Source organism: Sphaerodactylus townsendi, linkage group LG04, assembly GCF_021028975.2.
Source record: "Sphaerodactylus townsendi isolate TG3544 linkage group LG04, MPM_Stown_v2.3, whole genome shotgun sequence".
In the NCBI taxonomy this organism is placed as follows: domain Eukaryota; kingdom Metazoa; phylum Chordata; class Lepidosauria; order Squamata; family Sphaerodactylidae; genus Sphaerodactylus; species Sphaerodactylus townsendi.
The window spans coordinates 70,051,540-70,123,628 of NC_059428.1; the positions used below are offsets into that span (position 1 = coordinate 70,051,540).

General features: G+C 41.3%; 1 protein-coding gene across 1 annotated transcript; it reads right to left on the bottom strand.

Annotated features, from left to right (window-relative positions):
* Positions 1 to 31,991: 31,991 nt before the first annotated feature.
* RIPK4 (receptor interacting serine/threonine kinase 4) lies at positions 31,992 to 59,848 on the bottom strand. Its single transcript, XM_048492334.1, has 8 exons — positions 59,596 to 59,848; positions 43,511 to 43,802; positions 40,060 to 40,208; positions 38,928 to 38,977; positions 37,523 to 37,681; positions 36,300 to 36,403; positions 35,913 to 36,168; positions 31,992 to 34,734 (listed from the first exon to the last, which is right to left on the bottom strand). The coding sequence occupies exons 1-8, from the start codon at positions 59,775 to 59,777 to the stop codon at positions 33,557 to 33,559; spliced, it is 2,370 nt and encodes a 789-aa protein (XP_048348291.1). The 5' UTR covers positions 59,778 to 59,848; the 3' UTR covers positions 31,992 to 33,556.
* Positions 59,849 to 72,089: the final 12,241 nt, after the last annotated feature.

A 72,089-nucleotide genomic window follows, 5' to 3' on the forward strand; every position in this document is an offset into this window, starting at 1 on the left:
ACTACAAAATGACAACTACAAGAGTCATTGTTTTCTGAACAATGGGGAATTAAAGAGTCTGATTTGGCTCCAAACTCACTGAACTGTGTGATTAATCCAGTTCCAAACTCTGTCTCCTTTTTCTTCTTGCCCTTCCCAGCTATTTAAATCTGCATGAGGAGAGGCTGGAAAACTGGCCCCAGGAGACAGTAAATACTCCATGAGAAAGGGATTTGTTATTCCTGTCTTGAAGTGGGCAGTAGTGCATCCATTCAGAACCAAAACCTATTCTGAGCCTAGAAGACTTAAATAGTCCATCTAGTCCATCTAGTCCAGTGGTTCCCAACCTTCCTAATGCCGCGACCCTTTAATACAGTTCCTTGGGTTGTGGTGACCCCCAACCATAACATTATTTCTGTTGCTACTTCATAACTGTAATTTTCCAATGGTCTTAGGCGACCCCTGTGAAAGGGTCGTTCAACCCCCAAAGAGGTCGCAACCCACAGGTTGAGAACTGCTGATCTAGTCTCAAATGTACTATTCTTGAGCAAAATGATCAAACAACTGGTGGGTGGACAACTTCAGAGATTCCTGAGTGAAGATGATTGCTTGAATCCATTCCAATCTGATTTCAGACTATGTGATAGAACTGAAGCAGCCTTGTTCACTCTAGTGGATGACCAACATTGGAAGATGGAGAGAGGGAGTGAAGTTCTGTTGATTCTTTTGCACCTCTCAGCAGCTTTTGACACCATCAGTCATGGTATCCTTCTGGATCACCTTCCAAACTGAGACTGGGAGGCACCATTTTGCAGTGGTTCCAGTCCTACCTTGACTGTAGGTTTCTGAAGATAATGCTGGGGGATGACTGCTCAGAACCTTCTCAGAGCCTTCCCCAGGGCTCCATAATATCCCTTATGCTTTACAACATCTATGTAAAGCAGCTGGGAGAGATGAGCTAGAGATTTGAGCTGTGTTGCCACCAATATCCAGATAATACACAGCTTGATCTCACACTGCTGGTACATCCCAGGGAGATGTGAACAAGTGCTTGGAGGAAGTTTTGGAATGGATGAGGACTAACAAGCTAAACTTTAGTCTTGACAAAACAGAGGTGCTGCTAGTGGAAAAAACGTCTGAGCCAGGAAGTGAGTTATCTCATATTCTGGACAGGGTTGCACTCCCCCTAAAGGGGGTGCTCCTTGACCTGGTTCTCCTGTTGAGTAATCAGGTGGCAGTTATTGCCAGGGGTGCCTTTCACCAGCTTCAACCCTTTCTAGGCAGAAAAGGTTTGCCACTATGATACATACACTGGTAACAGTTAGATTAGATTGCTGTAACGGAGCTGCCAAAGACTGCTGCAGTGGAGCTGCAGTGGAGCTGCAATGGAGCTGTCCAGAAACTACAGTTGTTACAGAAAGCTGCAGCTATAATACCTTTTTTTTTTCATCTACACTGGCTTCCAATTTGCTTCAAGCTCAATTCAAGGTGCTGGTATTTACCTTTAAAGACTTGTACAGTCTGGGACCAACACAACTTAAGGATCATCTTCTCCCATATGTCCATTCAATCAGGACATCTTCAGAGGCCCAGCTTTGGTTGCTGCCACCATCTGAGGCTATGAGAACAGAGAAACTGCACTGAATATGGCTAGCAGCAATAGTTGGGTAAGTTGAGAAATATTTACAAGGTGAAAAACCTTAAAAGAGTATTCAGAGCAACACCCAAGAATTCTTTGGTGTCATATAATCTATTTACAAACCTATGAAAAAAAGCTCAAAAGTGCACCAACAGTGTTGCATGATAATCGTATTCTTTCAAGCAATAATTTATTGTACTTTATTGTACACTGTGATCATGATACGCAAGTTGAAAGTGAGGGAACTAGAGCACTTGCCCCGCATTTGTAATTAGATAAGAGAAGTGCCATTAGTGGACCATTTCATGCTTCAACAGCATCGCCCTGAATCTCCGCACTTTGGTGTCCTGACAACATTGGAAAATGATTCTTCACACACCAAGATTCAACAAAAGCTGCAGAAACTGGAAACATTTGTTATCTTCGACCTTGGAATTCTTCAGCAATTTGGCCCCAACCAGTTTTTGGACTATTTAGTGTACCTATGAAATAATTATCCACATCTGCGGAGAATGACCTTGAGCCTTTTCCCTACCTGTAAGGATTGTAAAATACTAAATTGACTGAGAAGGACAGCAGCATCGTGAGTGTCTCTGACAGACCACTCACACCAGCACAGTTATTTGGGTTGAGTCCAACTCTCTTACTAGTGCTGACATAGCTTTTGGACAATAATGAGATGTGAGTTACTTTCTGTAAATGTTTATTTTGGCAATTTGTAAAATGGATATGAGAAACTATTTGTCCTATTTTTTACAGATACTGTTTGCCCTTGAAGTCTTGTACGAAGTCAAATAATATCTGGATACCTGCTAGTTTTCGTGGGTGCTCGTATCTGTAAAGAGAAAACAATCCTTAATGAGGAATTTTCATTGATATGTTCTTAGAGTTTTTCAGTATATTGAGTTCTTTGAACTGATTGTTTATTATTATTTATTTGAATTATTATACCGCTCACCCCCAGAGAATGGAAAGAATACAATTATCATGCAGCACTGTTGGTGCTCCTTTGAGCTTTTGAGTCTTCCAGAAAAAGGTGGGGTATAAATGTAATAAACAAACAAACAAACATCCCCTTTGGGGATGGGCGGTTTATAAATACTCTACCCAAGCTGTGTTTAGTGCACTTTCTCTGTTTTCATTTATGTTGTGCTAACCCCCACTTCCTCTTTGTTTATAATGGAACCATCTGAGGCTAGACAGATGGTGACCTGAGAAAGGGCTTTTTTTGTTGTGGCACCAAATTTTGGAATTCCTTCCTCAAGGAGAAAAGTCTATCTCTCTGTGTCAGTAGAGAGTAGAGACTTTTTGTTTCAGTAATGGTTCCAGTAATGGTTATTGGCCTTCTCCATGGTTCTGGTGTTGTATGTTCATGTATTTTTATTGAACTGTTTTATAATTTTAAATGCTGTTTTTGTTCAAATGTTTTAATGTTTTCAAGTTCACAACCTTGGGAACATTGATCAGAAGGAAAAGTGATATAAAATGTTTTGAATAAAATCAAGCAATTGGCCATAGCCTTTGGCAGGTGACATTAAAGAATGTGTCCACATTGATGAATCTCTGTAAAATTGCATAATATTAGTGACCTCAGCACATTGTTCCTTGTATCCAGTGCAATTTGTGATAATCTAATGCATTCTGTTCTGATTGAAATGCTTTTTTCTTCTGTGACTACTTTATAGTCCATCATATTTAGAGTCAAGGTGGACATAAGGCCATGTCCACATCATCTGTGCAGAGTAAGATGTGCATTCTAATGGCTACTGTTACTTTAGCGGACATGTGAAGAATCTGGAAAGGATGAGGGCGGTTGGAAAAGAGGTCATTTTAAGAGATCACAAAATAAGTTCACTTGAACAGGATTGCCACTTTAGTTGTAGAAGCCAGATTTTTAAAAACAACAATGAAGGTTTGTTCTTGGATATATGGAAAATTAAATGGCAAAAAAAGGTCTAATGGCTTTTTGTTTTTCCTTTAAAATGAATTTGTGTCTTTGGCATACATATATCAATGTAATTGTTTCAGCTTAGTAGCCAAGTTAGTCTGTAGTAGTACACAAAATTTGTGTTCAGTAACACCTTCAATAACAGCATTTCCAAAACATAAGCTTTTGTGAGTCAAAATTCACTTCCTTTTTATATCTGACAAAGTGAGCTTTGACTCACAGAAAATAGAAACTATTGTTATTCTTTAAGGGGCTATTGGACTTGAGTGTCATTCATTTATTTGTTTGAAATGTTGTGTATGACCCTTTCCTGCACTATTTGTTTGAGATCATGTTACTGCCAGGAAAATAAACAAAATATTTTCCTGAGTCAGGTTGCCTCCATGCTAGGATGCAGAGACTTGTGTGTCTCAGAAGCCTTCATAAGACCTGCAAAGGTTGCAAACATATGAATTGTGCCAATGATATATGGTTTCCCTCTTGTTTATGCCATTCTAGGATGTAATAAAAGCCCCTTCAGAGTTGGATTTATGATGTGCCCGCTGTTTAGGATTTTAGTTTGACTAGGTTCTGCAGTTAGATTAAGGTTTTGTTATTGTTGACTTAGGAAAGTCTTGCCTATAAGTATATGTGGTTATCCCTTAAGGTTTCCCTAATGTTTAAGCTTAGAAATGTTATTTTTGAAATTTGTGTCTGTTAGCAAAAGAAGTAGCCTGTAAGAGGCTGATATTAAAGGACAAGAAAGTTGGCTCTGGAATTCAGCTTAGACCAACACCCAGCCGACTCCTTAACAAAGATCTTCTTTGGACTTGCAAATAGAATCTGTTGCCAGCACCCAGAGGTTCCCAGCCATTGGAAGAAGTGCAGGGACCATCATTGGACAGTTTGAACTTTTCTTTGTTGCAACGATATGAGGCGGGAGCCTCAGGGTATTAATAAAGGAAATAGCTGGGTGTGGTAACGAGCCCACCTGGATTTTCTGAATGGTCCTTATCTGCTCTTCCTTCAGCACCATTGCAAGATCTCGCGGGAAGACGGTTGACAGCGGGATTTTGTAATCCCATTCAGAAGTTGTAACTGTATCTTGCTTTTGTGTTGTTTGTTTTCTTATTGGTGTTTGGTGAGGGACTTGTCCCCTCACCTCCCCTTTTCCCTGCCCCTTTTCCCCTTTGAAGTTTGGGAATAAAAGTTCTTACACAGGGTTGCAAGAGCGCGATTCTCCTGCCCGAGCTGTGACCATCACTTCCAAATAAAATCCTTTGCTTTGAAGAACGCCGGCTTCCTGCACCTCATTACGTTGCTGAGCTGAAATCACTTATTGTTACCCGAGCAGCAGCGGTAACAATCATAAACTCCTCCTCTAGGTTGTTTCAGAGGGTAGCTGTATTGGTCTCCAGTAGAAGAGCTAGATCCCAGTCCAGAAGCACCTTAGAGACCAATAAGATTTTCAGAAAATAAGCTTCAAGAGTCAAAGTTCTGGACCTGAATTAAGTTATTCCTTCAAGAGCACTTATATCTCCTGCAAAGACTCTGGCACTGCATAATAAGGTTGTATGCAATCAGAACATTTTCCTGAAACAAAATACCACAAAATAAAATGGGACTTACTTCTGAGTAGACCTGCTTAGGCTTGCCCTCCCATGACTATTGAGTTTATCTGATTATTATGTATAGATCTACCAAGGTGGCTTTGCCTAAAATGATTCTTGGTCAGATTCAGGGTTTTTGGCGAAAGAATGCTAATGGCAATGTCCCAGGATATTTATTCCATATTATGTAATTGTTAGGAGACAAGCTGCTGGAAGCTCTCTTGTTCAGGGACTGATCAGAGCTCAAAGAAAATATTACACCCTCCAACTAAGCAGGTTGCCAGGTGCTTGGAGGAAAAGTGCCCATCTCTTTAACAGAAGCTTGACTCGATACTCCTTACTAGTGCTGTTATTTACCTCCAAGCCTATTTCCATACACTGAGCCACTTTTAAAAGGACAGTACATTTTTATCCATGCCAGCTGGCAATTCTAGGGCCAAACCCCTAACATCTTTGCAATCCCTCCCCAAAATGATTTTTAAAGTCTTGCTTGGACTATAGTAGCCTCTTATTTTCAGCCTGTTCTATTATCAGTGAACCATTCTTTATCTCATCCTTTGTACCTTCACAAGCACTCCTTTTCTATACCTGCCTTTTAGATTATAACTCTGTGAACAAAGACCCTGTCAATCTCAGTTTTGGCCAATGCCCTGCATTTAGTTGTTGCAAAATAAACATCACATGTTAATAATAGCTGTTAGATAACGAGCCAATTGCTACTGAGTGAACCAAACCAGGCCCACCACACTGTACCACAGGAATGCTTTGACACAACTCCTTACAGCCTGGCCGAAGCTTGAATGACTCAAGTTAAAACATAGGATGTGGTGTCACCACCCTCTGCCTTCAAGTCCCTCCCCACAACCCTCTTTTACTTTGGTTTAACCCTTCTGCAACCAAGTTTAGGTATGCATAGCATTTCTTCACATTGAGGCTACCCTCATCTGACTGTCCTTCCCCTTCCCACCCCCTTCTGTCGATTTCCACATTGTCAATTTCAGAGACAGTGACCTCTCTACACTTTGATTACAAAACTCTGTAATCACCCTTCCTATGATGGCATAGGACTATGACTATTATATCTGATCTAGAAATTACAGTCAGAACCAAAATGTCTTGTGTTGCAGAGGCAAAGGAATAGAGCATGCAGCTATCTGTTGGCTCATGTAGCCTTGAGAGTTACATGCCTGGGACAGAACAACACACAGTTCCTGATCAGCTAGGCCTTTATTTTCATTATGTCCACTTTTTATCTTTTGCTGAATTGTCAGTTGCACTACGCCACTCACACTTGGCAATCAGCCTCTATCCACCCACATAGTCACTCTCCGAAGCATAGAAGGTAATTAAATGCCTTTTGTATCACCAGAGACATTCTTTCATTTGGTTACTGATTTTTGTTTTAACCAAACAAGAGATGAGATGAGATACTGATGAGCTGAATTAGGGTTTTTCTGCAGGGTTACAATGATACAAGGAGTGGAGGAGACAGACAGTCTTCTGAAAGAGTTGGTCTCATTAATATTTACATGTACCAATTGTATTTCAGATGTTGAAATGTGCACCATTTCCCACTGGCAAAAAAAAAACAGAGCTTCCATCTCATTCATTTTAACTTAAATCACTAATGGGAGATCTGTATTCCAATCAACAGGAAACTGCTTGTTCAGCTGTTAAAATAATATAGGAAATAGATTTATTTTCTTGTTAAATGTAGATAGATATATATAACTGTTAACCTCTACTCCATAAAACCTTACTATCTTTCTTTCACTCTTTCTTACAGATACCCTGGGAAGCAAAAGGAGGTAAAGAGCATCTGTGAATCAGCGCAGCCGTAGTTGCTGCTCAGGATGGGAAGGGAGGAGTCCCCAGCTTCAGCCCTGGTAAGGGCAGAAGTGGGCTTGTAGCCATGCCATGGCAGGGCAAACGGGCATCGTGGCACTTGCCCCACAATGTCATCAGGGAAGAGGCTGGCCTGAACCTATCAAGGATAGGGCCAGCCTTTGTGCTGGCCATGTGCTTGGGCCAACCATGATCATCTGAAGCAAAACCAGAAAACGTGTAAGAGCCTTAACATCATGGCCTGAAATATCCCCATTTTTAAACATCCCCTTTTGAAACATCCAGCCTCACAAAGAGTTCTTGAAATCTGAAAACATGTTTTTAAAGAGGATATTTAAAAATGGGGTATGGGGATATTTCAGGCCATGATGTTAAGGCCTTGACTTGATAGCATCTTTGTGCAAAATGCTAGGCAGATTTGAAATGGTGCTGGTGTCAGGTTGCGCACTCGACCTTCTGAGAAGTAGAAGTAAAACATGAAGGCATCCCACTGATAATACAGTAAGAAGTAGTTGATCTAGGGTCTGTCTTAGCAACAAACAAATCACTATTATATGGGAATACTGACGGGGGAGAGAGTTGCCAACTCCGGGTTGAGAAATTCCTGGAGATTTGTCTGTGGAGCCAGGAGAATGACCTCAGCAGGTTATAATGAATGTCCATCACCACTACCACCACCACCACCACCAATAACAACACTCAAAGCTGCCATTTCCTGCAAGGGAACTCATCTATGTAGTCTGGAGATCAGTTGTAATTCTGGGAGATATCCAGGCCTCATCTGGAGGTTAATCCAACATAATGGCAAGGGGGGGAGGGGGGGTCAGTGCAACAGAAGTAAGAACAAGCTAGTAATTGCACAGCAAATGGCTAGCAGTCACAAAGACTGTATAACTTCAAAATAAATTAAACAAATTTACTTCTATAATCAAAAGGAAAGTATACAATGTACATCAAAAGTTTTCCTTCGCTCTTCCATTCATTAACAACAACACTCTTATAATATCTTAGCAATATGTATATTCAAGTCCATCAACTCCTGCTCCCTTTGTCTATTCAGGATATATTAAACCCACTCCTAAACAGTCAGGGTGACATTCAGCCTCAATCAACAAATGTCCTTCAAGGTTGCTGAGATTCTTTGATTTGTAATAGTTCTCACACAGATAACTTCAAACAGTTCTTCTACAGTTAACTGCGAGCTAGCCAGACTGACTTCATAACGTCAAAACAGGCTAAATCAAATTTTCTTCCATAATCAAAATCAACAAAATGTTTAATTGTGGCTTTTTAAGTACTACTCTTTGATAGATCGTGGTCCAGGATGAACCATGAGAACATTCATTGTATGAGACTCCAATGAACACTGAATATATTATGAGCCTTCAAAAACATATATACAGTCTTATATGACTGCTAGCCATTTGCTGTGCCATTACTAGCAGAGGTGGAGCGAGGGGAAACTGCACTCAGGGCGCATGTGTGCCCTGCGTTCCTGCCACAGCGTCGCCCACCCCTCCCCGGAACGCCCCAGAATGCCACACCACGCCCTCTCAATGGCCCGGCCACGCCTCCACTACTGCTTTCCTTGGGGTGTGCCCCCCCCCCCGCCCCATGGGTGCTATGCCACTGATTAATAGCTCGTTCTTATCTGGAGGTTGGCAACTCACTGAGTGCCCAAAACCACCTCCTGAGTCTACAAATGAGACTTAACCTCTATTGAGTATTATCATATTTATTTTAACATAAATTATTGTTGATGATGTGAAAGAGAAAGCAGGGAAGAAGCAGCTGTAAGCATTCTGGCTACATATTGCAAATCCAACTAGAGCAAGAGATATTGTACCTATCCTCTTCTGATGTGTGCAAGTCCCTTACTGCTGGTTGCTTTGATTGGCCAGCTGCCAGGATCCACAAACCTGCACAGGGCCCCTCCACTGACCAGACACACCAAAAAATGTTGCCATAGCAAGGGATGCCAACCTTTAGGTAGGGCCTGGATATCTTCTAGAAATCTTATTGACCTCCCCTGAAGACAATGATACTTTCAAAGGGCGCTATCTGTGGCAATGCATCCCTGCTCAGAATGCTCGCCAGGCTCTGGCACCAAATTGCTGGGAATTTCCCTATCTGGTTGGCAGCCTGACTCGCCACCTCATCTCACTTGGCTGTAAAGGCCAGATCTATTTGCATTTTATTTTGTATTTTATTTTAAACCAGATTCATGTTGTAAGTTTATTCATTAGCTTTCGATGTTCTCAAACAGCAACTCCCCAAGCTACTTACAAACTACCTGACTTTCAAAAACACTTTATAATATGGCACAGATGTCTGGAAGGGGTGCAGGTGGGGGGAGTGAAAAGCCTGATTTGTATAGTCAGGCCATTGGCCATGCTTTAGATCTCTGTGTTGGGGTCTATCATCCTTTCCATATGGAATAATGCAACGGTATGCCAAAAAATGAGTGTCCCAGGTAGAAAATACACATTCTCTCTTAAAAGCAAATCTGGATGTGTAGTTTTTTTTTTTAAAATTCTCCAGTGTAGCAGCATAAAGCTCTTATTGAACTATGTTCTGGCTATACCGTTATACTACAGAAGTATGTTAATAACATATACAGTTACACTGGGATAGGTTAGTTCCAGAACCAGCAACTCCAGAACCAGATTCTCAGACCTGAGTTAAATCCCCTACACCAGATCCAATTCAAGCTAAGCCTGCAGTAACAACAATTTCCTCTCCATTGCCAGCCACAGAGACAGTGTCCTTGAGAGGCAGTGTAATCAGAAAACCTGCACACTATAGGGCCTAATATTGAAATTGTGATATATAGTTAGTAAAAGCTACTTCTTATGGGTCAGACAACCGTGGATCTCTTCCAACGAGTGAATCACAATCCTAGGAGGGTTTACTCAGAACAAGCCCCATTGCCAGCAACAGAGCTTACTCCCAGGTCGTGCTTCAGTTCTTCGCATGAAAATCAGCGCTTTACAGGGTTACCTACACTGCTTTCCCAAAACTAGGTCTTAGATTTAATGCTAATAATCGAGCCCAGCGGCCCAGACCAGCCTAGATGTGTGTGTGGGGGGGGGGGGGTGACTCTGCGCGTGCCCACAGAGAGGGCTCTGAGTGCCACCTCTGGCACCCATGCCATAGGTTTGCCACCACTGGTCTAAGCGCTGATAAAGACCAGAAAATCCTCGCATGATGATCAAATCAAAGCTACTTTCTGATTTGCTTTCTTTGGCTTTCCTTCTAGGGTTGCCAACAGGCCTGGAGAAAAAAAATGTCCTGCCATTTAATAAAGCTTAATGGGCTATTTTCCTTCCTAGGATCACAGATGGCCCAAAGGCCATCAAGTCCAACCCCCTGCAATGCAGGAACATATAATTAAGGCACTCCTGACAGGTGGCGATCCAGACTCTGTTTAAAAACCTCCAAAAAAGGAGGCTCCCTGACTTGAAAAGCTTCAGTGGTTCATTTCCACACATTAAACCTATATTAAAGGGACAGTACTTTTTTTCCCTCCAGCTTTACTGGAAGAGCATTTCCAAATACAAGGGGTGTATATCTGACATGCTGAAGTACTGCACCCAGAACCTCTAATCCATATGGAGACTGTAGCAATTCCTGTGTCAATCAATTCTTGTGTTAACTACTGTTGCTAAGATAGGCTCATTTATAGTGCAGTCCTATAGATTTTTCCTGAAGAAGCAAACATTCGATGACATCCTTGGCATGGTAGTCTCTGATTTCCATATTTTTTCTTTCTTTTCATTGTTCTGTTTAGTGTTTTCAGCACTGAAGAAACAGCTATTTGGAAGTTCATTTGTAGAGGATTAGCAGTTCTTTTGCAGTCAGAGATTTAGTTCAGTGATTCTGCTTCCATGCTTTAAGTTTTATGTTCATCTAGATGGGTAACCATGGGGAATTTCTGCTCTATCTCTAACCACATCCCTTAATAAAACAAAAGCTCTGTCTGTCTCTAGGTTTTCTTTAACACACGGCAGTATCCAAAGCTTGATCCTAAGCATATTCATAAGGAAATCATTTTTTCAGTAGGATTTACTTCCATACAATGTCCCCAGCGCAGCTTTAACCACAGAAAAGTTGCGGGTTTACATGCCTAGTGACTTGAATTTCTACACAGGGTCATAAGATCCTCAGTCACTACAGTGATTTGCAGCCAGATTCTTGTCTGTGTGTGGTGGTGTGGATGCACACTAGCTATGCAGTGGCATTCCCACTTGACCTGCATATATATGGAAAGGTGTAATGTGTGCACATTTTCTTTGCGACATTGGCATAGGAATACTTAGGAATCTGCTTTCAACCAAAAGAGACATCTCTGGAAAGCAAGTATTAAAGGTACGACCTTATTATGCAGATAGCTTGTGGCTGTACCAACACTGGCCTTAGCATTCTCCGGTGCAATGAAAGAAACTCCTCCCTTGGGAAGCACACAAAGGACAGATTGATGTGAAGAGGTAGAAGAAAAGGGCAACAGCTTCGTTTATGCAAGAGATCAGCATTCACACAGCAAGCAGCATGCCCTGGCTTGCTTCAGAAGGCATGCTGAATAACTTGACAACGCTATACTCAAAAACATCAAAGATCACAGTACACTTGTAGAGTGTCAGAAGAAGACTTTGCGCAAAAGTATCCAGATAGAATGTACGCATCCTGTTTAGACCCTGTTGTTGCTCTCCTTATGCACGTTCCAGAAAATTGCTCCCAAGGAGAAGAGCTCAGGGGGTGTTCTCAGAGGCCATTGTTCCTTGCCACATGCACAAGCAGCAAAGGTACATGTCAGGCCTTGCATTGTGTGTTGGACTGGGAGTGGAGACAGCTTGTCATTGCCACTCCCTGTGCCAAGGCTTGCCTTAAACACCCAGCACGTGGCATCCACATGAAGCTGCACCCAAACGCTGCCTGCAGCTGGACTGAAGGGAATTGCAGGTGATTTTATGCTATGGGTGAAGTCAAGTGATTTCAGATAGGCATATTATTCAGATGATGGGTGTGAATGGATACTACAGGGTTTGGTCTCCTCAATTATTATAAAAGCACGTGCATCTGGAGATTGGGGAGGCTGAGGTGTGCACTGCACCGGCCAGACTCCATTAATCGTCTGCCCTTTCGCCAAGGCCTCAGTCAAAAGGCAAACGGTGGTAGGCTCTGCTTGAGGCAATGAAACCAACTATACAGTCTGAAGGAGCAAAAAGTGCAACATTGGCTTAGAGAACCTGCAGGAAAGAAAATGCTCCTGATTTTTAAAGGAAAGTTCCTCAAACTTTTTAGTTTAGCTTTGAAGTGCCATGGGAAAATTTGTTCTTATGTATAGCAGCCTTTAAATCTGTACTGACTATAGTTGCCCATTGGTCCAAATGACCTGCCCCTTTAATAAAGGTCTCAATGGGGTGTTTTTTAGGAGTAAAACATTATTCATTCCATTAAAATTTTCAACTGCCCATTTCCACACATGCTACAAGTATCTTGTGACATCATTCTCCCTTCCTTCATTTGGTTCTCACAACGTCCACTCTCTGTGAGGTATTTTAACATCCAAGTGGGGCCTGGAGATCCCCCGGAATTACACCTGACTTCAAAACTATAGAGGTCAGTTTTGCTGGAGATAATAGTTGCCTTGGAAGGTGGACTCTGCTACATTATACCCTGCTGAGGCGTCTCTCCATCCCAAATCTCATCCTCCCAGATTCCACTCCCATAATCTCCAGGAATTTCCCAACCTTCAGTTGGCAATCCTGGACTGACATTATACGTTTAAATTAATCCGTCATCTATGTTTAAATTAACTCACCATCATTATCAGCACAGAATAGATCAATACTTAGCCAAGAGTGGGACTTCATCCATCCTCAGAGAACACTCTAGAAAATCAGAGGTCTTCTGATAACAGTGAGCATCAGGAAGTAGTCTGATTGATATAAAATGATGATGCTGTAATACAGTTTTCCATGTGTATTTCATCACATGAACTTCCACCTGCCCTCTAAATGATACCACATGAGATAGCATATTTTCCTGAAGAAGCAAACATCTTTAGCATGGTAGTCTCTGATTTCCCTATTGGTATTTTTTCTTTTCATTTTTCTTTCTCTTCTTTCTTTCACTAAACACTGTTTAGTGTTCTCAGGGGGTTTTTTTGTGTTTTTTTGTGAACAAAACACTAGGCATTAATTGCTGCAGGGCACCCGAATATGTTTTAAGTCCTTCTGGTGTAATGGAATTACATTTTCCTACTCACAAAATTGTCAGGAAACAGTATGTTTCTTACTTCTCCCCTACCACCACCGCTTTTATTACTATCAAGTTTGGACTTTAAAGATCTATAGACACCAAGGAAATAGTAGAGGAATGAAGAGCACCAACTACACTCCATTTGACAGTGCCATTTTTAAACTCTTTTAGCTTAATATTGTCCTTTTTTCTTTTCTTTTTAGAGACTTCCTTGGTCTCTTGCCATAGCATTCAAGCACTGGGATGTTCACTGAGCCCTGAAAATAAGCTTGTCACATCCCATGTTATCTACCGTTCAGAAGATGAATCTATAGGAAAAGTTCACAAAGGGAAAAGTTTGACTGGACATGTCCAAGATTTCCTAGGTAAGAGTCCCACTGCAATGTCTTTTGTACACCATCATTTGCTGTGATTGCCTTTTGACTTTCGGGCAAAAGTAGGTATAAAGTTGCATCATCTCTGAGAGACAATCCCTCCTGCTTTAATTGACACTGCAAGGCAGGCACTCTTTTAAAAAAAATTTCCTACCCCCCAAAAATCACAATTTTTGGTTAAGTGGACTACATTTCGATAGTACCATGCCAAATGAATCTCTCAGCAATTAGGAGTCTCCTTCAAGTTTTCTGAGAAAGGATCCAATCCCATTCTTGACTAACCATTGATCAGCACCATACTAGGCCAGCTGTATGCCTTTCAAACTAGTTTTATACCTTATTTCCATGGGAAAAGCATTTGATTGTGTGTGACTGCATTTCATCTGCTGTCTGAACAACCAGAAACAAGTTGACATCTGGTTTTTATATGAACTAGGCTTTGGTGACAACACTTCTTGTGAAGCAAGAGGTCTGGCTATTCCACAACCGAGAAACGGTTGCACCATTTCTGCACTAAAAACAACCATTTGAGAGGACCCTTTTAATATCATCAAGGAAACAGTTTCTAGACTTCCTGTAGATTCTCTTTTAGTCTTGTGCAAGTTACCCACTCATCCTTTGGCGACCTGTATAGGCAAGCAAGTGCCATAGTTCTTTAAAATGGGGATTATGAAATGCCTTTGATTCTTTTTGATAGTGCTGTTCATAGGCAACAGTCTGTTTTTGTCAGGTTGAAGGGGTGACAGTTGCTGGTTCTGGAGACACAGAGATACACATTAAGCAACTGAAGGTGCCATCCCAGGCACAGTTCTACCCTTCTAAATCCATTGTAGTCCATGGGATGGCATTGCTAGTATCTTTTATTTGGCAATCCACATTTGTTGGTGCAGGAACATGCAAGCCTTCCAGTTATATTGAGCTGTTCTGTGCTGCTCAGTGGCAAACATATTCTTACACCCTGACATAAGGGTGCAATAAAGGAGACTATCAAACCAAAGTTATCTATTTTAGACCATTCTGAGCAGGACTTGCCTCTTGCCAAGTGAGAGGACAACCAACTTACCCTCAAGATCACCAGTCTTACCCCCCCAAAATCACAATTTTTGGTTAAGTGGACTGCATTTCGATAGTGCCATTTCCATAAACCAAATGATTTGTAGATTTACTTGGATTAAAGGGGAAAATGTGGCATTGCAGGCATTCTCCTATCCCCATGGTGGGAAACTTACAGCACTCCAGATGTTCATGGACTACAATTCCCAACAGTCCCTGCCAGCATGGCCAATTGTAGTTCATGAACATCTGGAGTGCCGTAAGTTCACCACCATTGTCCTATCCAAAACAGGGAGGGAAATTTCACTGGAATCCATGTGTCTCTCTGGCCCCTTCCACACACACAGAATAATGCATTTTCAATCCACTTTCACAACTGTTTGCAAGTGGATTTTGCTATTCCGCACAGCTTCAAAGAGAATTGAAAGCAGTTTGAAAGTGCATTATTCTGCATGTGCGGAAGGGGCCTCTGTCTTCTTGATCCTTTGCTGAAAATCCTTTTTGATCAATTTTCTTAGATGAAGTAGCTAAGGAGAGAAGAGAAAAAAACAACAACCTACCACTGTCAAGTCAAAATGCCACAAGAATGGATGAAAACCTGAAATGCTGAACCCAGTCTTTTCATTCCCTTAGTCAGAATCATGTCAGTACAGGTTGGGCTATTTACGAGAAGTGCCTCGCCACCCAAAGAGCTTGCAAGAGGAGAGACATGAAATGAGTCACTGAATTTCATTCATGTGGGGAAGAATGGCTTAGCAGCAGAGGCTTGGGATGGAGGTGGTTTTTGCCCTGCCTTGGTTACAGTTCTTTTGGACATGTGGTCTTGAGCATCCTGCTGTCAGAATAACTATAGCTCTGCAGGTTTACAAGGCTACTTAAGAATACTGAAAAAAGAATACATTTGCCATTGTTTGTTTGTTTTCATTTTAGAAGGAATGGTTAAGTCAAATAGTGGTTAAGTCAAGCGCAACAACTACCACATTGAATTATACCAGAGCCATCTAGTTCAGCACACTCCCTTTAACAGCATCCACTCACCAACAGGGTAAACTCACCAACGGGGTATAAAAGGAAAAGCTATTCCTGTTGTTGTCCCTAACATCTGAGAATCTGAGCCTCCAGTAAAAAAAGCTCAATTTTGACTACAATAGCTATTAGCCATGAATGTAATTCAGACAGTCTTGCACTGTCATTCAAGGAGGACAGAAATTAAGAAATTTATATGGAAAGGGGGAAAACCAAGGATAAAATATACCAACCTAATAGAGGCAAGAGAGGAGGATATATGTTACCAGACTTACAAGTATATCACGATGCAGCTGCTCTGACATGGATTAGGGCTTGGGTGAGGCTAAAAGAAGAGGACATACTGACACTAGAAGGATATAAAATGCGTAGACGTTGGCACCACTACCTTTGGCCGAACCTTGGAAAAAACAAAGAAGGAAATAAAGAAATCCAGATACACTATATAAGGAATGCTTTGTTTAAAATATGGAAGGAATATAGGAAAATCATGTAGTGCTCTAGGATTTTTTTCCAAATCTGTGTGGTAAAAATCATAAAGATTTGGGAAATTGCTAGTGTTGCATAATGCTGTAAATTCTAAATCTGCAACCAGAAGTGGCACCATGTGATGCAAATTTTTTAAGTTTCTGCCTACTCTTTGTTGTCCTGATTTGCCAACCATAGCTTCCAGGGCTGTTAGCAGAGTTTCTTTCAATATGCATTCATCAGAAAATGATTTCATCTTGCCAAGATCCAAGTGTGGCAATCTGAATCATGTCACTGTCACCCATGGGGTTTTTTCCCATTTGCTCTTTCTGCACATTAATATTTTTCTATCTCCTGCTTCCTTTTCTCAGTTTTCAGTTGAAATCTCTTCTCAGTTTTGCTTTGTCTTTAGTCATGATAGGGTTTTAATATTGTATTTGTTGCCAACAGACAGAATCTTCTGTTGCAAATTAAAAAGTACACTTTAGTCTTTTCTGTAACAAAAAGCTACACTTCTCATTTAGGATTGATTTTATGATTTTTAGTATCCGGCTTTCAAGTCTTCTTTGGAGGTTTGTGATTGCTATTTGCTTACTGCTTTGTCATGTGGGGGAATCTGCTGCAGCACAGATTGACTGACTAAGCAGGAGGCTGACAGCTTGCAATCCTGGACTGGCAGTAGATTCTGGGAGGTCATTAATTTAATTCACTTTTACTGTAAAGGAGGCAAGCAATAGCAGAAAGGAGTGGAGCATGGCAGAGCTTTTTTGCCCTAATCTACCAGCTGTCTCTGCATGTCAGTGTCAAGAGGGTTAATTCTTGACATACAAGTATTGGATGAGACTCAAACTTGAGTTAAGTATGCTGCAAGCTTTATTTATAGCCATTTTCCTTACTAATGAGCAGATAGTTAGACCCTGTTGGCCTACTAGGCCATGTATGTGGACTAATTAAGAAACAATCTTAGTGGAGGAGAGACACCCCAGGGTCTGGTGGGTTACATTTGGCCTGCAATCTACATATTGGACATCCTAGTTGTAGCCATTCTTTTGCTAGATCAGGTACTAAGCTTGTGAACTGGATACAAGTAATCATTATACAGGAATAAGAACATTAAAAAAACGCTGCTGGATCAGACCAGAGTCCATCTAATCCAGCACTCTGCTACTCGCAGTGGCCCACCAAATGCCTTTGGGAGCTCACATGCAGGATATGAAAGCAATGGCCTGCTGCTGCTGCTGCTCCCGAGCACCTGGTCTGCTGAGGCATTTGCAATCTCAGGGCGTTTCCCCACTCACCCTGATCCCCCCCTATGCCGCGCGCTGCTCTCAGCACGCAGCATCCCAGGCGCGCGCCCGGGCATTCCCACAAACCCGCGCTCTGTGCGGGGTCATCAAAAGGCGCCGTTAAGAAGAGCGTCTGGGATGCCGCGTGCTAAGGGGGCGCGACAGCAGCAGCGTCGGGGCGGCTGCGCTGTCGCTGCTCCTGTCGTGGGGAGTGCCGGGAGACCCCGCGCTACTCTCCTCAAGTAGCGTGGGGCTTAAGGTAAATGGGGAAAGGCCCTCAGATCAAGGATGATTGCAATAAATCTGGATACACAAGAGTCAATGTGGTACAGTGCTTAGAGTGTTAGACTGGGATCTAGGAAATGCAGCTGGAATCACCATTCTGTCAAAGACATTTGCTTGGTGAACTTGGACTAATAATCCTCTTTCAGTGAAATGTACTTCACAGGGAGGATGTTGCAAGGATAAAATAGTCAGGAAGTGTGCTGTTGCAAACTACTTTGTTTCCCAATGTAAAGAAAATCCCAATGTAAAGAAGATGATCAAAGAAATATGCCTCCATATTTACTCAGGGAATGAATTTCCAGTGTTTGTGTAAATGTTTCCCATTCATTATTTCAGTTGCATGAGTATTTTCTTTCAAGCTGTATTTTATTTCACATAGCAATAACTGCTAAGCAATAAAACAATTGCAAATTCAATAAGGATTGAAAAAACAGAATAAATGTATATGTTGCAGCTGTTTTGTGTACTCAGAAGTGTCAAGAGCAGTTTTTCATTAATCTTCAAATCATGATCAAAACATTTCTTCAAGAGCTGGAGTATTAGAAATGCTAACTTTGTCTCTTTGACATCCCTAGGACTGCAGGGATCTTGTAATCTGAAAGAAAAGAACAAGCATATGCAAGAAACAACTGAGCATTTGCAGCTACAATATAGTCTCTTCACTCCTTTCCTGTTACCAAAATGTCCTATACACAATCCTTCTCATAATCATTATGATTGTGCTAATATTGATAGTAACAGCAACAATTCAGCACAGAATAAATAAACAGGTAATACAGGAATACCTAGTAACTTTAAATCTCCAGGGCCTGATAAACTATATCCTGAGATATTAAAAGAATTGGCAAGAGTAATCTCAGAACCACTGGCAATAATCTTTGAGAATTCTTGGAGAACAGGAGAAGTCCCAGGGGACTGAAGGAAGGCTAATGTTGTCCCATCTTCTAAAAGCGGGGAAAGAGGACCCAACAATTACCACCCAATCAGCCTGACATCAACACCATGAAAGATTCTAAAGCAGATCATTAAACAGTCTGTAAGCACTTAGGAGGGAATGCTGTGATCACTAAAAGTCAACATGAGCTTCTCAGAAAGAAGTCATACCAGACAAATCTTCTCCCTCCCCCCCCCCCCCCGCCCTCTCTCTCGATAGAGTGACAGGCTTTGGTAGACAAAGGGAATGCTGTGAATGTAGCATAGCTTGATTTTAGTAAGGCTTTCGACAAGGTCCCCCATTATATTCTTGCAAGCAAGCTAGTAAAATGTGGGCTACACAATGCTACTATTGGATGGATTTGTACCGTGTTTCCCCGAATATAAGACAGTGTCTTATATTAATTTTTGCTCCCAAAGATGTGCTATGTCTTATTTTTAGGGGATGTCTTATTTTTCCTGTGTTCTGTTCATTGGGCATGCTTCCAAACAAAAACTTTGCTATGTCTTACTTTCGGGGGATGCCTTATATTTTGCACTTCAGCAAAACCTCTACCATGTCTTATTTTTCGGGGATGTCTTATATTAGGGGAAACAGGGTAATTAGTTGATTGACTGAACCCAAAGGTGCTCACCAATGGCTCATCTTCATCCTGGAGAGAAATGACTAGTGGGGTACCACAGGGTTCGGTCCTGGGCCCAGTGCTATTCAGTATTTTTATCAATGATTTGGATGACAGAATAGAGGGCATGCTAATCAGTCTTGCAGATGACACCAAATTAATAGGGGTAACTAATACCCCAGAGGATAGGATCAGAATTAAAAATGACCTGGACAGATTAGACAGCAGGGCCAAAGCTACCAAAATGAATGTCAACAGAGTTAATTGTGAGATACTTCACTTAGGCAGAAAAAATGAAATGAACAGATACAGGATGGGTAAAAGTACATGTGAAAGGGATCTGGGAGACTTAGCAGACCACAAACTGAACACGAGTCAGCAATGTGATGCAGCAGCTAAGAAAGCCAATTCAATTCTGGGCTGCATTACTGCACCAGAATATAATGTCTAGATTGAGAGACCTAATAGTTCCACTCTGTTCTGCGTTGGTCAGACTTCATCTGGAATATTGTGTCCAGTTCTGGCCACTACAATTCAAGAGGGATATTGACAAGTTGGAACGGGTCCAGAGGACAGTGACCAAAATGATAAAAGGTCTGGATTCCATGCCCTATGAAGAGCGGTGTAAAGAGTTAGTCTGGAGAAGAGAAGGTTAAGGGGTGACATGATAAGCGTGTTTAAATATTTGAAGGGATGTCATGTTGAAGATGGAACAAGATAGGTTTTCTGCAACTTCAAAGACTAGGACAAGGAGTGATGGATTCAAGGTACAGGAAAAAAGATTCCACCTAAACTTTAGAAAGAACTTCCTGACAGTAAGGGCTGTTTGACAATGGAATGCGCTGCCTCGAAGGGTGGCAGAGTCTCCTTCTTTGGAGGTTTTTAAATAGAAGTTGGATGGCCATCTGTCAGGAGTGCTTGGTTTGTGTTTTCCTTCATGCAGGAGGTTGGATTCGATGACTATTGTGATCTCTTCCAACTCTATGATTCTAACAAGTATAGCAACTGTAAGATCTAAGATGAAAGTCTCAGAAAGACTCAGTAAGCATCTTAGTAAGAGTAAGGCTTTAGCCTTACTCTTGTTTTTGTTCAGCCATTTCTAAATTACAGCCAACAACTTTCTCCTTATGTTCTGCAAGTGTAATTCTAATGTACTAGCAGGAACTAACAGTACTGCCAAACAGCTCTGCTAGCCATATTACAAAATTAAAATGCCAGCAGAATACTAATGCCTTTTGTCCATTGTCTGTCACGATATGTCCTTTCTTCTTCTTGGTGACTACTCACATGCAGCCCAATTCTGAGGCACTCTTAGACTGTTCTCTATGAATATTGCACAAGGGTAATAAGAATACATAACCCTCCACGAGACTCAGACAGCCATAGCAAGAATGCCAGACTCCATAGTAACTCTGGCAACACCCACCAACTTGGCAGCAGCTGCCAATGGTGTTTCTCTGAGTGGCACAGATACAGCCAATCATCACCTGCCGATCTGGCTCTGATCCTTCACACCTGACCACTGCTCTTTCACACCACTCCCTGACCTCAGAGGCAACAGAGGAGTGATAGATAGGAAGCCAGTAATAGTGCAACCTCAAGAGAGGTTTGTCAAAATGACAAAGGAACAAAGGGTGTGCTAAAAGATGACAGGGAGATTGCAGAAAAGCTGAATGAATTCTTTGCATCTGTCTTCACCCAAGAGGAGGTGAGGAAAATTCCTGCACCTGAACCAAGCTTCTTAGGAGGCGAATCCGAGGAACTAACGAAGATACTGGTAGACAAGGAAGAAGTTCTGGCAGCCATTGATAAACTAAATGCTACCAAATCCCCTGGCCCAGACTACGCATCTCAAACCCAAAGAGTTCTTAAAAAGAGCTCAAGCTAATGGAAATTGCTGATGTTCTCACTTTAATATACTGGCAACTTATCCTTGAGGGAAATCAGGCTCCATCCCTGAAGACTGGAAGATGGCCAATGTCACACCAATCTTTAAGAAAGGATCTAGGGGGGACCCGGGAAATTACAGGCCAGTCAGTTTGACATCTGTTCCTGGTAAATTAGTAGAATCTGTCATTAAAGATAAAATTATAAAACATGTTACAAAAGCTAAAACCTGCTGAGAAAGGAGTCAGCATGGCTTTTTTACCAGAGGCAAAATCCTGTCTTACAGAACTTACTAGAGTTCTTTGAGGGATGTAAATAGGCATGTGGATAAGGGGGGGAACCAGTGGACACATTGTCTACTTGGATTTCCAAGGAACTTTTGACAAGAAGTTCCTCACCAGGAGACTATTGAGAGAAACTCAGCAATGAAGGAATAAGAGGGGAAGTCCTCCTCCCATGGATTAAAAAACTTGGATTTAAAGAGAGGCACAGGAAGCAAAAGAGTGGGTGTAAATGGGAAATTCTCACAATGGAGAGATGTGGGGAGTGAGGGTGTCCCCAAGGATCCGGTGATTGGGACCAAGTGCTCTTTTAACCTATTCATAAAACAGTGACCTGGAAGTAGGGTGGTGGGGTAAGCAGTGGTGGCCCAAGTTTGCAGATGATACCAAATTATGTAGAGGTGGGTGAGAACCACAAAGGATTACTAAGGAGCTCCAAAGCCGGACCCTTGATAAATTAGGTGAGTGGGTTCAGAAATGGCAAATGCAGTTCGAAATGTAGCACTTAAATGCAAAAGTGATGCACATAGGGGCAAAAATCCAAACTTCACATACATTTTGCTTACTAGGGGTCCAGTGCTATCCAAGTCACAGACCAGGAAAGGGATTTGGGTGTCTTGGATTGTTGATAGTTCCATGGGAATGTCAACTCAATGTATGGCAGCTGTGAAAAGGCAAACTCTTCTATGCTGGGGATAATCAGGGAAAGGAATTCGATAATAAAACTCGCAAAAAAAGATTGTCATGCCCTTATATAAAGAAGCTAGATGGTGCGATTACACTTGGAGTACTGTCGTTCAGTTCTGGTACACCCACATCTCAAAAAAAGGATATTGAAGAGATTAGAAAAAAAAGTGCAGAGAAGGAGCAACGAGGATGAGATTGAGGGACTAGAGCACGCTTCCTTATGAGGAAAGGACTGCAGCGTTTGGGACTCTCCTTAAGTTTGGAGGAGGAGACGTCCTGAGGGGGGGATATGATTGAAGTCTATAAAATTCATGCGTATGGGGTAGAAAATGTTGACAGAGAGAAATTTTTTCCTCTCTTTCTCACAATACTAGAACCAGGGGCATTACATTGAAAAAAATGCTGGGGAAGAAATTAGAAGAGACTAATAAAAGGAAACGCACTTCTTCCACGCGACGTGTGATTTGGTGTTTGGAATATGCTGCACCACAGGAGGTGGTGAGTAGGCCACTAACCTGGATAAGCTTTAAAAGGGGCTTGGACATGAATTTATGGAGGAGAAGTCAATCTATGGCTACCAATCTTGATCCTCTTTGATCTGAGATTGCAAATGCCTTAACAGTCCAGGTGCTCGGGAGCAACAGCCGCAGAAGGCCATTGCTTTCACATCCTACATGTGAACTCCCAAAGGCATCTGGTGGGCCACTGCGAGTAGCAGAGAGCTGGACTAGATGGACTCTGGTCTGATCCAGCTGGCTTGTTCTTATGTTCTAATGTTCTTATGAGGGTTCTCGGTTCCTGGCACACAGGGGAAGGGCACCTGTGCAGCCAATGAGACTCCCACATCTCCCGTGGTTCTGTCTGGCTCATGGTTGCCAACTCCACATCAGGAAATTCCTGCAGATTTAGGTGTGACCAGATTTAGGTGTGGCCACCTGGGAAGGGCATAGTCTTGGGAGAGTGAGGAACCTCAGTGGATATCATGCAATATTTTGTTTTATTCACATAATCCAACAGTTTTGGACAACATAAATCATACTAATACCATCCTCTAATTCCACCCTCATGCTGAAGCCACTGCAGCCAAAATTTTTGCTGCATCCAGCATTACGCCAGAACAGTGTCAATTAGCAAAAAAGATCAGGGAAACAGAATCAGAAACAGTCACTGTGGGGCCCTGATATTGTACAGGGGACTCTTTATGTGGATATAGGTAAATCAGGGCAGCTCTGTCCCATGAACTACCAAAATGTCAGTGAGAGTAATACCAGAGGAATCAGTAGCATACAATGGCATTATGAGACAAGCCTCCAACCAACCCAACCATGATATATTTCAGAGTGTCCACCTTCTAAATAATGCTGCAAGGCATGGCTCTGCTAGGGCCATTTGAGTATAACCCTCTACCGTTGAATTACCCTCTACCATTGAAAAACCTCTTGGGTTTGGCTCACCTTGGCTGCTCCTGGATCATGCATGCTACAAACTATAATTAAGGTTTTGACTACAGTGCAGTACGCCCCAGTCACACATTAACAGAGCTGATTCACCAAATTTGTACTGTCTACATACTTTTAGAAACTGCTGCTAAAACATTTCTGCTCTCACCTACTAACCTACCACACCTACTAGCAGGTTCTTGAAGCAGATTATACACAATTTTAAATATCCAGTTTTAACCATAACACGATAAGCAATCACAGTGCACAAACTGATATAACAACATACACACTAAAAACTAAAGGGATGAAAAACCTCATATAAAAGCCAAGTAACACTCAAATAAGCTGAATGCGCAAGAATCCCAGTTTTGTCTCACTAAAAGCCTATAATGTTGGGGGGGGAATCCTTTTTCACCTGTCTAAGCAAGGTGGGCAGCCACCAAGTAGATGTGGGAAGACAATTCAAGGGATGTTGTAACCATCACAGAGAAAGTCTTGTTGCTTGAAAACTGCCAGCTTGGTTCCAAAGGGTATCTGAAGAAGAATATAATCGGGCAGTTTCATGTAGGAGAAGGTGATTCTTCAAATATTCTAGTCCCAGACCTTTTTTTAAAAAAATAATTAAGAACTAGCACTTTCTATTGTGTCAGAATGCACTGGTAGCCAATGGCACCTGTGGCGAGGCAGTTACCAAGAACAAAAGAGTCGGTGGTTAGCCTCTAATAAATACAACTACTGAACATTTATTTCACACCTGTGATCTAGAAAGCACTGTACAAAACAAAGGAATTATTGAAGATCTATCTTTCATGGATACAACAGAGGGAGAGATCAGAGACTGGCAAGGAGAAGGGATGGGAGTCTGAAATGCAAAGAAAAGGCTTGGGTAGGTCAGAAATAAACTTTATTAAAGCAGTGATTTTGAGGAGAGACTTGAAGGAGGAGAAAGGAACACTCACAAAGAGGGAACTGTTCCAAGCAAAGAGTACTGCATGAAAAAGTAGAGGTAAGCATGAGAGAACATCTACAGTGAAATGATAAAGGATGAGCAAGACAGACACACAGGCCTAGAAATGTAAATTCTAGATCTAGAAATGTAAATAAAATTGTATTTTGGGCAAGACTGTTTTAAATCAAGTCTCTCTCTCTTCTCCTGAGATGGTGGCAGAGAGAGTGCATATGCATGCAGAGGGAAAAGGAGTGGGAATATCTGTTCTGTGCCTTTAAGGCTGTTGATGAACTGGGTTCAGAGAACTGGGAGCAGCAGAGGCCCAGCAGACAAATTGTGCTGCAGGTTGTGAGCTACCTCCTCACATGTAAACAGAGAAATGCCAGGAGAGCCTACAAGTCCACTGCACAGAGAACAGCCTTGATGTAAGTGTTCCATGCGTAATGGGTCTTGGTTTCTCTAGTCCAGGGAAAATTTCCACAGCAGCATGAAGGTGGTGTGATAAGATCTCTCCTTGTGAAACTATATTTGACTAAGATGATATGGTCTATTATAGACTTGACTATTATCTGCTTTGTGTGTATGTGTGTGTGCAAAAGGTGATTGAGCATGCTGTGGCAAGTTACCTGGATGACACATGTTCTATAGACCCACTTCACCTGGGCTTTAAATCTGGATGTTTAACAGAAGCAGGTTTAGTAGCTCTGATGGATAATCTCCACCACCAATTGGATAGGGGTGGTTTGTCTAAGACTTGGTTAGACATGTTAGTGGCACTTGTCACTAATTCATTTATTTAAATATTTCCTGAAAGCTCAAAGCAGTTTACATAAAAACAGCTCAGCAATGTATAATAGCAGCTTAAAATCAAATTACAACAATATCAGAGAAACAAAATAAAATTTTAGCTCAGCTAAAGGCCCTCCTAAATAGCTGTGTCTTGCACATTTTTCTGAATGTTAGTAAAGATAGTATAGCCCTCACTTAACTAAGCAGCTCATTCCATATTTATGGGGATGCCTCAGAGAAAGCCCGTGAACAGGCTGAAGCAGTCTTAAGTCACTACTTTCAAGGAGGGAATAGAGATCAGGCTTTTATATAGGATGAGGTACCCTTCAAGAATATAACTCCCAAACTGCATTTTAATGATCAAGTGGCTGAAACTGAATCTCTAGACCAAGCAGAGGTAATATACTTTGGGAAATGCAGATGTTATGATAGTGACCATTCTGCCACTTTGGAGTGGATAACGTTCTTTTTAATGGATAAAAAAAATTAGGGTCCTTTTGATTCTAGCCCAATGAAAGGAAAAGTACACTGGCCCTAATACTAAATACATTTCAGTTATACCTTACTCACAAGCAGCACTGCCAACTGCCCCGGGGAAAATATCCTTCTCTTTTGAAAGAAGCTAAATATACAGAAACTGTCAGAGAAAGATTTTCATGGCATCAAAAAATATCACCTAGTAAATAACATCCCTCTATTCAGGGTCTGGACTTTTTCTTCAAGGCAGCTGGCAACCCTGGGTGGGTTATCTTCCTGTCTGTATTTAGCTGTGCTGATCTATGCCATATTCACCTTTACACTGGGCTGCCGGGATGTGCTTTATTTAGAGCTGATTTTAAAGGAAGCTTGAAAGGATTCCACCAGAGCAGGGGTCTGCAACCCACAGCTCCAGAGCTGCATGCAGCTCTTTCAGCCTTATACTGCGGCTCCACGTGGCCTGGAGGTCAGAGGGTAGCATGGGCGTGTCCCTCCAGAGCAGCACTGGAAGGAAAAGTGAGTGGAAGGGCCGAACCGGAGGCACCACTTTTCACGTCCCCTCCACTCACCTCTCCTTCCAGCACTGCTCTGGAGGGCTGGAGGGACACGCCCACACTGCCCTCCAACCCCTGGAGGTCAGAGGGTAGCATGGGCGTGTCCCTCCAGAGCAGCCACCATCCCCCCTCTGCCATCCCCACAGCCACCATCCCCCCTCTGCCCCACGGAGCAGGCAGCTGCCTGCTCCATCGGGCAGAGGGGTTTCGTCGGTGCTTCCGCCCCAGCTCAGGGAAGAAAAGGTGGAGTGGAGGAGCGAATGACCGAGGCTGACTCCACAACACGGCTCAGTGGAGACCTCTTCAGGGCCGTGGAAAATGGGTCCAAATGGCTCTTTGAATGGTAAAGGTTGCCGACCCCTGCACTAGAGAACAACATAGCAGCATGTCTTGTTCTGAGGCTAGCTGAATTGAACATCTCTTCAGTTGCGTAATCTGCACTGGGAAATTCCAGGAGATTCTGGAGTGGAGCTGGGGAGGGCAGGGATCTCATCAGGGTATGAGGCCATGGAGTCCACCACCCACTCCCCAAGGGTGCCATTTTCTTCTGAGGAACTGAAATATTGTGAGCTGCAATTTTGGGAGATCTCCAGGTCCTGCCTGGAAGTTGGGAACCCTATTATATCTAATTCTGAAAACTGACAAAAATGCAATAAAAATTAAAGTTGCCATCCTCCAGGATTGGGCTAGAGATCTTCTGGAATTACAACTGATTTCCAGACTACATAGATCAGTATTTGTTTGTATGTTTGTTTTTTATTTAGAACTTTTATTCCACTTCTCCTGGAGAAAATGGGTGCTTTGGAAGGTGGACTGTATGGCATTATATCCTATACTGAGGTTTCTCCACTCCTTAAACTCACCTTCCCAAACTCCATTCTCCAATCTCCAGGTATTTCCAACCCTGGAGCTGGTGAAACTAATACCACATACAGAGAAGAAAGTGGCAAATTTATACACACTTTGGAGAACACACAGATTTTCAGAAAAAAACCCGAAGAGAAATGTCCCCAAATCAGAGAACACCAGCTGACATCTTGAAAAACCTTGAAGGATCATAGTCACCACTGTGTTGTTGCATACCAACCAAGGCATTAGAGCCTCAACCTAGATAATCCTACTAGCACAACATGAAGTAGTAAATCTGGAAAGTATATGAAAGGCTAGGAAGATCAACAGAGTAGAAAACAAGGAAGAGAAAAGCCTTGAAAGAATAGACAGGGAATTTGGTGGAGCTGAAAAAAGAGGAAGAGTGGGGAAACGCATGGAAGGAGAAAAATGGGAGATTAAAGGGGGAGCATGAAAAACTTGGGGATATAGAGAAAGAGAAAAATGGAGAAGTGGTGGAGAAATATTGCAAAGAGAGAATGAGTGGGAAAACATGGGGAGAAGAGTCAGCGAAGGGAAATGGGGTTGGGGAGATCCTGAAAAAGGGTGAGGAAAACAGGGCTTAAATGAAGCTTAAAGAGACAAGGTGGAGACCAGTTGTGGAGGAACTAGATTTTCTTCCCATATGAGGTTCCCACCTTCAGTCAGGGCCACTGATAGAGGGTGCTAGCGGGACAAAATTCAAGGAACCCAAGTCAGCTGAAGGGCCCATGAAGCCAGTATTTTCTGTGTACTGCAGTTCTGCCTGAAGCCACTAGGGGTGCAGAGAAGTCTGAGCTTTCTAAAAAACCTCTGACTATCCACTACTAGACTCACCTTTCTGCAAGATCAAAGCAAAAATCTTGCCTTACAGCAAAATAAAACATTCCCTCTTTTCCTTAATTTTTCCTTAAATGTTCATAGGATTTCAGCCTTACAGCGCAACCCTGAGCAAAGTTGCCAAAGTGACAGGACAGAACATGTGGATGCCCTCCCCATGAGCCTCTAATCACACACACTGCTTTCACAGTTGTGGGGGGGCTTTTCGTGCAAACAAAATGTTACATTGTAACTTTGGCCTTCTGAGAAGCAGCAGCAAAACATAGAAGCAGCAAACTACAAATATAAAATAAAAATATCTAATTACTAGGATTAGTAATTTTACCTTGTTAAAAATGTGAAACTTGAAGCTCTTCAGCCATTGAATTCTAAATTCCATACTTGGCTGGTGTGATCAGTTTTACAAAGGAATGGCAGCGTTGTGTTTTCCCCACACTTCCTAGTTCTGCCCAGCAACACATCTGTTATTTCATGTCTGAGCTTCACTTTGCCAAATGCAACAAATTATACCACATAGTTGAATTGCTGCCATGGGCTGGCATGTTAGGATCTGTTGACCTATCTGCCTAAGTAGCTTTCTATTTTGTTATTAGTTTATTCGGTGACTTTTTCATTCAGTACTTCAACGTCACAAAACCTAGAGCAGTTGATAGCTGAATTAGAAGGTTTTATTTGTTCAAAGAAATAGTATGGTTAGTCAGTGCTGGATTTCACATCATGACAGATTTTATCTACTCCATCCCACAGTTTCTGGGAATACAGAAATATCTCCTCTGTGTTTTGATGATTTGTGTTTATTTAAAATCTTATAACACTGGCTACAATGAGGCAATGAGTGATGTCTGCTCCATAAGTTCTTTTTGTCCTCTGGACCAGCAGAAAAACAGAATAAATATTATTGGTTTGGGCTTAGCACAATGGAGGTTTCCATTTTAACCTGAGTTATAATTTTAGGGAATTACACTGGCTAGTTTGAACCCAAAATATAAACTCTGTAAATCTTTCCACAGGATGGAAGGTGTTTTTTTTTTTTTCATCTACTAACTTTGCACATGGCCTTATCTAGAAATGTGGCTAATATTTGACAAACTTTAATGAATGGTCAAGTTATCCAAAATGTTAAATTACAGATTTTTCCTCATTTTTGCTTTAGGCTATGGACACTATGGGTGTTTTCCACACGGAGACAGACTTGTGGAGTTCTGCTCTTGCTGCCACAATGGGGCTTTCTCTGTAGGTTCCTTGTTCCAATATCGCAGCAATGGCTGCTGCAATCCCCTTCCACAGGATCAGGCTTCCCCATTTTATAAAAAATTAGCAATTGAATATGTCATTATAATCGTATCACATTCAGTTTCCTTGGACTTCCAGCTTTCTAGCGTTCCCTTCATATCTGCCACAAAATAGTCTAAATACTTAATTTAAAAAAATTAAAGCTGATAACATGATACATTGTTATAACAATACTTAATTGCCAATTAAAAATTAAAAAGTCCCCTCAGTGGCAAGGCGTGGGGGGGAGAGGGGAAATGGTCACCACAGGCACAAAGGCAGGGGAAATGGCTGCCTAGTGGGCAGTATCAAGAAAATGCAAACTTTCCAACCAGTTAACCCAGGGGTCTGCAACCTGCACAATTGGGGAGAATGGCAGCATAAAAGAAATACACTCACTAAAAAGTATTAAAGATTATAAATATATCCCCGGAACCCAGGATAGTCTCAGATTTCTAAACCAAACACCAAAAAATGCTGAGGCTGCTCCCACAAAAAACCTCCCAACTATTTTGTTCTACCATGAGACAGCTGTATGAAAAGGAGTGGCTGATAAACTTTCTGCATAAATGAAACAGACTGATGGACTTAAAACAGGGAGCTTTGCTGGTACCTCTTGCAGAAACTGAAGGAAGCCGTTAGCCCCAGTGCTTGTCCCCTTTCAGACCTTTCCCCATCTGCAATCAAGACATTCATGTGCAATCAACAATTAGGTCCTGGAAGTATCACCAGCTTTTGTATCACATGCTATTTTCAGTTGACAGTTTTATTAAAGTGCACTGTTAATGGACAGCCTTTGAGCTTTGTTCCTACAAGTCCCATAACAAATGAACAGGCCCTGCTGTTTGAACATGCTAAGGTTCCTCTGTGCCAACAGAAAAGAATGTTGATTTATTGCTTACATCCCTGGAGGCAAACCTCAACCCTTTCATTCATACACCCTCTCTTGCAAAATCTTGATTTTGCATGACAGGTTACCAGAAAAACAAGATTCACACAAGCTTTTGAGAACTAAGAATACTCTTATAAGAGTGGCATTTGGAGACTAGAATGGGTCTGAAGGCCTCCCTCTACAGAGAAAAACAGCTATTGAAGAGATCTCTTCTGGACGCCTACTTTCATTTCCATGACTGTCTTCCCACAGAGAACAAGTGCAGTTCAGAGAGGTCAGCTTTCCAGAACCTCCCTTCAAATAAGCTCCCCACCAACTGCAAGTTTTATGCATTCATGATAGAGTGTGTGCTGTCAAGATGCAGCCAACTTTTATGGCAATGCAGTCAGGTTTTAAGGCAAGAAACCTACAGAGATAGTTTGTCATTATCCTCCTCTACATAGTAAGGCTGGTATTCCTTGATCTCCTATTCAAATACTAACCAGGGTTGACATCTGAGATCTGGTGCAATCAGGCCATCCAGGTCTGGGACTCATGACACGAGGAACAATCTATCCTATGGAATTCCAGTCAAATGAAGGACAACATTAAATCTGGAATTCTCCTTCAACCACCTTTTTTATAAGATGGTCTGATTCCTTTCTTCATGAGTGCACTGAATTGACCAGGATCTGATATATTTATTATCAGTTGTAACCTGTCTTCTGAAGTGCCTGCTTTATCTTTCATTTTAATGCCGCTTTTAGATTTGCAAAGTACACACCATCATTTCATCCAGTTAGTAGAAAAACAGCAAATAGCTTCGCATACAGAACGGTTCCATGTTGAACTCTCTCCTTCCAGTGAGTCATTGATCCATTAATTATGTTTGCCCAAGCATTTTCTACCAACACATACCTCCAAACATTGAACTAGCAACACCCTCATAGAACCTGTCTAGGCAGCTGGTGACATAGTACTAACCAGATCGCTGGAGCAAAATTCTCAGGAATTTTACCTGCTCTGGAATTTGAATTCATGGTGAATTCTGGTGCCAATATATGTAGCCTTTCACAATAATTGGCGCACTGGAGACAGAACCCAAGAATATTGAGTAGGAATTCATGCAAGAAAATGCTTGATGGTTTTAAGTGATTATGGTATGGGAAGTTAGCTTAGTTCCATGTGAGATCGCATGCAATGAGAGTTGTAAAGCGAGAACGCTGCCTCAAAAACATTTAATCTTCTAAGGCAGGCCGTGTGGCACCTCTCCTCATAATTAAATTTTCAAATGTTATAGATACCACAATAGGTTCAAGTTTACATATAACCTATGGTTTCATTTTTGGAATTACAACCTTGGTCTTTATGGTACATTGCTGAGAAACTCAAGTTTGTCCCAAATAATAATCCATCTGTTTGCCTGTTAAGAGTCTGTGCTGAATTTTTTGTAAAGGGAGTGCTTATTTTACTGCCCCACCATATATAATGGAAGTCTTCTTGGATTTCCCAAGGGTCTGTTTTCAGAAACTAGACTGAAACATCACTGTGTTCTCTAATGAAAACTATGGGGGGGGGGGGGGGGTTGCTGAAGCTTCTAGCAAATCATTCCAAGTTACATTTCCAACACTTGTAAAATGGAGAAATTTCCAGATAAAATGGATATTTGAAAAAGATACGAGTGTGCATGTCTGCTGTGTGCGTCTGCTTCTTACATAATAAATACAATTATGTTTAGTGTGTCAAAAGCCAGCTGACAAGTTAAGTAGAACAAACTCTTTTATTGATAAACACCTGATAAAACAAATCACATTCAAACTCTGAAAGCGAACATTAAAATGGTGTATTAAAACATACCCAAATCTAAACAGCCTCAATTTTCTGTAGTAGAAAAACCACATAAAATGGACTGAAATACTATATACACAGTATATTTTATAATAGCCTGTCAATTCAGCTAATTCATTCAGTATACTGTACATGTGGTTCTGTAATCTACACCATGTAAATCTGCTCTTGTTTTTCGTCTATTATAGTTTTTTGACACTTAAGTGTTTTCCTCATGGGACGGGTCCATGGCTCAGTGGGAGAGCATCCAGTTTGCATGCAGACAGTCCCAGATTCAATCTGCACCATCTCCAGTCAGGAAGATCAGGTTTTAGGTACCGTGGAAGATCTCTGCCTGAAACCTTGGAGAGCTGTTGCCAGTCAAGGGTAGACTTACTGACTTCATAGACCAATTGATTAAGTATAAGGAGCTTCATATATTCAACCACTTGACCCCCCTCCTTACATTTCATTCCATTCACAGTAACATTCAGTGATCCCGTCCATATGCACCGGAGATGCACCTGGGGGCACAAGATGAAGTTTTTCATCTGGGTCTTAAGTTGCTTAATGTTTCAGGACCATCGGTAGAGGTCTGAGGACCTCTATGAAAAACGATTAAAACAGCACAACCACCAAGGACCATTAAGAGGGAGAGAGTGTCACGCAGGGCCCTCTACCTGCTTTTGTGAGCTCCAAGTTGCCTTCTGGCCCTGGTTTCCAGTGTTAATAACGCTCACCCCCAATATATGCCCTATACAGACACAAGCTAGTGCCAGTATTTCAGGAATCAATTTCTATGCAACACCCCCTTCGTTAGAATTAAGGTACTTACAGTTCTTATTGCAAGCACTAGCCAATGACGACCATGGAAAAACTGTGACCATCTGAGAACCCCAAAATGCAAGGAATCAAAATTCTATCTTACTTGCCCCATCATATCTTGTGCTTTAAGATACTTTAAGATATTTCAAGAACAGATTAAGACTACGTTTCATGCATCAATGCCAATTTTCAGATTAACTTTTGCATAATTAAAATATGCAAACAAACTATTTCAAAAATCTTCTAGAGTGACATTATGCCCTCCTATCAATGGTATGACTATAAAAATTGAAATATTAGATAATGGACTCTACATTTTAAAAACAGAGACAAGCATCTGCTTAACCTTATTTAAAGATGTTCCTCACACCTCAGAGTAAGACATGCCCTTCTTTGCTGAAGTACGATATCGTTACATGTCTTGCCCAGCTCAGCATTATAAAAAAGTAGCAGACTGCGCCCACCATGATTTTGCTGGTTCCTGCTCGCTTAGTGACTCAGTTCATTTGACTGCACTGCTACATTATCAGGTAGCTTCCATGTGGTTTGAATTCAGATTCGCCCACAAAAGGTAAGCAGAGATATGTCCCACAGTAGCAGTTTGGCAGGACCCTGCCCAAAGGTAGGCTTCCACAGTCTCACTGGAAAGATTAAACTTCAGCCAGCAGCACCTGTTTGCTTATGTCTCAGTGAGAAGCATGATAACGGCACTGTTCCCACTCTGCTTAGCCAGCTGCAATGGGGTCTGAAATGCAAGGCTTTGTGCACTGGTGAGGGCGCCATGCTTTAAGAGAACCTCAACCGCATGTGTGTGTCCACCTTTTGCTGCAAGATGTAAAGCCATCAGTCCCTCCCCGTCGGGGTCATTTATATTTTCTGAGTTGACCAGTTCTTGTACAACTTCGTCGTGTCCATTTTCAGCAGCAAGGTGGAGCGCCGTCCTGTTCAAAGGGCCCCTAGCCAGGACATTGGCACCTTCCTCAGTTAGGAGCTTCACTGTAGATAAGTGGCCATTGCGAGCTGCCAGGTGGAGTGCAGTGTGCCCTTCTGCTGTTGCCGCTTCGACATCTGCTCCTCGGTTGAGAAGCAGCCTGGAAGTACTGGTGTGACCAGTTTCAGCAGCTATGTGGAGAGCAGTGTGAAGAAACACGTTCCTGATATTGACACCAGACTGCAGCTCTACAAGTATACGGGCCACTCTGTAATGCCCTCTCTGAGCTGCCAGGTGCAGTGGGGTTCTTCCATCCAGTGTCTGTGCATTCACGTTTACCCCTGGCTGCTTGGCCAGAAGTTTTACAATAGGCAGGTGACCCTGCCAGGCAGCATAATGCAGAGGCACCCAGTTATCCTTCCCTTTCACATCTATGTCAACCCCTTTTCTCAGAAAGATGCGCACAATGTTCTCTTGACCATGCTGGCAGGCAATGTGGATCGGAGCTCTCCCTTCAAAGTCCACTTCATTCAGCAAAGAATTCTTCTCAAGCAGCATCCTTGTGCTAAACTCATCACCATTCTGGGCAGCAAAGTGAAGGGCTGTCCACTGGTCCTCGTCTTTTGCATTCACATTGATTTTCCTTGCCAGAAGCAGCTCCACAATGCTTTTATTCTTTCTCTCTATAGCTGCATGAAGGGGGGTAGAGCCTCTCTTGTTGGTCAGATTGGGGTTTGCGTTATACAAGAGAAGCCACTTGACACATTCTTCTTGGCCTGACTCAACTGCCAGATGCAGAAGGCTAGAGTTCCCATCTAAAACAAGGTCGACATCCTGAGGCTGAAGGATCTTCATCAGTTTGCCTGTGTCCCCAGATATGATTGCCTCTGCCAGCTTTCTCTTTTGGATATCAGTTGTGCCAATATCTGCAGAAACAAAAAGTAACACCAATGTGTTAATCAAACTTTCACGTGTATTAGCTTTACTGAAGAAGACAGAAAGTCCCGTTTCCATACTCCATATCTGGCAAGTTTAGCACAACTCCAGAAATGTAATCCTGCCCTGCTCCCAAACACCTTATTCCTCTGCATAAATAAAAGTTTCAGCATATCCCATCTGAATTGTTATAGTCATGCTTTGGGCAACCAGGATATCAGCTTCTGTGATGTATAACTTTCTTGTGACTTATGGGGATCACATGCACAGAATTAGTACATGCGCGTACAAATCTAGACTAGTAGGCTTTTAATGACAGTACTTTGAGCACTTAAGTCTTATTTAATTTCAAAGGAAAAATCAGAAGCAAATCTTGTGGGAGTCTCTGTACACACCCAGTTAAATAAATATCCTAGACCTAACTAGAAGTAAACACTTAGCGCCAGTTCACATAATCAAGTGTTAACCCATGTGACATGGTTCAAAGGACACTTACAAGAGGAATGCAACATGATTAAGGATTTCATACAGCCAGTTTGGAACTTATTCTTGCAATGCAAGTGTGTAAGAAAGGGGTCTGTGATCATGAAAACAGTCACTGAGAAATGCAGCTATGCGTGCAGCCTGGGCCAAGCATCCTATGGACTACTGCACCCCAGCAAAAAGTTAAAATATACTACATCAAAAATATTTCATGTTATTCAGATATTTCATTTCATTCAAACTGCTCAAATATTTTGAACATGTGGATCTACTATTAGGCACCCAGGGTTTAACATCTGGGTAGAAAATCCTGGTGTTCCACAGGCTCACTAGCTATTGGATGGACACATTAAAAGGATGAAACCGAAGAACTGTTTTGGGAAACTGAAATTCCATCAAGATCATGGCTCACTCCCACCAGGAAAGCCTAAAAACCTGGGCTGTCTCCCCAAGAGATGGTGAGTTGTGACTGATGCACAACCATACTCAGCCATACTGGAACCTGTCATCAGGCCAAAAAAAAAAAAAAGCTCAGTTACTTCCACTCATTTTCTCTAAATGGTTGCCCAAGTTCATTCACAGCGAAGTGTGTTTGAATTCAAGACATGAAGACACACTTGAGTTGCATTTGGGTTGGGGGAAGCCACCTCCGAAGCCCTCTCTTATACAGCCATAAAATGCTTACCACTTCCAGAAATCTCTCTCTCAAATGACAGTGACAGGGATCCTCGTGATGAAAATGCAGAGTCCACAGAAGACACTCCAGAAAGCCTCTTGTCGCTGGATGCAAGCCTAGACTCAGAAGCACTGCGGCTCAGCTCTTCAGGCTCTCCTGTCTGGGCAATTCCTGAATCAAGCTGGGACAACAACTCTGAGAGACTAAAATCCTTCACTGACGTGGGATCAGACTCTTGTTTTAGCTGGCGTAACACAGACATCTCCTGAAAGTGGTGGGGAAGAGATGGAAAAAGGAAACATTCACATTTTAGGAAAGTCTGATGTTGGCTTTTCAAGTGCTGATCAGAAAAAAGGCAAGTTCCCATTCATTTCTCATACACTTCCAAATGCATACCTTGGAGAACAACACCTGAGTGTTTTTTGCATCATCCTCAACCATCATCTCCTTATTTTCATGTTCTGGTTTTTCATAAAGATCTTCTGTCTCAGAAGTGATTTCTTAAAGAAACAAAAAAGAGATGGTCACAAAAGATCATTGGCTGGTCCAGCTGTGAACAATTCCCACCCACTACAGTTGCCTTTAAATCACAATTCTAGACAAAAGGTTAGTTGCTCTGGAGAAAGATATTAGAGACTCTGCTTCCTGCTTGGAAGTAGTGTCAACCACTCCTTTTGCATAACACTGGATAATTTCAAGTGGCAGATGCATGTCCTTGATCAAAATGCAAAATATGAGGTCCAGCACCATCCTCCCCCTCCAATATGTTCCCCAAATATTCTTCACTTCCTCCATGCAAGTAGTCATATCAGTGGAGAAATTCTGTACAGTAAATATCATATTATGTAACCATAAAACCTACTGAACTAGAAGTATGCCTGTTGCACAACTGAACAGGATATGTAGCCATTTGTAAATCTAGTCACAAGGTGCTAGGAAAGTGGGAAGATCAGTAGGTGTACTGGATGGAGAAAAGTGTCTCCTCCCTGCCAGGACTGGAATTCCTTCAGCACGTCTTTTTTCTGTTTATTTCTCACAGAAACTGTCAGATTTAACTTCAAAAATAAATTTGTATTAAAAATAAATTAAATGAGAGCTAACATTTTTGGAACTTCTAGATGCACAGGCTACATTGAATCTTCTACTGAATAGTCAACATTACACCAGCGTTAGGAGTATTTACTATGTACAGCTATAAAAGTCTATGTACAGCTATAAAAGAGCTGTAAAAAGTCCAGCAATCTACAAATGGTGTAAGTGAATTCATGACACTGAGGTCACAAAAGAGTCTAACATTTTGCCTTGCATTAAATCTAGCACACCTCGGATGTATGGATTAGAAAGTTCACCTGAGGCAGCAATTTAGGGAGTTAAGTTGGATCTGTACATCTTTGACATCTACATCAACACCCAATCATGATCAGACACGTTCTCTTGTAATGCCTTTCCTGCAGCAAGGAAGCTCTCCGCTCTGTTGCCTGCACACAACAGTGGACTATGTGTACTCCACATGAATCAATTAACAAGATTTTGGTGGCGTTCCATGAGGGATTAATATAGCCTTAAAAACTGAAGTGACTCATTAAATCAGCAATCATTTTGAGCTGAAGAAAGTTTACCTTGAAATGTTGGTCTCTTGCTAGGGTCATCCTGCCAGCACCTCTGCATCAGTTTGATCAAATGATTACAGGCCCGAGGGCTAGATTTGGAGAGAACTGGCAGTTCTGGACGGTGACCATTAACTACTTTCACCATAATATGCAGAATGTTCTTTTCTTCTGCAAAGGAAAAGTACAAGTTGGAATTCTCTCTCTCAGAATTATATTCACTAATGCAACAGCTTAAACCACCTGCTCTTCCCCATCTCCCTCCGGTCAACATGCCTTGCAGCTATCTCAGAACCTAACTACACGCAATTTTAGGCGTTGCAGGGCCAGAATGCCTTTCAGGGCAATGCAGGGATGTAGTTTGGATCAGGGCCATGGCATAAAGGAGGGTCACATTTAACTCTCCATCATCAGCTGCCATTTTGTTAATCTTCAACAGCATTGCAGAACTGGCATTTTCCTGTGGCAAAAATGAATTCAAGGGCATAGGGAGGAAGGGTGAAATCGCATTCTGTTTGCTTAGAACCTGAATTGAGGCTCCATATGTCTCTAAACTCCCAATATCAGAGCTAATTTGGTCCTTAGGAAGCCATTTGATGAATTCTGAGAATAGTGTGTTAACATTTTACAGAAGGGTGGACATAGGTCATTCTATTTTTCTTAACCTTCTTGCTTACACAAGAGGTTGAGTAGATACACTTCAAAGTTACAAGAGAGAACAATAAGTTATTTAAATGCAATACACCAGAACCAATGGATAACAATGGGCATTAATTCATCAGTATTCAACATTAGTAATGGTTACTAATAATGGACACATAATAACAAGACGTTTGATAGCCACCTTCACTGGTAACAGAGAGTATTACCCCACCCTCATACTCCTATCCCTCCCTGCACCACATAGATGTACCCTCTAGCATTTTCCCTGTGGGCGGGTGATCAGGAGGATCCAATATGGGCTACTGGCCCAGAGGCTGCTGGTCATGACACTAGACATATGACTTACACATATCACCGTACTTTCCCAAATTCTTCGTAAGCTTCTTTCTGCAATCCATTTGTTTATCTGATTGCAGCCCACAGACATCTAGATTGCTTGGATGTTTATTGAGAAGCTAAAGGATAAAGGCTTGGGCCTCCCTTGCAGCAGGAAGTTTGTCTAAGTGACCTTTTAGTGTATTATAGACCCTGGCTATGTATGGGCAAATGAAAGCTAGGATTTCCGCAAAATGTTTCTTGAAAGGCACTGAAGTTATTTTTTTAAAATCACAGATTCAAGTCTATCATTATAAAGTTTGGTATACGAAAAGTACATCATGATAGGTTTGCTAAAACACACGTATGCTCATCTGGGAGGAATTTGTTGTAAATTATTTCAAGTTTCACTCAAGCAAATGCAAATTTACTTGCTTACCTGAAAAAGGTTTCTTCTGTGTGAGGACTCCCCAAATAACAATGGAAAAACTGTAAGAGAAATATTTATAGTTAGACTGTCAGCTGTTTAACCATACTGCTCATCAGAAAAAAAAATGTTAGGAGCAAGCCCTGGTCTTAGCAACATGAGAACTGCCTTGCTACAGGCCAAGATCAGTCTAGTCCAACACAGTATTTCCAACATTAACTAGCCAGAAGTCTCTGGAAGCTAATACATAAGCAGGGTATGAAAGTTATGTTTGTCCTATGTATTCCTGGAATTGACAAATAAACTGAACCTTTCCCTGGTCTATCACCTCCCTCCACCCTCACCTAGCCTCCACCACCCAGCCCTGTGGCATCCTGGTGAACTCTAGCCATGCATGTTTGGGCCTGCTTCCCTGAGGTAAGTGAGGCTGAGAGCTCCAGGACTGCTTCCAGTCCTGGACACAAACAAAGTATTAATTATACTGTAGGCAATGTCAATAGCCAACTACCAATTGATATCAAGGGTATCCACATATTACACCTCCCCAACTTGTAGCCAGGCAACAGGATTCTTTTTGATGGGTCCTGATTGAACAATTTTAACAGCGTTCTGTCTCCATAGCTTGTATTCTACTACAAGAAGCAAAGTCTAAAGCATTCTTCCAGCCAGTGGAGTCTTCTTCCAACTTAAATTGTTCTTCCTCCAATGCCAATTAAGTCGGAGAAAGGTTCCTTAGACTGACAGAACTTTCCCCAGCCTAAGACAGAATATTGCCCAATGCTTTGAATGCCTCTCATTAGTATATTAAATCAGATGGCATCAGAGGAGGGTCAGTATAAGAATGAACTACATTCTAACATTACTGCCTCTAAATCCAATGAAGATTTCGGAGTGTAAATATAAAGAGGCACCTCAACACATGTGCCAACTACACATCAACAAAATCAGTATATTCTGAATTAAAGCCACAGTCACTCCCGTAAATATCTTCAATTATCCTGAGTTTACACAGTGCTGTTGTTGATACTAGAATGTAATGAAGTAGTTTAAGAAACAAGAATGACTGTTAAGTTCTTGAACTTAACAAATATTCTCCAGGTATTTAAAGATGCACTAGAAGGGTACTGGTTGAAAAGTTACAGACCTGTAGACATCATGCTTGGTGTCAAAATATCTGGTCTTCTCTTTAATGCGTTCGGGAGGCAAGTAGGCAATAGTGCCACAAAGTCCATCTATGCTGAGATTGTGAGAATGAGAAAGTCCATTGCACTTGGCTAATCCAAAGTCAGAAATCTGGTAAAGGAAAGCCACACATGCAAAATTAGTGTAGACATTAGCTGACTGAAACATTTATTTTTGAGATGCTTCATTTTATAACATTTTTCTCTTAAGTTCTTAAATGACAATTTACAATTCTTTCTTGAAAATACACTAGGAGACTCTAGAACAGGCATTTTTTAAAAGCTTCGGTAATAAAATAAAGCCAAGCAGATAAAGACATGTACTGATCAAAACCAATGCTAGCTACGGGACAATTCTCCACAATCCTCTGTTCACAAATAATTTTGTTTGGCAAACAAAGTTATAAATATAGCTTCCATTTACCAACAATATATATACCTCAAGGTATTCTGGAGAGGTCTGGGGCATTATTTGAATCTCCAGACTTTTCACAGTGCATATGCAACAAGACTGCACCTTTCAGCCAAAGTTAGCACTTAAATAATTCAATGGATATACTATATAATACATGTGAACATCCAAAACAAAAAGAGAACAGAAAGATTTATTCCATTTACATTCTCCAATATCTCAGACAGAGTTCTTTCTGAGCCTTACTACCTACCATCATTTAAACTGAAGTTGCCAAGATATAAACCTGGGAGTACATGTCCTACCACCAAAATTGTACATATGATGTATTGGTATTGATGTATTGGTATTGACCTTTAAGGCCTTAAGCGGTAGTGGACATGCATATCTTCGGGACCACATCTCCCCATACTGCCCTACAAGGTCTCTCTGTTCATCAGAGGGGAATGTCCTAGTGATCCCTAGCCTAAGAGATATTTGGCTGGCTTCGACAAGAGCAAGGGCTTTTACGGCCCTGGCCTGATGAAACAAGCTACCTGTTGATGTCAGAGTCTGCCAGATTTGTGTCAATTCTGCAGGGCCTGCAAGATGTGGATGTTCCACCAGGCCTTTTCCAACTAGTCAGCCAGTGATTGAACATCTTTCAGTCTCCAGGGGAAGGGGAGAAAGGAAAGGGGAGGAAAGGTAGTAAGAACTAATGTATGCCATCAGTAAATTATCGGTCCAGCATTATTTTAATATTTATTAATTGGTTTTAAATATTTATATTGGGATTTATAGTTAAAGTTATTGAATGTTTTGTGTTGTAATCTGTCCAGAGCCCTTTGGGGATGGGGCGGGATATAAATACAATTAAATAAATAAATAAATAAATAAATAAATAAATAAATAAATAAATAAATAAATAAATAAATAATAGCCTCTCCCAAATGTTAATACAGTCTTAAAATGGAAATCAACAAATTTATATCAAACTAGCTTCACAAAATGGAAGCAACCCTTCACAGAACAAAAATATTTATGGCAGTGTTGTTAGTACACATACATACCAGACTAAAAGTGTAGTTACTAAATTCTAGCTTACAATGTAATAAAATAGTAAATTGGTGACAATTTTTAAAAAGATTAAGGCAAGTATCCTATATGATTGCTCCAAAAGAGCAGGCTCTGTATCTAGTGACGGCTTCAAATTAGTTAGGGATCACTCTACAGTTCAGTAGTACACAGAAAACTGGTATACTCAGTTAGTTTCAAAGAAATATTTTGGGATCACAAATGTTGAGTAAACAGCATTAGAACCCTCCGTATCAACAAAAGAGTTATTAAAAGACTTATCACCATTGACATCACACAGCGTCCGACACAAACACTTCTTACTACACAGTTAAGCAGCTGCATTCAACAATTGCCTAAGTGGAGCAATCTCCCACTGACCAGTAAACTGCAGAGCAAGAACAGATCATAACAACTGGAAGCAGTTGCAAGATGTATGCCATCTACCACCTCTGTGGAAGGCTCTAGGAAAACTGGGAAACTGTTACTGTAAGGTTTACTAATACCTAAACAGATTCAAATTGCTTTGGGCAACTCACCACCTCTCAGCTTACAGGGCTGAGGAAAGACTATAATGCTGCTCTGAGCCCCTTGGCACAGAGGTGGAATGAATGTAGCTGGCAGACATGTTTCTTGCACAGTTCAAAACAGAACTACTAAGAGATTAAGTTAGCAAAAATTCTCAATCACTATTATTTTTATATCTCCACCATGCCCTGCCAAAGCCCCAATTTTCTAAATCCAGTTTTGGCAGCATAGAGGACTGTAGACTGGAAGGAATTTGTGTAACATCCACTCGTAAACTGGTACCTTCTACTTACATGACACAAACTTTGGAATTAAATCAGGGACTGTTAAAAAACTTTGTAATGCCTTGCATTTGCTATACAAACACCTTCCGTAAGGGACTGGTATAAATATGATTGTCATGTCATATTGGGAAGATAGTTTAAATACCAAAGGCAAGTTAATAGTAAATCAAGCAATAGTAAGTAGGAAGAATACTTTTCTGTAGATTTCAAGGCTAGCTTACAGACTTACTACAAGTGGTGCTTGCCAATAATTATGTAATTATGATTCCAACGTATCCAAATATTATTAAACTTTTAAAAGATGAGTGAACTGGAAACTTGAAAAATACACTCCGAGGAATCCATGAAATGCTGCAAACTTTAATTTGGTCCAAAGTACAGAAATCTAGTGAGAGCCAACATAGCGTAGCAATTAAGGTATTGGACTAAGATCTGGGAAACCCAAGTTTGAATCCTCACTCTGCCTTGGAAACTTGCCAGGTGACCTTTGGCTAGTCACAAACTCTCTACCTTGATCCTGACAAGTATTTAGACCTACAAAGAATACATTGGGCATGACATGGAGGCAGGCAATGGCGAACCGCATCTGAATGTCTCTTGCCTTAAAAACCCTGCATCATTGCCATAATCCAGTTTTTATGTAATCTATCCTTTATATTTATTTTTATTTTTATTTATTTCTTAATAATCTAGCTTTTATGTATATTTATTTATTTCTTAAATAATCTAGCTTTTATGTATATTTAAAACATTAACTTTTTCAAAGAATTTACACAAAGAATTACAAAATAAAATGGAACTGGGGTGCAGAAATAAAAGAATGTAAACACACTCCAGGGAATACAGAGAAAAAGGGGAACAACAAAAAGAAACTTACAGCAGGAACAAGTTAAATTCATAAGGGGAAAGGCTGTCATGATTAACACAGCAAGGAGATACAAGAATTATGCATAATTCTATGCATAAGAATTTAAAAAATCTGAGGAATTATTGCCAATAAATCTGTCAGCATCTATTTCTACAGTTTTGTCCCAACAGTCAGAATAGAATAAATGCTTTCTGCTCCAACTTTTCTTATATACATTGTACCGATGTAGGCAAAATATTAAGGCAAATATGCAGGTCCTAGAGATTTACCTTAACATGATAATGGGCATCAAGTAATATGTTTGCAGGCTTGAGATCCAGATGTAGCAGGGGTGGGGACATACAATGAAGAAAGTTCATGCCCACAGCTGTCTCGTGGATGATTCTGAAGCGCAGTTTCCAAGGCAATGGTTCTGAAGCCAGGAGCTTCTCCAATGACCCCGTCTCCATATATTCCATGACCAACCCCACTGGTTCCTTACAGATGCCATAAACTGGGAGAATGTAGCGAAACTTTGCCATTTCCATTTTCTTGGCTTCTTCCAACAGTTCCATACGTTCTCTAGATAAAAAATGCAAAAAACCAGGACTAATTTAGCTAACCTATATTAATGGTTTCACCTACTTAACGGTGCTGACATTTTACATGCAATCTAATTATGTGTAATGCAATTTATAAATTCCACATGTATTCAGTCCCATTATATTACTATTAAGAGTTACAGAACGGAAGACGAGTATTTGACTGATGGGCAATATTGACTGCTCCCTCTCCCCCAGCATTAGAAAGGGAGAGGCAATCTCTCATTACAATAAGAAATTTTCTATTCTACAACTTGTCAAATGCACACAGAAGATCTGAGTGGAGGTTAGTAACAATGACAAGTCATGGTTGTTTAGTAAACCAAGCCACATTTATCTTCAGGAGATGGATAAATTCTATCCAACATAACGGGGGGGGGGGGGGCACTATTGGCAATAGCCCCAGATTTAATACCACCAGTCAGTTAAAACCTATATAGTCAAAGTTCATATAAATAATCTCCACAGAACTAAAACAAGCATTGATCTTTTGGCTTGTAAATAAGCAGCCTATCCTCAAGACAGCACAAAGATGAATGAAAGTTAGACATATTGAGTATCGTAAAGCTCTTTTGTTACAGTGCTGCCTCTTCAACAAACATGAAATAAGTAACATTGATTGTGTTGAATTTTACCTGTGCTGTGGTGAAAAAATTAGAAGGTGGACTTAAGTGAACTGTTTCCTGGATTCATTTACAAAGAACTGATTACATATACTCATGACTGGCGATACAGGGACAAGAACCAGGTCCCTGTGCACTCTCCTAGATTGCACAACTACAATAACTTTGCTCTCATAAATTCCTTCTGGTGCGTGCTTAAGGTTCCACTGCTTACGGACTTACTAACGTGAAATACACTTAAATTGGTAAGCATAGTTTGTACACACCTAGCAAGACAAGAGTTTAAACTGCTGGATTCAATTCTCTTGAAGTTCATACCAAACTGACATTCATATGCAACATGGTTGCACACAGCACCCAGGAACATACCAGCGATGTTTTTTCAGGATTATTTGCTAGTATTCAAGATATTACTGTGGCTTCGAGCCTGCAGTTTCAAGCTCAACGCAAGCCATGCTGAGCCCAGAATCAAACTGAGCAGTTGGGCTAATTAGCTCCAGCTTTACACTGTTGGCTCTGCTTTTGGGGGGTAGAGCCAGCACTATAAAGCTGGAGCCAGTCAGCCCTACTGCTCAGTTTCATGCTGGGCTCAGCATGGCTTGGATCGAGATTTAAACTTCAAACTCGAAAATCTGCAATTTAAAACTGGACCCGGTCAAACCAAGCCCAGCATTGAACAGGACAGGCAAGCCCATGCTGGCTGGCTCAGGGTTCAACTGACTCCCCAGTCCCAAACTCTGTGTGGAGTTTGAGGGGCAGGGTGGGGCGGGGGCTCAGCAACACATTCTTCATGTGACCTACCAAAGTGGCTCCACCCCCCTCGTTACGCTACTGCTTGAATATTTTACAAATTGATTGCCACATTATGAAGTGCTACATTATAAGACAAACAGCATGTGCATTATTAAACTGAATTACTGGAGTTCCAAATAGAAAGACATCAACAGTTTTTAGTAGCAATGTCCTGTTCCATCACACCTATTTACACTCAGTCTGCTAAACACATTGTTAGATTTATTTTCTTATCTTTCAGACTCAGTCAACAGAACACAAGTGTTTAGATCATCACCACTAGCCCTCTGCAATCTCTATTGCTGATCTTCCAGTTTCCCAGTACTTTGTCAGTAAGTGGCATACACTCCTTCAAAAAAGAATTCTCAGTGACCAGCATGGGAGAAGTAGTGTCGAAGAGCAGACAGTATAAATTCTGGGTGTCTTTCTGAAGTCCAGCAAAATCCTACAGTCCCATCTGGCGGGGAAAAAAGCTTCCATCTTGTTTCAGACCTCTATCTTTACTGCCACATAAATGGTTTTAAACACTCAGTCCCATACACTAACAATTCATTTTGAGGACTTTTTTTTGTCTGAACAGATGCGAAAACACCATTCCTTCTGGTCAACACCATTCAGAAGAGATCTGTGGTAGATCCAGAAATATCTGTTCAAATTAATATCGCAACCTACTTTTGCACCTGTACCTCTTTACAAGCAGCAGAATTATTCTTTTTGTATAGTTTAAATGGCCTTTGTCTCCCTAAATGTGTGTCTCTGTTTTTATTGTAATGCCCAAAGGATTGTACTGTGCAGATTACAATTATAAAAACTGGCTAGGCAAGCAGTGCTACTTTAAAAGTGTACGTTTCCTAGCATCTGCATCCTGAGAGAAGCCAGTTAAATGCTTCATTAGTGTTTCCAAAAGGAGATAAAGATCCAGCAAAAGTCAGTAAAAAATAATCTGCTTATTTAACCTATGAACTAGCTACAGGAGGAGATCAGTCCATTCCCAGCTGCAAGGTTCAACAGTATCTTCCAGAATGCAGCCTTCTCCACAAACCCTTTCCACAGTTTAGGGCACAAAAGTACATAACACTATTTCACTTTTTGCAATAAGAAGTTTTGAAAGACTCAAACAGATGTAGTACAGAGAACACTGTCAATTGGTTTGTCTGAGCCCTTCATGGTGACAAGCTATGCAGAAATTTAACAAGTAAAGCCTTCCACTTTCTATACTGACGTGCTAAGACAATCCTTATCTGTTAAATTACTGCCATCCATGGCACTCTGAAAGACAGAGGAGCCATGCCAGACAAAAACTGAACTGTCATTGTCAATAGCAGTTCCATTTTTAAGTCTTTGTCAGTAGAAGCTGTATGGTGATTTTCGTACCAGGTTGAAGGAAGTAATCAGGAGCCACATGGACATGTATGAACAAGAAGAGGTGTGCATAATGCAGCAACTGCACATTCTTTAACTCCTTTCAACCAATTAACAGACTGTTCTTGAGACCTACATGGTTATCTTGCCCACAATTTCAAGCAACATCAGCCACATTTAAGACACTAAAATAGCACAAACCATCCAGAGCAGGGGTCTGCAACCTGCGGCTCCAGAGCCGCATGCGGCTCCTTCGTCCTTACACTGCGGCTCTGCGTGGCTTGGGTCCTCTCAGCCTCATTCGGAGAGTCGGCCTAGGGTTAATGGGAAAGAGTCCCCGTTCCTAGAGGGGAACAGCCCAAAGCTATCCCAAGCCACTTCCGGCTTCCCTGTCCCAGCTGCCTGGTTGGCTGATGCCAGTGATGATGGTGCGGGGTGGAGGCGGAGCACCGCTGATGGATCCTTTTGAACAGGTGAGCAGCGAAGGGCAGGAAACGGGAGGGAGTTGCAGGAGTGCAGATTTTCAGCGTAATCCTAACCTCAGTCTGCCCCCCTTGAATGGGGGTCAGGGGTCGACCCTGCTTTGGATGGCCTCATTTCCCCCTCCCCCAGGTCCTTCTTGGGGGCCGGGACCATATGGGGGACCCCAGCAGTGCCACCTTGGGTTGCAGACCCCCCAGCAGCCCCACAGAGCTCCAGGGGCTTTCCTAACAGATGGCAGCCTGACTGAGTCCAGGTGAGAAATACGATGTCAGCTTTTAAATGAGTTATTACCTGCAGCCCTGCAAGGTTGCACCCGTCAGGGCTGTTTGATGGGAAGGTGGGGGTGGGTGGGAATTGTTTGCTTCTGCATTGCCAAGGAGGGCAGGGGTGCATGGGGAAAGCCTTGCATGTGGATCTTGGAAGGTTTACTTCAGAGTATGGACAACTAGGCTCCTTATTCAATAAGTGAAGAGCACATTCTGGATCAGGGGTTGGAAACCTTTAACACCCAAAGAGCCATTTGTCGTGGGTTGCCAACTCCTGGCAGGCAAATACCAGGACATTTGGGGGTCGATTCTCAGAAGCTGTGGCTTTTGGGACCAGGGCAGGGGCCATGCTCAGTGAGAAATATGGCTGTCGAGTCCACCCTCCATGGCAGACATTTTCGGGGGGGGGAGGTTCAGCCCCCCCCCCGGAAGTTGACAACCCCATTAAAGGCACCAATTTTGATTCACCATCCAAGTGGAATTTGAGGGGGTTCTTTGGGGGCGGCATAATCAGTGTCTTTCAACACAAGAAAAGAGAAATGTGTGAATCGGGGGTTCTATTGCTGGTCATTTGAATCATGAACAAAAACAACAGGCTTTTTAACCCCCCCCCCTTTTCTTTTCTTTTTTGCTTTGATGGGTAAAAATGGGCCCCAAACAAGGGAACTTCTCCTTGCATGAGAATATATACAGTGTTATCTTCATTTTGGATGTCAAAAAGTATTTGCGGCTCCAAGTGTTTTCTTTTCCAACCCCTGATCCAGAATGTGCTCTTCACTTATTGAATAAGGAGCCTAGTTCTTCAATAAAATGCCAATATATTGTAACTGTCACCAATACCTAAATCATCTTATCCAATAAATTTTCGAAGACAAGCTGATCTGCACGACTTTTTCAATATGATGACATATCTGAGCTTTCTACAATTGAATACTTCATGACATAACAAGGCTGCAAACTGCCATACTCCAGTTCAATTCACAATAAGGTTTTATAGGATATAGCAATTTGCAATCAATTTTAACACAACGTACACAGAAGAGTCCTTCTGCATGTGAGAACTTTACAAAAATATTGAAGCTGGCCTTAAGTGTCATGTAATTACCCCTTTCAAAGCCAGTTCTCTGAGATATGTAGAGCTTGACTGTTAAGGGAGAGGAGACAAGGTGACTGCTTGGCTTCCCCACAATATCAGAAATCCTGGGGGGAAATGTATGGGTAGAACAGGTAGAAGTCAGGAACAAAAGTGTTAGGAGCAACCAGGAGTTCCTTCTGGGTGGGCAAAGAATTCTGGTAGAACAAGGAATGATGAATACATCTCATGGGGATCAAGTCACACAGGGACAAAAGCCTATATAATGATAAAAGGTCATTATTTTCTACTCCTACGCATTTTCGAAAGACCAACTTACAAGATCACTCAGTAGCAATAAACTTCATTATCTCCTTTGAACATCTTTAGGGTCTTGGTGGACAGTGACAGAGCTTCAAGTGTGATGCAAGACTGATTTCTTCCTGGTTTTCCAACTGACATGACACACTTCTATCCTGAATGCTGGTTTGGACAACGACTGTGCTCCTCCCTCCACACATGTAAAAAAGGCAGCACTTAAGCACAACCCTTTGCTGCTAATTTCATTTATACAAGAATCCAAAACAGGGCTCCTTTTTTCGATTTCCCTGCACTGGTTGCCACACAGATCACTGTATTTGATTGGGAACCAAAGATTTGCTATAGCTGCGATCTGTTTGTGGCCCCTTGTGTGAAACTAATCTGAGGACAGGAGGCAGGAGAAAGCTATGTAATGTAACTGGCTTCAACCAATTAATGCTTTCTATAACCAATGCCTTCTCTGCGGCCAACTTGAAGAGCTAGTTTCTTCAGTGCTTGACACTGGAGATGGAAATATGTTTGAATTAGATGCAACAAAGTGGCTTCTCAATAGGCCTTACCACTGTAGAAAGATTACATCTGTTTTTACCCTATGTGGATTCAAATATTACACCTGTTTGCTGCTTTCCTGTTAAATGGAAGCCATTCTATTATTTAAAAACATATCTTCCCAGAGCTGTGATCTATCAATACCTTCCTTGAATATTACTGAGCCAGAATAAAGCTGAGTGGTTATTATCAGATCCAAGAATTCTGGCGCTCAACAAAGACAGATCAAGTTATCTGAAAGATTAGGTTTCCAGAAGTTGAATGGATTTTGTAATCAGTACCGTGACACTGGAAGCATAGGAAAAATATACTTGGCTGCACACCCAGTCTTTTTTTATTTCTGGCTCAATCTAGAACAAGGAGCTTAGATTTCATTTATATACAGAAATGCAACAAAGCGATGCTCATACCGCAGCCACAACATTTTTTCACTGAAGCCCCAGGTTCTCTTTGGGACCCACAAGTTATATGAATCATTCCACTCCCTAATGGCTATTTGAAAAGCTATGATCCTGTGTGGGTTGCCAATGTATAGATTGCTCAAGATGCTCCAAAATAGCATATGCTATTTTATTTGATTTCAAAAGTTTCTAGGCAGTCTTTTGTGAACATTCAAGGTGGTTTACAATGATTTATCAGACTATTTCAATTCACAAAGCAACTGAACAGAATTAGCATTACTATGACACTCCCATAACACTCTATGGGTATAAGTCTTAATGAAAACATCTAAAAATGGTATGTGTTGCAACTGTGGAGATACAAAGCCACAGCAATCATCTCTAAACCAGGATTAAGAGTTTGAAAACCTAGACATAAAACCAAACACAGTAGAACTTCGTTGTATTTGCCCCTGACTATGGCTCATTGGGCAGAAGACCACATTTAGCACATTCTAAGGCAGGGTACTTCAACATGGTACTTCTGAGTACCACACTGCCCACCAGTACTTCCCCTGGAACCCATCAAGCTTTTCAGAAAGCAGGTGGGGGTCTTTAAAGGCAGGGCTTGCAGTTATTCTCCTTCTGAGCTTCTTTTGCAAAGTGAGGAGGAAGATACTGTGTTTGCCTTTGCCTCCCATGACAGTCATTTTGGGGTGGCACTCACCACCCGCTCTCAAAATCCAAAAGTGCCCACAGACTCAAAAAGGTTGGGGATCCTTTAAGATGCCTTATGTAACAACTCTAGGAAACCAATCTCTCCTTATCCCAACAAAAATGCACACATTGGCTTTTGAAATAAAGCTCTACTGAAACAGATGCAAGTTTCCATTGTTTCAATCAGAATAGTGGTGGGTATTGGAGAAGCATTTGTATCTCCCTCAGTTCACCATATCTCTCTAAGGAGGGCTCTCAAAGCCACTGAATAATATCTTTATTGAGAAAACTATTAATACAAGAAATTTTCCCTAGATACGGTATGTTACTTTAATGAATTATTTGTGCTTGTTTTCACAGTGGAAAATGTGCAACCATGTGCCCACACTAGAGCCACTGTTTTAAGGAAGGGTGTCTGTAGAACCAAGTCAAATTCAAGTGACTAGAAATCAGGTTCTAGAACGAGGCAAACTGAAAATGAGTAAGTCTGGATGGTATACATCAAAGGTCCTTAAGGAACTCAGATGTGAAATTGCTGATCTAATGTTAAGTATGTCTAACCCGTAACTAAAAATCGTCTCTATACCAGAGGCAGAAAAAGTACCAAATGTTACAGCAATTTTTTAAAAAAGAGATCCAGGGGGACCTTGAAAATTACAGGCCAGTTATCCTAATATCTGTCCCAGGTAAATTATTGATTGTATTGATTCCAAAAGTTTCTAGACAACTTTTGAGTAGAATTACTAAATTAGTAGAAGCTGTTATTAAAGACAGAATTATTGAGCACATTACAAGTTGACTTTAGCAAAGCAACAGAAAGCAGCAAGTAAGAATAAATGGATAGTTCTAACAAGGGAAGGGGAAATGGAAATGTGGTCCCACAAGGATCACTACTGGGACCAACAGAACTTAATTAAGTCAAAAATGATCTGGAATTGGGGATTAGCAGTGCAGTGTCCAAGTGTGTGTGAGGAGCTCCAGGAGGATTCCTCTAAATTGGGTGAGTGGGAGTCAATATGGCAAAATTCAATGCAGGCAAACATAAGCTGATGCACAATGGAACTACAAAAATCCTCACTTTAAATACACTCTGCTGAGGTCTGAATTGACTGAGAATGATGCGATGCTGTAGATACAGCGGATAGCTTGATGAAAAGGTCAATTCAGTGTACAGCTGTAGTTTAAAAAAAAGCAAACTCCATTCTGGAATGTCTATGTTGAGGCCTCATTTGGAGTACTGTGTGGAGTTGTGGTCACTGTATCTCAAAAGTGATATTGCGGACTAGAAAAAATACAGATGAGGGCAACCAAGATTATTAAGGCACAGCCTTTCCTATAGTGAAAAAGATTACAAGTCTGGGACTTTTCAGTTCAGAAACAAGGAGGAGGGAAAAGGAGAACATGAGAGGCTTATACATGTATGCAATGGAGAAAGTGGAGAGAGAACATTTTCCCCCTCTTCCACACCACCATCACTGGGGAGGCTGACTGGAAATCAATTCAGGACAGACAAAATAAAATAATTATTCACTGAGTAAAGAAGTTGTGGGAGTTCACTGAAGTGGAAGTAGCAACAGCCACAAGCAGGGACCATCTTGAAAGGGGTTAGACATTTAAGGAGGATAGCTCTAGCAATGGCTGCAAGACATGATACCTCCATATTCAGAGACAATGCTAGGGGAAGGCCTTGGCCTCTGTGGTCTGCTGCTGACCCTTCAAAGTAACAGTTGGCCACTGAGTGAAACATACTGATGGACTACATGGACTACTGATCTGATGCAGCAGAGCTCAGGGTTCTTATCTGCTTCTACAAAAGGTATCATTTGCAGAAGATACAATATTGATCATGCTGGCAAAGTTACTAGTGTGGTTTTAAAAAATAATAATTTAGAATCAAATACTGCATAAATGGTTTCAGCTACTCAATGTATTTTGAATGCTTATGCTTTCAGTGCTTCATGCTTCGTAGCTGACATCAGTCTATACAACTTTAACCAAAGAACTGCCATTTACACCAATAGAACTGTTCGGTCACTACCAAATGGTAATGACAAACCAAATTCCAGACTCTGCAATAAACTTCTATAGCACAGTGGCAAGGAGAAACTCCTTATGCACACAGCAGATGTTACCACTCTGCTCCCTTTGCCACAGTTGGTGCTACTGAGTCATCTAATCTGGCATACAAATGGATCTGTTTAGTATGATCAACCTGGGAACTGAAGCTGAGGGCAGCGGGAAGTAAATGCTAGTGGTGCACATCCGAAGACACTAAATGATAAAGGGTTGATCTCTCCCTTCATGTTGTGCAGCATGAGTGGCTAACAAACACGTTGCTTACATGACAAAAAGCTATACAAATATTTATGCTGGATTGGACTGTTCCCACAGTGTAGACAGAAATAATTATTTGCTTGGATATCTGGGGAATTTATTTTGAAGGAACATTTTCTTATGCCAGAATAGTTGCAAATGGGTAAAATGAAATTAATTTCTGTTTTATGAATGTTTATTAACTGTAACTCAATAGTGCTTAACAGAGATATTACAAGTTCAAAAAGCACATACTATTTTGGCTGCAGGATATCTAACTGCAATATTGCTTAGCAGCTTGGTTCACAAACATTTAAAGTCAAGTTACTTTTCCCAGGTTTCTCTTGCTGAGTCAACATAATTATAATTCTTTAAAACACATACAACCTAGGCGAATTAAGAGCAACAATCAAACAATTGCTTAAGGTTTCACCCTTGAACTACAGCTTATACTAGAAGCCATTTTAATCACAGAGGATTGTGGGAGTTGGAAACAGCTTTGTGGAATATTGTACTCTTATATAAGTATCATAAGTATCCAGGAATCTTTACAGCATCACAAGCAAAAAAAAAAAAGCCCCTTCCTCAAAGGAATTTTAAAAGTTTGACAGTGGGGACAGAACAGAAGAAGGAAGTGATGAGCGATCGAATTCAGGATAGTTTTTGTTCTGTTTTCATTGGGAATGAAGACTTAAAGGAGTTAATACAAAAGAAGATCTTTAAGAAAAATATGAAGAGATGCCAGGAGCAAGAGAGAATTGATAGAAACTAGTCACTACCTTTGGAGTTCTCAGGGTGACAAAACTGGAGACACTAACATATTGAGAAAATTACGCCCCCACCCCCACCCCAAATACTCTGAACATTCCACTTCACCTTCTCCAGTCTGCTATGATTATTTCCAGGTAATGGAAATGAGGAACACCCAGCTCACCCTCCCCCACAAAAGATGTCAACACAGTGGAACTCATGTGGGAGACACTGGGAGAAGTTATCCATTCTTTGACAGAAAATAAAATCTTCTACTGCCCTTTGCGAAAACAAATTAAGACCTCAAAACCAGGAATTGAATCTTTGCATGCACTTCCCACCCACAGAAATCTAGTCACATTAAATGAACTACTCAAATTTGAATGTGACAATTCTCAAGTACGAAGCAAATGGTATGCAAGATCTCACTTGGACTGGAATACCAGCCATACAATTCAATCCAGTTATACCACCACAGCTATATCTAGATAAAACATTTGATAATTAATACAAAGCACAGATAAGCCGTACAGTGTTTATTCTTGCCTCCCAATCATAATTACAATGGGCTTAAAACAGAAAATCCTGCTTACATTCCATTCTTTTATTTGTACTTCAAATATTAAAAAAAAAAACCACCCGAAGCACTTCCTGGTTCAGTGCTGCCTGTTCTGACATGCGGAGTTGCAACGGGTACAAGTTATTCAAACAAGTCAACACACGCCTAACTAAGGCATGGTTCAGTATGCTGGAAAATGCTTCCAGCCAAGAGGGCACAAGATGACATGTCAAACTGAGCTAGTATGATATCCCTACTGGCCCAAGGCATTGAAGGCAATGAACAGGTTGCTGGAACTGCCCTCCATTTTTTTTTCTGCAATGGCCATCAGTTTAATTCAACAGGTATAATAGCAACATTTAATCACTATTTATATACGTACACAGTTATGAACGATACAGTTGATAATACTGCGCAGTATGGCTGGGGCCAGCCATATTATAGACTACATTCAAAGTGCAAATGTTGGTGGACAGAATCTCTAAATACATTTTTAAACATTTGTTTTCATCAGTTTCATTTAGTGTGTTGCTCTAGCCATTTGGTTTTTTAAAAAAGGAATCTGGAAGCCTCTAATTCTTCACTTACCTGTGGTTTTTTTAGTGCCACGGTTTATTCATTAATCACATATTGTTCTTTCCATATCTGATCACTTCCTGCAGCAAGGCATTTTCAGAAACAAAACAGCTATTGTATCTCTAGGCTGCACCAGCAAACAAGTACAAACACCACCACATGGGTCATGATTCAAGACTTGTTTGCTCAAGCTTGCTTTAAATGGTGAAATGAATTTTACTATATTATACTTCAGTGTTGGTGTAGATGCCAAGATCTTTGTCAAAGTCACAGTAAAAGGAGCATAAGATAATACAATCCTTCTATGCAGACTGCCTCCATGACCTGTGTTATTGTCCAGACAGCAATTGTCAGCCTCCTCCTATCTGTTACAGTGTCTGCCGTGTCCAAATCTAACAGGACAACATTCAGTGTCTGAAATCTTGGATAGTTTCCACTGCTTTGTATGTTCTACAAATGATATTGTTACAGCATCACTCTAATTTTGTAATCCAGTTGTATTTCACAGTCAACTGCATTAATTTTAACGATAGGTGCAGTGGGAAAAGTAGACTAAAAATGAAGTAAAATAAATACAACTAGAATTACAATGATTTAAGTTTAAATCCCTGCACTCCCATGAAGTTTTTCCAGTTACACCAGTGGTTCTCAACCTTCCTAATACCGTGACCCTTTAATATAGTTCCTCATGTTGTGGTGACCCCCAACCAGTGGTGGGATCCAAAAATTTTAATAATAGGTTCCGATGGTGGTGGGATTCAAACAATGGCACCGCGGCACACACGCACCTCCAGTCCCTATTGGGCAGCGAGGTTGCTTTAGTAACCCCTTCTTGGCACTCAGAAAAAAATGAGTAACCACTTCTAAAGAAGTGGTGAGAACTGGTTGGATCCCACCTCTGCTCCCAACCCTAACATTTATCCATTTTACAGATGGAGAACACTGATGCAGAGAGTCTTAGGTGAACCCTGTGAAAGGGTCGTTTGACTCCCAAAGGGGTCGCGACCCACAGGTTGAGAACCACTGAGTTCCACTCTCTCAGCATATCACCTCACAGGGTGGTTGTAAGGATTAAATGGATGAAAAAACTATATATGCCACTCTGAGCTCCTTGAAAAAAGGATAAAGTAAAAAAATATAAAATGCAATGTTCTCTTCTAGCTGAAGAAAAAACAAATTATGTGAAATAAAGGGCCAATGTATTTAACACTCTGAGATAATTACAAGTCCAGAAGTCTGCCCTGCCTGTTATGATGCAGGAGTATTAAAATAAATTCAGAAAGAGTAAAGAAATGTTGATGAATTCTGTGTACATGTAAGTGGACTGTGTGAGAGCAGGTACCATCCACTTACAAGAAAAATGGTTTCACTTCTTATCTGCACACACAGATATGAAAGGCAAATCTGAAGAAAATCATTCCTGACATGATACATACATATATTTACACAGATGCTATCTAGTCCAGTCCCTTTACTCAGGGTCTAACTTACCCATTCACCAGTTCCTACAACTGAAGCTATGTTATGGTGTGCTATGTGTGCGTGCAACATGAACATACACACATACACACTAGTGGCACACCAAGACATAGCTTGAGGCATAGGAACAGGTGAATGGATAAGTCTGACACTAAAGGGACTGAAATAGATCAACTTCAACATTTCTTCCAAGACTGCAGTTCCAATACAATAGCTGCAGTAGCAACCCTTGTAACTACAAAGATACTTCCAGAGGACAGCCTCTGAACCACAAGATAGATTTATGTATAGAAGAAGAAAAATATACCACCAGTGGTACTAGGTTATACAACTTGGGCCATGGAATTGTGAGAACTTGCTAGTACTGAATATTTTGAAATACATAATGATGTCTTATCAAATTACAGCACCTTACAGTTAGGTCTGAGTGACATACAAATTAGTAGGATTTAGCTCTGTTATTTCTTGATTTAATTTCTGAATTCTTCATGTATGTGTGTCTTTTACAGTATTTTGAGGTGTCTAGCAACTGCTGAATTTTTTTTCTGATCAGTGGTCCTAATGATTTTAATTTCACTAAGCTATTGCACCATATCCCTTGCTTACTTGCACAAAACACTTGAACCCCCCAAAATAGCTATGACTTCATGACAGTTCTGTCATATCAGCTGTACAATGACTTCTACAGCCTGTTAAAACGAAGTTTAATATACATGTATGGGAAATAAATAATTAGTTTGATATTCACTGACAACCGTAAAGTTGTTCCAGAAATAGAATTTCAATTTTTAAAAGTTAATTCCTTAAATCAATTGCTAAAGAGTCACCATCTGTTGTCCAGTACAATTCACAAAATTACTCTCAAGTCTCATTTTTTTTTCCAAAAAAGTTTGACCAACTTCAATAAGTTTATGTATACTACAACCCAAAACTGCAAACATGTTTGTGTGTACAATACACCAGTTTCCATCTGGCAGAATAGCTTACTGAAAATGTGTGGAAGACAATGAGATGGTTGCAGATACCTTATAATGGTCAGAGAACCCTGACTGATGGGGGTTTAAAAAAGACCTAAGGGAGAATGGTAGTAAGTAAGGTAGGGGGAGTAGACAGGAGAGTGAAAGATCTGAGATGATCCTGAAACAGGGACATGAAACCAGCAGTCCCTCCCAGACAGAAATAGCTACTAAGAAAGGGAGGGGGATGATCCCTATCAAATATTAAAGAAGTAAAATTCTGTTATGTTCCTGCCTCCTCAGACTTCAGAAAGTTTATATCAAATAAATTTATGCCTGTTGATCTACAGTGACATCCAAGTGATCTCTCTCAACAGTTACAAACACCTGTTGGTAGAACAAAACAACTATATTTTTGTGACCAGATACTGACTGTACATAGTTATATGAAGTTTCCCTTATTCCTGTTGTCCTTTCTCTTGCCAAGTTTAAAACTGAAGCCTCCCTGACAAGCTGACTTGACCATTTCCCGTGAGAGTGAAATGAAGTAGTCCACGAGAATTCCCATCAGCCTCTCATGGGTGCACTGTATGTGGGCACATAACAACAAAAGGTTTTTCCTCAGCTGCCTAGGCTGGATGGGGACACACCTCCCTATATGTTATCATTTGGGGAGACAGAGAAGGGAAGAAGAAAAAGCAGCAGCTTAGTTAAAAGAGAAAAGGAGGGGAAGAGCCATATTAGCAGTGAAAGGTACAAATCCTTTTCTTGCAGAGAATGACACCCCAGTAAAATCCGCGGAATCCCAAGCTCTGCAGGCTTCACTGGAGGCATGAACGTCACGTCTGAAACAACTAGCAAACCCGCTGGCAACACTCATCCAAAAGGAGTGCGGAAAAAGGAAAGCATTCCCTCCCTTCCACCCACCTATGCAAGGCCCCTCCAACCCAGCAAGCCTCGACTCAGGCCGCTCCCTTTCCCTCCGCCAGCGCTTTTGCGTGCCACCACCTCTCCCTTTGCAGAACAACCGGTCCTTTCCACCTAAACGAAGCACAGCCCTGAAGGAAACGCAAAGGGAGAACGAGTGCACGCAAAGACAAGCCTCTTGCTTCCAGCGTACCTTCTTGTTGCCAACGCATTTTGCTTATAACTACCGTCTCCCTTGATTAAGAGAGCGCATTACAAAGAGTCCATTAGCGCAGTCTCTCTGCAAGCAAATTTGCCTCGCTTAGCAAAAGCGACCTTCTGAAAGCAGAAGTCTACGGCAACCTATAATGAACACAACCATTCCGCACGGGAACAACATCCAGAGGCGGGGGAACAGCACCCGAGGAATACGGAATTGCACCTCTCGGGACCGTGGGAAGCGCCAGGAACCGATTGCCGTTTTCAAAGGATTTCACTTTTGCTTTAATATCGTTGAACTAATTCTAAGAGATCAAATGGAATTACGACATGTTTAAGAGTCGCTGCAAACCTTTCCCACTACTTCTCTAGTCATTTCCCGGAGGCGCTCAGCAAACACCAACAGACCTGCTTTGCAAATTCGTAACTGAATGAACAAAATATGCAACCAAAAAGAAAAAAAGACTTCGGGTCCACTTTTATTCAATACGGACCTTTTTTAAAAAAATTAGATGAACACCACAATCAGGTGGAGGCAGGCCTTTCCCCTAATAATTCCTAATAATAATTTCCCTAATAATTCGACGCGAAGGGGGGAAATTTCAAGGCAAGCGGGGGGGGGGGGGAACTATGCCCCTTGAAGCTAGCTACTGGCGTCACGCCACTGCCAGTTCTTAACTCCCAGTTAGGCAAAACACAAAACCTAGAATGAACCCACTCTAAAACCCAAACGAGTCCGTTTTTCAATTTGGATCGCTTAACGCAGATTAAACGATAACGCACAACGCCCCAAGCCAAATATGCCCTGTCGGAGATGAATCCAAATGCTTTCACAGGCATTTTTACTCTCAGGCCCCTTTCGCACATGCAGAATAATACACTTTCAATGCATTTTGCAGCTGTGCGGAATAGCAAAATCCACTTGCAAGCTGTTGTGAAAGTGGATTTAAAGTGCATTATTCTGCATGTGTGGAAGGGGCCTTAGAACTGCACCTTCACACCGCAAACAACACACGGGTCCCTTTCAGAAACAGCCTGACATTTTGCAGCTAAATAAGCTTTTGACCGAAGTAAGGTTAAGCAGCAACCACCAACAGAGAAGACCCAAGCCATCCACGCCTCGCCGCGGAACACCACCTCCACCACACACTAAGGGAACCGCTCCAAAGGTTAAACACCTTGAACGTAACAGTTTAACTGGTTTGGCTATCGCAAAGTCGCTTTTTCGTTTTCCACCTGACTTCTAAAAAAACTAACAGCCCCCCGCCCCCTTCGTTTCAACCAAGTTTTGCTTCATAGGGTTTTTTCCTCGCTCTCTGACAAGAGGCAGTGTTGCAAAGTCACGAAATGCCCAATTATTTGCAAGGTTGCTTTCCTCTTGCTGGCATCGCCGCGTTTGTCTGCGGAGCGGCTCCTGTCTGTGAAGCTGCGCTCCCGGCCGCACACTTACTTCTCATCCACATGCAGGCTGGGCGAGCACTTGATAGCGAGCCATGTTTTCCAGTGGATGTGGCGGACCTTGTAAACCTGGCCGAAGCCACCGGAGCCAATCTTCTCCCAGCTGACGAACTCATTGGAGTCAAAGGTTTTCAGCAGCCCCATGGCCCACGAGGAGCCACCCTCCTTCTCCATGGGGCTCCCTGGCTGTCCCCCAGTGTGACAGGCTGGCTTGAGCCTCTGAACTGGCTAACCTCTCCGTCCCTCCTCACTTGCTGCTCTGTCTGGGCCCAGGTGACTCAACCTGGAGTCATTCGCCAACCCGTGACATCACTTCCGGGGTTCACTTGTCTCTACTCTTTTGTGAGTGTAATCTGAGCCTCCCCTATCAGAAAGAGAATTGCAAAGTAGGGTGTTGCAATCCGGCAGGCTTTAGTTGTTTAGTAGAAGGAACGTTTCCCACAGAAAAAAGGAGGAATTGTAATGGTATGATCCCTTTCCGAAATAATCTTTTATTCCACTTTTAACAGCTTCAAAAATGAGAAGAAACCCACTTCCAGAGGAGTGGCCATGTTAGTTTGCTGCAGCCCAGGGTCCTGTGGCTCCTTAAGTGTTTGTTGTGGGGGTGGCAGCCACTCACATGGTCAGAAGCAGGAAAGGTAAAACCCTCAAGCCTCTGTAATCAAATCATATCGACATCGCCTGATACTCTAAAAAGGAAATATGTTCAGTTGCTGATATGAAGGCAGCATGCTTTTTCCGCTGTGCTCCCTGTTTTGCAAAGGCCAGTTTCTCCTGGGATGCACTAAAATGAACACCCACTGGGGGGAAAGGGATATACCTGAAGGCCCACTGGACAGACTGGGAGTCAGGAATGCCAGCTCACTTGCATGGGCTCCATTAAAAATATTACAGGTCAGAAAAATTGCAGTAAAATTGCCAAATGGATTTTGAGAAACCTGCCCTGGATATGGAATTACAAACCCCCAGAGTCGAATGATGATTCCTGACCCAAGATAAAATGCTCTGGGACAAAAATATCAGACACAAAGTGGAATGATGGTCTTTGGGATGGGAATCAGTGCTCTGGAACTAAAATGACACAGTGAAAAGACAATCCCTGAGAGTAGCAAAAGTGTTCTGGGACTAGAGTAGCATAATAATCCTGGAACCAGAACAGTCTCCAGAGTGGAATGATGGTCTTGCGGGGGGTTGTGTGTGTGTGGGTGGTATGAGTGTTCTGGGAATTGAATGACAGCCCCTACAAAATAGTCTCTGGGGCCTGAAAAACTGGCCACGGACACAAGGAAAGCCCCCACTGTAATGATGGTCCCTAGGCTCAAGTAAATTGTTCTGGGACTGCAATGTCAGCCATCAGAGTGGAATGGCATATCCTGGGAGTAGCATAAGTGTTCTGGAACTGGAACAGCGGGCACCAAAGTAGAACAACAGTCCATGGGACTAGTGTAAGTATCCTGGAACTAGACTGATAGACCCCAGAGTGGAATTATGATAAACCCTGTGAGTGCTCTGGACCTGGAATGATAGCTCCAAGAGGGGAATGACATTCCCTGGGACCAGATGAACTGAACTCGTATTGGAATGGCTAACCTCTCCGTCCCTCCTCCTGTGTTAGTGTTCTGTCACTGGAACGACTGTTCCCAGAGTGGAATGACTGTCCCTTAGGCTGGAACTATTGGTCTGGAAATGACAGAAACCAGAGCAGAATAACAGTTCTTGGGAATAGCATAAGTGTTCTGGGACTCAAATGGCAGCCCTCACAGTGGAATGATGATCACTGTATTTAGCACTAATGTTCAGGGACCGCAACGATAGCCCCCAGCTTTGAAGAATGGTCCTTTTAAAGGGGGGAGGGGGAGGAACCTGGAACACCTGCCACCAGACTGCTAGAACAGTCCCTTTGAATAGAAAAAAGTGTTCTGAGAGTGCAGCAATAAATCCCAAAATTGAAAGATGGTTATTAGGATTGTAATTATTTGATGGGCACACAAGATAGGACCTTTTTTGGTGGCAGCCCCACAATTATAGAACAACCTTCTTAGGGAGGTTCACTTGACCTCCTTTAAGAGGCAGTTTTATTTAGGATTACATTTGACTGATTTAGCTTTTATTTATTAATAGCCCTCACTGGAATTATAAATTATGACTTATGGGTTTTTATCATTGTGTTTTATATCATGTTTTATTTATATTGGAAGCTGCCTTGAGTTCTGCAAGACAGAAATGCATAAGGCCGTAACAGAAAGATGACTAATATCTTAAATAAATATTCCTGAGACTGAGCAAACAAAGAGATATATCAAATACATATAAGAACCATGGGTTTCTTCTGCTTTCTGCCTTATGTTTCTTTTAGCACTGGTCAACTTCTAAGAAAATGCTTTTAGATTCTCAAAGGGAAAGTTGCCTTAGTTCACCATGTAGTCATTAGTACATTTTGAAATCTATTTTGCACCCATCACAACTTAATTCTAGTACGTCTACAACACATTTAATTTTCAGACTCTGAGACACACTCCTTTTTTTGTAGCAAACATCTAACTCTTTTAAGAACCCTGGGGAACTCTTGCTATTTGGTTGGTCCTAAGAAATATGGAAAACAAAATGGTGGCCCACAAACTGGAAATGCTTGATTTACATTCCAACTAACAAAAGAGATGTCAAAGACTTCAGCGATTATTGGACTATCACATTAATTTATCATGCAAGCAGAATTATGCTAAATCTCACAACAAAGACTGTTACCATTTATGGAATGAAAAATGCCAGATGTTCTAGTTAGATTCAGAAAAAGAAATGGCACTGTAAATTTACTTTGGTTATTGGAGCATATAAGAGACTTTCAGAAGAAAATTGATTTATTTCATGGACTACAGCAAACCTTTTGATGATGTGGATCATGAAGAGCTACAGTTGGTTTTTAAAGAAATTATGTGCCACAACGTCTAATTGTTTTGATGAGCAACTTACACGTTGGACAAAAGGCCATAATATGGAGAAACAAAATGGTTTCCAACTGGCAAAGGTATTCAACAAGAATGTATTTTATCTCCCTATCTCTTCTTTCTATATGCAGAACATAAGAGGAAAGCTGGATCAGATTTAGATGAAGCTGTAATGAAAATGAGTGGAAGGAACATCAACAGTTTGACAAATGCAGGTGATACTACATTACTGGCAGGAAATAGCAAAGATTTGAAATTATATTGTTGAAGGTAAAAGGAGAAAGTACTGAGGCAGGAATACAGCTGAATATCAAGAAGACAAAGAAGACTGCTGATTGATGATGAAGAAATTGAAATTGTTCAAGATTTTCTGTTCTACTTCCTTGGCTCCATCATTCACCAAAAGGCAGATTATAACCAAAAAGCCAGAAGGAGACTGAGATTGGGAAGGGCAGCCATGAAGGAGCTAGACAGTATTCTTAACTGTAAGACTTAGCGATCGCCAGATCCCGTAATATCCAATTGAGACATCTCCCATTGTTGTCAGTGGGGATACAGGTAATCCATTTATTTATTTATTTATTTATTTATTATTTGATTTCGTATACCGCCCTATCCCCAAAGGGCTCAGGGCGGTGAACAATATAAAAGCATATATAAACATAAATATATAAAAGTTTAAAATTTTCATTCTAAAACAGTATCCCACGAACCCATATGCAACCCTCCCAAGAAGAGTGATGGGTCCCGATGATGTTAGGGACCCTATTCAGCAGGGTCCTATACAGGGCCCTATACAGTTCCCTACTAATGCTGCAGCGGGGCCATTTCTGCTGGCTTGTAGTCTTTGGAGCCATTTCAGAGCTCTTTGCACCATCTGTGACCTAATCACTTGGAACATAATTTCACACATGGTTTTTTCGTTTTCAGCCCCTTGCCTACTCTTGGTGTATACCTGTGAAAAACAGAAAGAATTGCAATTGATAACCATGCAGGGCCAAAGTTTATTTCAATTGTAAAACACATGAAAATTGAATGAGATTCTAAGGCATATTGTTTTATTGGGTTTTTTATAAGCTGCCTTGAGTTCTGCAAGGGGCAAGGCAGCTAATAACTGTTTAAAATAAATAATAGCCAATCAATCCATATTTTTTTCATTTAAAAAACACCTTTTCACATCCATACACAGCAAAAGAGAGAAGGCCACTGGAAAGCATTTGAAATGGCATGCATAAATACCATCTTGAAGGTTTATTGGAGGGGGTTTAGTTAACCCCTACCCTTCTGGCCCGCAGCCTGGGGGTCCACCTGGACTCCTCTCTTTCTATGGAGAGCCAGGTGGCCCATGTTACCCAGGATGCTTTTTTTCATCTTCGTCAGGCCCGGCGGCTGGCCCCCTATCTCTCCCAAGCCGACCTGGCCACTGTGATCCATGCAACAGTCACCTCCAGATTGGACTATTGTAACTCACTCTACGCAGGCCTTCCCTTGCAGCTGATCCGGAAACTGAAACTGGTCCAAAATGCGGCGGCATGACTATTGGTGGATGGTTCTTTCAGAGATCATATCACTCCCGTGTTGTGTCGCCTACACTGGTTACCAGTGGAATTCTGGATCACCTTCAGGTGCTGGTGTTAACCTTTAAGGCCCTTCGTGGCCTGGGACCCTCATACCTTCGCAACCGTCTCACCCCATATATCCCAGGTAGGCCTCTGCGGTCGGTAGAGGCCAACTTACTGATGATCCCTGGCCCCTCCATGATGCGGCTGGCCTCCACCCGGACCAGGGCCTTTACGGCCCTGGCCCCTGCCTGGTGGAACACGCTTCCATCTGACGTAAGGGCCCTGCAGGACCTTGGTGAATTCCGCAGGGCTTGTAAAACCGTACTGTTCCACCGGGCTTTTGGGGAGGCCGGCCAACATCTTATCAGCACGGCCTGTCCCCTCCTGGCCTTTGGATTGGGCACCACCATTTTTATACTGAATGCTGCTATTTTTTAAATATGTTTTATGGAACTGAACTATGAATTTTAACTTATTATGTATTGTTGTATCTGTCTTTGTATTTATTGTATACTGCCCAGAGCCCTTCGGGGGTGAGCGGTTCTTAAATCTAACAAATAAATAAATAAATAAATTTATTAGGTTTATTTACATTTCAAATCAACCTGCTTGTGCTTTACAGTATATTTGTGGTTAAACTGTCTGATACTTGATCTTTAAATGGACCAGCTCTGCAGCCTGTAAATTTCATCTGCCAAGGAAAGACAATCTGTAGCAACTAACCTATCTATATGCTTTCTGGTATGCCTGTTTCATCTTCTTGAAAGACCAAAGTGTATTTTGCCAGTGCCTTGCCATAATTCTTTTCAGATTTGCTGACATTTAGCATATTAATCAATGATGTGTCAGGGCAATAACCAGCATTTCTTTCAGAGCTTTAAGAAATGAATGGAAAAAATCTTCATGTCAACTACTAAGTCTCTATGAATTGTTAGAAATATGTAAGCTGAATAAGAATAGTTCAAAGGCTTTAATGTATTTATAATGAACACCTTCCTGGAATAAACTTACATTAAAAAGGCAGATTGGGGTGTGGTGTCTATGTTTCTTAGGCTTCACTTATACTTTTGCAGTGTGTTTGTTCTCAACCTTTTATCACCCATGCATAATTCTGGAAAAAAACCTCTCACTTTTAGCAACTATGATTGTGAATATGGCTGGGCACTTGCAAAAGCTTACATTAAAGGGTAGAGATTTCCCAAGGTAATTTTAAAGTTGTCCTGTAAGTTCTCTACTGTCCTCATAAAGTGACTGAAAGTGCAGGGACAGGGAGACTGAAAAGGATGATTCTGCTTATTTTAATATCAATGTTACAGATGTTGTTTTAATGGTTTTATTTGTTTTAACAGGCCTCCTGAAAAGCAGCGTATACATTTTTTAAACAAACCGTAGACTCTTCTTAATGTCATTATATCATCTTTGAGTGCACTTAAGAAAAAAACCCAACTTTTTAGTAACTTGAGATGGCAGGGTGACGAAAGGGAGTGGGGGCTTCCGCAGAGGTTATCCGCCCCAAGTTCAATGCTTTTGGGAGGCAGGGTTTTTCCTGCTTCCTCAGGGCATCATGGTGTGTTTATGTACTTCTGGGTGTTTCCCAACTTCTCTCCAATCTTTCTCAACTTGCTTCACTCTGAAGTTTTAGGGAAGCTTGGATGGCTGCTTTGTGGGTGAGAGTATTTGGATTTTCTAGCCTACATGCCAGCCATTTTCCCTGACCATGTCCCCACAGCAGCAATTCCCCCCCCCCCCAATATTGGGGAGCTTCATTTTTTTTAAAAAAATCAGCACTAGAATATTGTTAAGTACACCATCATAACAATAGGTGCAGCAGGTTTTCTAAATTCAGTTTTCATATAAAAAGAGTAAGCATTTAGCCTTTTCCTTTACATAAACATAAGGAGAAAGGCATATCTTCATAAGGGAAAGAACTAGATATTTACTTTTATTTTTTAAAGGAAAGCTGGGAATTCAGAGGACCAGCTGCACCTATAGTTACAACGGTATTATAATCTAACAAAATTCTAGTGCAGATTTGTTGGGGTAAAAATTGCAAAATCGCAGTGGTGTAGAGGAGGGGGCACTTATGGGGAAGGGGTTGGCATAGGGAAACCACGTGGGGGAAGCACATGTAAGCCTTATTGCTGCTGTGCTTTATCTACAGCCACATCAGCAAAAAATGTGTTCCCAGGTAGAAGCCACCATTCACAGTTGAAAGTGAAAGTGGGGATAGTGCTTTCTTGCAAACTGCAACAGTGTCTCTCAGCCCAGATCAGTTTCTTCTGCAGTGGCACAAGGGCTACAGCTAATCTGTACAAATAGGGCACTGCTTCACTGAATTCAATAGGGAAGTCTATCTGCAGTTCAATTAAACTGAAGTGACAGTTGATCAGGTTCCAACTAAAAACTTTAAACTTCCTTAAATATAGTGACTATGTTTTTTAACAGAGATGGATATTTCATGTTGCAGATGATACAACAGTGATTGGTCTCATTCGAGACAACGATGAAACCGCATACAGACGGGAGGTTGAACAACTAGCCTCGTGGTGCCACTGGAACAATCTAGAACTGAACACACTTAAAACCGTAGAAATGGTGGTAGATTTCAGGAGAAACCCTCCCATCCTACCTCCTCTCACAATACTAGACAACACAGTATCAACAGTAGAGACCTTTAAATTTCTAGGCTCCATCATATCTCATGACCTAAAATGGACACCTAATATCAAAAATGTCATTAAAAAAGCACAACAAAGAATGTTCTTTCTGCGCCAACTCAGGAAGCTCAAACTGCCCAAGGAGCTGCTGATACAGTTCTACAGAGGAATCATTGAGTCTGTTATCTGCACCTCTATAACTGTGTGGTTTGGTTCTGCAACCCAACAAGATCGACACAGACTTCAGAGAATAATCAGAACTGCAGAAAAAACAATTGCTGCTAACCTGCCTTCCATTGAGGACCTGTATACTGCACGGGTCAAAAAAAGGGCTGTGAAAATATTTACTGACCCCTCGCATCCTGGACATAAACTGTTTCAACTCTTACCCTCTAAACGTCGCTACAGAGCACTGCACACCAAGACAACTAGACATAAGAACAGTTTTTTCCCGAATGCCATCACTCTGTTAAACAAATAATTCCCTCGATAATGTCAAACTATAATGTCAAACTATTTATTATATATTTATTATATAATTACTGCACTACTTTTTTCATCATTCCTATTACCCATCTCCTCCCAATTATGACTGTATGACTATAGCCTGTGCTGACATTTCATTTTATTTTATGATTTTACATTTTATGTTTTTATTACTATTGATTGTTTCCTGATTGCTTACTAGACCTATATGACAATCATTAAGTGCTGTACCTTATGATTCTTGACAAATGTATTTTCTTTTATGTACACTGAGAGCATATGCAACCGGAGACAAATTCCTTGTGTGTCCAATCACACTTGGCCAATAAAGATTCTATTCTATTCTATTCTATTTCATATGTTTCCAGTCAGGGAAACAACACTGAAATGAGCATGCAAATCTGTCCCCAGCCTTCCACTTTAGACAACAACAAAAAAACTTGTCTAATTTGACTCTGCTCCCTTTGATTTATTCTGCTGCATTTCTTCTCTTGAGGAACAGGATGGGTGAGTTTACCTTGTAATAGTGTGCCTTAAAAACATCCAGGCACAGAAGTACAACTCTAGTTCTTGGGTGGGGTTTCAATAGCCGTGTAAGACAAATATCTAAGACTAAGACACTTTCAAATAAAGACAGACAATTCTGTTCTCTTATGTATGCATACACACATACATATAATGAACAATTTTAAGGGCTCTATGTATGCTAATTTTTATATACTAATATAATTTATTGTAAGCGAATGCATACACAGCATATTTATACATTTGCAGATTCAAGCATACTCCACATGCTTATGCAACATACATACACTGGGAAGCTTCAGCCAACTGCCTGTGCAGGTAGTGAGACTAACACATGAGTCTTTATCACATTTTACAGCAAATAGATAGGAATGAACAATTTGTTTGACATGGAAGGTACAGGGTAGTGTCCAATGAAATGTGAATGGAAAAAGTTGATATAACAGATTTCTCCCTTCCTGAAGAACTCTGATAAATGACTATGCTGATGACTATGCTGTTATTACTATACTGATAATATACTGTTTTTGCTGTTAATGTATTTGATCATCTCGAATAGATCTAGTTTGATATATGTTGTTGTATATTAATATAGTGCTGCTGTTATTACTATTAGTATATTGTTAGGTTTGTAGTGTTAAGTCGCCATCTGAAATTTGACTTTATTTTAGTCTTATGTATTTACTAGTCATAACGTTATCATGTATTTTATTTACTTACGTTGTTAGCCGTCCTGAGCCCTTCAGGTAGGAGGAAGAGGAGGAGGAGGAAGAGGAAAAAGAAGAATTGGTTTGACGATCAACAGTCCCCCAGGAACAGAATGGAATAAGGTGCAGCAAGAACAGAAGTTGTTCTGTTTGCAGAATTCACATTGAAGGGAGAGTGGGGGAGGCATGTAGTTCATTCCGTACTGGCTTCACATACCGTACTTTCTTCAACTGAAGTCTGCAGCTAAGGTAGCCATTATATAGTTTACAGCTCTGCTAATGAACCATATTTTTCCCCCAGAAAGCAGTCCCCCCCCCCCCCCGTGTCTTCTGGACAATGGAGACATCTCAGGTAACTTTTGGTTCTGAAGGCCAGAATTCATTGCAGGTGTATCATACATTGCACTACCCTACCTCAAATATCCTTCATCATCTTCCTTGTATCTAAAGCAGGGGTAGGGAACCTGTGGCTCGAGAGCCGCATGCGGCTCTTCTGCCCTTGCATTGTGGCTCCACGAGCTGAGCCGCTGGCCCCTTCTTTGCCCGCCCTGCAGGCAGCAGGGCGGGCGCATCCATGCGCTTCTCAGAATGAGCGGAGTAAAAGGTAAAAAAAAACCCAATATACATAGTGTTATCTTTATTTTAAATATCAAAAATTATTTGCGGCTCCAAGTGTTTTCTTTTCCCGTGGAAAACGGGTCCAAATGGCTCTTTGAGTGTGAAAGGTTCCCTACCCCTGATCTAAAGCAAACAAAATGGAGCAATTGCAAATAAGCTAATGATACTCTGTACTCATGTATCCACTGGTGACCGCTTCCAAATAAATAAGGCTATACTTGGGAATTACATGCTCCATATGTGGCAAATATGACTTAATTCAAGAGAATCATAAATGATAGATTCTATACTTAACTTCAAAGTTTAACAATATCACTTATATTTCAAATTCAGATACAAAAGAGATCACAATACAGTTTTGTACATGTTTTGCATTCTATTCCCTTTGTATTTTAAAATCTATCTTGTATTCTTTAAAAAATGACAATGTAAAAGTCTTGTTCTATTACTTTATCCCATCCTGGAAAGCTTCTTCAAATAGGAACCATCGACTATATCACTTTTGTTTCATTTTTCAAAATTAAGTTTAAAAAAATTCCTTAAACAAACTGACATGGCATACCAGTGTGTCCACTTAAGCATGGAGGAGCAGGGCCTGCAATTGCTAGACTTTTCCTTTTAATGAACTTGTTTCTCAAGCAGTCTCTATTCATGATTCTCTGAATTCAACCCAATGCAAAGACTTTTCCCTTTAAAACAGCAACAAGAAACATACTGAAAATGGGAATTATAAAGGAGTTTGTGCATCTTGCAAAGGTGGAGAGTCAGTGTATAACACCATGCAAAACACTTCTGACAGAGATGGCATTTGTATTTGAAAGTCCCGTTTTCTGTAAAACATTTCATATGAATGTTTAAAATCAACACCATGTTAAAGATACAAACAGATATTAAAACAGGACTTCTAAAGTATTTTCAGCACTTACATCTTCATTTCAAGTACACAATTTCCAGAATTTGATCTCAAAAAATGAATAATGGGTTCAGTCCATCAGGTACATTTTTGAAAGTTAAGCAAACATCAAACTGAATAGTTTAGGTATTGAGCATTCAGAGTGTTACCATGTACCCTGACAGCCACTGCAGAGTGGTTAAGTGTTAGTTTAGGCCCAGGAAGACTCAAGTAATGAGGTTCATTGGGTGACTGATCTTAAGCAGGCACTTACCTCTTGGCACTTACCTCTTGGATTATCCTGCATCATAGGCTGTGTAAGGGGGTGAAGAGAACAGCCAGAATGCTGCTCTGAACCCAAAGGAGAAGGTGAGATAAAATTTATATACAGTAACATATTAACCTAACATATGCAGACTCCTTTATTTCATGGTCTTTTTCTCCCCCTCCCCCCCACCCCGTATCTCCCGCACCCTGTACTAAAGTGTGTGTATAATACAGTGGGTCCCCAGTATGATGCCCACAGGCACCATGGTGCTCACCAATAATTGTTCTGAGCCCTATGGGGGAGAGCAGCATATAGGTTTGATTAAACCAGGGGTCCCCAAACTACGGCCTGGGGGCCAAATGTGGCCCCCTGAAGGCATTTATCCGGCCCGCCAGGCATGGCGGCGATGGCTCCATTCATGTGCAGTGGGGGCTCGAGGGAGAGGAGGAACCGGCCCCAACGGCTGTTGATTGCAATTACATGATGGCACCCCCAAATCTCCATGAATTTTCTGACCCAGAGTTGGAAACCTTACACGTGGCAACTCCTGCTCTGCCCTTCCCTCTTGGCTACTCCATGTGTTGCTCTCAGGCTTTCAGTTCCGCCTCACTCCCATTGGCATCAGCCAGGCTGGTGAATCGCTCGCTGGCTGCTAGGGAGGAAGAACCCAGGAAGATACCTAATCCTGGGTTAGATGGAATGCTTCATTGGGAAAGTTCTGCTTTTTTTTTTACAGGGGAAGGTATTCCACAGCCTCCCCAACAATATTTGGAGCCCACCCTGTACTTGACATACTTTGGTCACTGTTCTAAAAATAGACCATGACAGAAAGGCTGAAAGGTGAAATCAAACATTTTACAATCATTTGTGCATAGGAATTTGTTCATAGTTTTTTTTAGTCCGGCCCTCCAACAGTCTGAGGGACAGTGAACTGGCCCCCTGTTTAAAAAGTTTGGGGACCCCTGGATTAAACAAACACACACACACCAAGGAGCACTTTCCATGTTCAAAGACACATTAACAAGGAAGGTGAGATACACAGATTCCCTTCACCCCCAACCCATCCATTTGATATTATTCTTTTGAACCAACCTAGCCTGCCAACCATTCCAATCAAGCTGGAATTACATTCTTCACCTAATAACAATCTGAATTGAAGTTGGAACTTGAGAAGGCATGCATACAGATATTGAGTAAAATGCTACATATAGTAAGAAGGGGGTGGGTGAAATCAAAGACAAACATCAGTTTAATAAGTGAAGAAACTGAAACAGTCCAAAAAATCTATTCTCCATAAACATTAATTATAAGTTAACATGAAAATGAAATTGCTACCCTATCAAAACAACTCCCATAAATGTTATTTTTACATTTTCTACAAAAGGGTTACTTGTACATGCACAGCCAAGTGACTCCTGAGCCTCTACTTAAAAATGTGAAGGTCTCTCATTATGCTACTAATGCTTGAAATTAAGAAGATCTTTCAACACATGTCCTCCTCTTTAAGGCCTTGTGTGCTAGTCTATAGGGAGAGAGAAAATAGCACCTCTTTATATGTTTCTGTTTATATGGCAAGCTGTAAAGAGAATATGTTGCAAGATCTTCATAATTCAGAGACACTGGAGTGATTCTTAAGGGTTATGATGTAATGGGAAACTGCTTTTCAGGATTTTTTTTAATTTAAAAAGATGTGCAAGCTGGAAAAGTATGACTGCTTAAGATCTTGGTGACTTGTTTATTGATTTTAATATCAGTCAGGAGAACTAAAATAGCTATGACCACAAAGAAACGTACTTTCAGATAGCATAGTGGGCACTACACATTAA

What these genes read in the sequence shown, in the direction of transcription:
- RIPK4 (XM_048492334.1), bottom strand. Translation starts at nt 59,777, where the DNA reads ATGGAGAAGGAGGGTGGCTCCTCGTGGGCCATGGGGCTGCTGAAAACC. An exon ending in AGCCTGCATGTGGATGAGAA is followed by an intron (nt 43,803 to 59,595) that starts GTAAGTGTGCGG and finishes TTTTTTATCTAG; the next exon opens with AGAACGTATGGAACTGTTGG. An exon ending in CAAGAGACCAACATTTCAAG is followed by an intron (nt 36,404 to 37,522) that starts GTAAACTTTCTT and finishes TGTTTCTTTAAG; the next exon opens with AAATCACTTCTGAGACAGAA.